Here is a 59,080-nt window from a genome sequence, read left to right as displayed (position 1 = left end):
TAATAGACTAAAGGGTGAACATTAAGTTTTTGTTTCATTGGTGTTACTGTTCGTGTAGTAAAAGAAAATGTACAACTGATTTATTAGTCGTCGGGTGATATCACAGTCGAGGAAAAGATGACAGATTGTAACCATAACAAATGAAACGTATCCTATAGCATTAAATTCAATAAAGTTCAGCCAAATCATGATAGTCTCCGTTAAACACTCCACCTTAACAACTGAGAACCATTTGTTCTATAGCTACCTTGGTAAAATATAGAAATAAAAGAGCATTATGCATAGATAAGAAATACTGCTCGCTCTTATAGAAGTCTGTTTTAAAAAAAAATGTCAACTGATCATTTTGAAAAAGTGTTTGCCTTTATAAAAAATACTGATTTATATATTGATTTCTTTACGGAAATAAGTTTTAGATGAACTTAGATTATATGTACTCTGACATATTCTTAACATTTTTGGTGATCAACGTCTGATCTCACAACCCCTAGTGTAAGTCGATTCGCGTTTACTTTGAGAGTTCGGTTTTGTTTGAATTAGCCGTATTGCTATTAATTGAAAAAAGGTTGAAAGATGTTTAACTGATTAAATGTATTATGTTCAATTTCGACAATAACTAAATAAATATATTCCTTTTATTGGAATAGCAATACTTTGTCCCTTGTGCGTAAAATTGTTGAGTTAGATTTTTACTTTTCGTTAGAAAAACCAAGGACGCACCTAATGGACAAGTATTTTTACTTTTGGGAATTACCAGCGGCTCTTTCACAAAAAATCTTAAGAGTACAAATATTTGTTAGTCATACACATTTCCGTTTAACTTATTATCAATCTTAATTGTAAGAGTTTTTGTGAAAAGAGTTGCTGGTCTTTTCCTTTAGATTTATTTGTTTTCTATGGTTTTCAACTGGCCAATTGATTTGGCCTTGAACTATATTTATTCAAGCACCGCTGGTGAGTATGTAGCAGAATAAATGCGCATCATGCATAGAATATTTGAGGTCTAGCGTCTTTGATAAGTTTTAATAAGGGTTTCCTTGCTTAACCTTAGCTTTCAAAGTATATGACGTCAGACTGTTTGTCATCGGAAAATGGTTATATTTATCAAATCTTTGTCAGCCTTTCTGTACTTTTATCTTCTATCAAGTCATATGTGTCTGTAGTTTGGTTTAGGTTAATGCTTGCCTAAAGACTTAAGCATATTGTTCTTATGGAAATATTTGAAAATCAAATAGAACACCCAAAAGAAATATGGACAATAACAGTTACATAAACATGCAACTTTATTAAGTCTTTTTATACAAAAAAAACTTAAACTGAAGTCGTTTATTTGCAATAAAATGCTCTATGGTATAAATCTTTATTTTAACTTACTGCAACAAGAACTTTCCAGTTTAGTTTTTTATTGGATTTGAAGCAGATTCTAAAAAATGTCGACATAAAAGTGAAACAATATGGCGCGATTATAACCAAAAACAGTGCCCATATCCATGATTCGTCAACTGCAGTAGAATTCCTTTTACTCGTGCACGATGTTTTATTCATGCATATGGAACAGTTTGGCTCAAGAAGACCTCCAAGACTATTTATAACTGAGATTGAAGTTTCTATCGGTGGATTGATGTGCCATATAAGGATATGCAATGTTATTCGTCCAATAAATCCACTTCCAAAAGCAATGATAAAAAGGAATATTGCAAAGGCAATTTTTAAAATCTTTTCTGGCTTTGGTTTCAGTTTGATATCATATTCTTTTGAACCTTCTTCGTGTTCTTCATTTTCTTTGATTTCATCATTTCTGTGAAAATAAAACATATGACCTTGGATGACTAAATTAAAGATTTAAAACTTAAAGGGGCGATGGATACCAAATGGACATTCAAACTCATTAGTCAAAAATAAACTGACAACGCAATGGCTAAAAATAAAAAGACAAACAGACCAACAACAAATAACAGAACAACATAGAAACCAAAAGACTGAGTAACACGAACCCCACCAAAACATGGGGATGATTTTATGTGCTCTTGAAGGTCTTGTTATTTTGGGATGTTGGGCAATCGAAACAAAAGTTACAATAAAATCCTTCTGCATATGCAAATTTTAAATCACACTTTTAACTAGTTTCTTTATTTGGTTAACATATGTTTTTCCTTCGTATTTTCTTTTTCTTGTATATGTCATTTGATTGCATGATTAAAGTCAAGTCAAAACGAGTTAAATAGCTCGCTTAAGCTATCATAAGGATTACAAGTTAAATGTTGTTAAATGTAATATATGCTTTTTTGTACTTCTTTGTTACATATTTGTTCGTTTTTGTTGTGATTAGGATTGTGACACGGTGTTGAATGCTGTACACCTATTTTACATTTTTACCTATTATGTCTTTTTGTTTTATTCACGCATCGTTGTCAATATAATGAAATTTAATGCGACTGTCATTCAAGTGAGAGGTTTAGCGCTATAAAACCAGGTTCAATCCACCATTTTCTACATAAGAAAATGCCTGAACCAAGTCAGGAATAAGACAGTTGTTGTCCATTCGTTTGATGTGTTTTGATTTTGCCATTTGTTTAGGGACTTTCCGTTTTGGATTTTCCTTGGAGTTCAGTATTTTTGTGATTTAATTTTTCATGCACTACTTTATATTAATGACAAAACAGACGTACAATGTTATAGTACAATTATCATTTGTTTTTCGTTATCATGTCATGCATGTACATGTTAACAGTAACAATATCATGCTTAAATACATTTAAATGTATTAAAACTTACTCCGTTTGATACTGTTCTATAACCCCCGGGTTGACTATTCGTGAAGTCGTTTTACTTCCTTCCGGGTTTTCTGCCATTCTTTACACAAGAACAGAATCGTATTAAAACTGAAAAAAGTGTATCAGTGGTAAACAGATTAAAAATTGTTCTTATAACAACACAAACATAATTCACAAATACAACACAATATGGCATACATTTGGACAACCTGAAGATCATTTCTCTTTTTTTAACATATGTCGAACATATTTGTTCATACTTTTCGAATCCAAAATGAAAGCCCTTTTTAATTACTTTATCATATTTATATGGGATTACAAAGATGTGAAGCTTTTCGGTGGTGATAAAATAATCAATAGATAAGACTGTTTAAAGTTTAAACAAAGAGACCTCCAAAATATTATGAATATTCTCATAGATTTTAGATCCAAAAGATAACATATTCTTTTATCACGAAAACGTGAGAATAGGATTCTACTATGACGATATTGCTGCATTTCTAGAAACGTCATCAATCTCAAACTGCCAGTTTTAGATTTGTATTAAGGATGTTCGCTCCTCTTGTTTTTGAATTTTGGTCAGATATTCTGATTCCTCTGGTTTTATCCATGTAGTTCTAATAATTCGCCCGCTAACCCCTATTTTTCTTTTCATAATTTTATTAAATATAGGTTTAAAAGCTATATTTCAAAATCTTATAAATCCTTGTAATTTTTTCATAGTTTTTGAAAGAAAAAAGGCGCCAAGTTTAATGTATGAAAAATCTAGAGCAAATCATTTCCGACAAACGTGTCAATGGCTTATATCTCGAAAACAAGCACACAGACCAATAAATTTTTTCTGCTTTTTTGGTTCCTTTATTCATATATTTTCAATTTATAACAGTCGTTTAAAAAGCTTGTTGTTTTGTAACAGAGAAGCGAACATCCTTAACTTAACTCTAAAGAAACAAAAGAGGTAAGCTTTAATGTAATGCTAAACTTTCAGAAAAAAAAATTGTTAAGGTCAAATAAGGTCCTTATCCCATCTGTCCTTTTACAAAGAATCAATACAACAGATATATTCAAATATCAATTTCAAGTGGATGACAGTTCACTCTGCCTGGGGGCTGGATAAATGTGTATATCAATTATTGAAGATCTTTTAATTTATACGGTAATAGTTAATATCGATTATAAGAGGTAAATAAATGAGAATCATTTTTTTTAGTTTAGTCATCAACCTTATTTTGTGCGAATTGTGGGAGAGGGATAATATTCAAATTTATGTCAATATTCCTAATGATTATCAAAGTGAGGAGCAAATTTATTATTGTAAACAGACATTTTTCTGTCATTATATTTTGATAATTGCTATGTTAATCGATTAAAAGAGATGACTATGTGTACTGTTGAAATATTTATCTACTTGCCAAAAGATTTATAGTTTGTGAAATTGGAATTTTCCGGTCACAATAGATAGAAGAAAATTTGTATTTTCGGGAATAATTGATTTTGTAATTCAATCAAATTCTGAATGCAACTCAATCAAACAGAGAATATGCACTTGGTTGAATATTAAATTCATGATTTAAACATATTTATATATATATACATTTTAAACAGGACATCCATAAAAATTTGTAATTCACGAAAAACAATAAATCCTCATTATGTGAATCAGTTCATTTTTTCAAATCTAGTTCATTCATGTTTCAGAGTTTAGTGTGACGTCCATTTTCGCTAAACTAGTACACATTTTTGTTTAGAGGCCCACGGAAACCCGCCTATGTGTGCAGGATTTCCTCGCTGTGTTGAAGACCCATTGATGGCATTTGGCTGTTTTCTGCTCTTTTGTCGGGTTGTGTCTCTTTCACGTTGAAATTTAAAAAGACACATATTTCCGCTTTAAGGCTGTATATTATTGTATGGCTAGGTATATTTGTATTTACTTTACCATAGCACAACGTATATTAACATATTCATATAACTTAGGTAAAGACTTGTATTAGTACATTGTAAATCTTACGCAATTATTTCATTTTAACTAATACCTCCCGTCGAATAAATCTAATAAATATTATGTCATGATGTTCATCAAACATGTAAACATGGTTGTATATGCTGTAAGATTAAAATGATTGATGATTCAAATCTTTGGAATTGACTATTATTTTAAATGCAGAATTTGTTGAGTAAGAATTGTTTTATCGAATATTACACATGTATTTATGTTGATGGTTTGTGTTTGTTTTTTATTGTTTTTTATCATTATTATTTTTTTTTTCTCTTTTCTCATTCATAAATCAAAATGGCTTAGAGCTTTGAATGTATAACGAATCAAATAGTCTGCATGATGAAATCGTTTCTTCATCTAACATAAATGTGTTTTATTCTGCGTAATGAATCTTTAAAAATGTGAGAGTATTACACTCGGTTTCTCCACAGTTGGAGAGATTTATTTTATATCAGAAAAACTCACTTCAAACCAGAAGACACTTTGAAGAAACATACCTCAAAATTGCCTTATATAATATGCGTTATTCAAATTGATCTGGAATAACGGAGATAGATAACAGTATATAACGTCAATAAGCTTGTTTCTTATTCATAATCCCTAAATTAAGCAAAGTATTTTTTTTTTTTTAAATTTAGGGATTATGAGTAAGAAACAACCTTATTGACGTAATATACTGTTATCTATCTCCGTTATTCCAGATCAATTTGAATAACGCATATCATATAAGGCAGTTGATATTTCTGTATTTTTTTTAAAAGTTTCTTTTAATAAAAACATACAGAAAACAATTAATCTGGCTAAAATTGAGAACGATTACTGTAGCCAAAAAGAATCTTTTGAGTGTCAAAAAGCTCATACTCCTCCATTTATTTACATTCATGAGAAAGTCACATACAATAGTGTCCTCTCTCTCTTATTAAAACCAAAAAGGACAAGGATATCACTTTAATATATCACTAAATATTTTGGAGTCAATGTAAAATTTAATTTCCAAAACAGTAAACAATATTTTCTTTTCTATAAGCATTTATTTCATGTATTCATCAATGAAAAGTTGTCAAATTAATAGGGGCAGCAAATTTCAATTGCGACGAACAAACATACAGATTCCGCAGAACGTTGTTGCATGTAATACATGTAGTTTTTATCGTGCATAGAGCAAGGCATCAGATTCAACATCATCTCTTTTCGACTAGCTTCCCAAACGTACGCTCTACTTTATCAATAGTTTTACTGCCGGAACGAGGGAACAAATGCAAACAACGCTTTTAAATTACATGTATCGGAAAAGCTTTTCTAGATCCACTTTCATCAGGAGCGCTCAAAGAATAATATTTGAAGGCAAAGGATGTATACGAACCGTACACAGTTGAAGAGCTGTATGACAACAAATTAAAAGAACACAAAAGTAGCCGAATCAATCTAATCTCAACATTGTCTGAAGGTCAACTCTTGGTTTCTTAATCATTTATAAATTTATAAACGAACGATTTTAGAAAGATTTGTTATGAATCATGTCATTGACGAAGTATTGACTACTGATCTGATGATATCCACGGTGACTAATAGCCCACTATCAGCTGTATCGACCCAGTGCTGTGACAAGTAGAGGGATACACAAATATGTATTTTTATATCCAAGTCCATCCTTGGATGTCATACATGTATAGTGTCATCAACATTGTCTACAGCGGTAATGTAATTGAAATTAGTCAAAATATATTCTTCGATCAAAATGTTAATGATATTGTTTGGCTTTATAAATGCCCTCACCAAATGGATTATTTTGATAAACATGTACTTTGTACAATGGCAAAATGGCAAGTAAATTATACTCGAACTAATATGATTTTCCCACAGATATTGGCAATTTTATTTTGTCTGTCACAAATATTCAGCTGAGCAACAGATATAACTCGTATCATCACTTCTTCTGTAGACAGGTACAACACTGACAGTTATTGTTATAACATTATTTGATTTTACCAAAGACTTATCAATAACTTAAAAATAAAAAATCGTGAAAATTTCAGTTTCTCACGTGTGAAAGTCATATTGCCTAATTTAACAACTGGAAATATAGATTTTGACAAATCTATTCTTTATTTTTGGTGAAGCTTATACATTATTATTATAAAATTTTAAATGCTCTAGCAATATCTCATATAATTATATATATTGTATTATACAATAAATCTATACGAGACAAGTTCTTTAAATAGAATTTGTTTGTTGTTGAACAAAGATTAAAAAAATCAGTTTTGAGGAGGTGTATAACTAACACGCTGTGGTCAAGTCTATTTGCTTCAGAATTTTTCAATACCTATCTACATCTACCTCTGACAACAACTCTGAAAAGTAATATGTGAGAGGAAGTTTCAAATCTAAAAGTGAACGTACATGTATATGAATAAGTGTATCTCTATGATAATTAATTGCAACGTACATTTTTCTGGTGTATAAAATATGCTGGGCGAGTTGTTAAATTGGTCGTATTGGTATTTTGTATTCTAAATATACCTTTATAAGCTCACTCCTTAAATTCTACTTATTCAATATTCATTTGATTTTTTGGATAAATCTAATCAAAAAAAAAATTGGACCAATGCACTTTTTTATTCAATACAGCTTCACCTCGTTTAGCGTTGTTTGGCAAGATAATCGATGAAGTGGTTATTAAAACTCTGGAAAGTGTGAAATAGATCTCCTATTACAAATTAAATTTGTATATATGCTACAGTCTTTATATAAATATCGAAGATAGAATTAAAACTAGCTGTATTTATTTTTTGTCCACCTTTCTTTACTAGTTCGAATTGCCCTGTTCTGTGTACATTGTAATTCATTGTAATTCAATGGTATATATCTATAATATACTATCAAATTCATAATCAACAATATCTTTACTGGGAACAATTAAAGAAAACCATGCGTTCTTGGTTAAAGGTCTTTATATTTATGATGAAAAGGAAATTTTAAGAAACTCTAACAAAAGAAACTCTTAAGAGCCTGAATCGGCCCATTAATTCTTTATTATCCAAAATAATCATGATAATCCACGATAGTTTTCACCTGAATAATACCTATGCACTACTTTTAATTTTGAATGCAGTAATCTAGACATATCCATGATTTTCAGATTTTGTTTTTGTGTATGTTAGAAGTAATCAATTAATTCTTACTATTGCGGGATGCTGACATCAAAACTACTGTTTCGCCCCTGCCTGCGTAGCAGAAGTTTATCAGATTTGGCGATGGTAGCGTCATTATCTGGACAGCAATATCATACAACGGCACAAGAAGCCTAGTCCGTTTTCAAATGAATCTTACAGTATAACGATAAAGAGAGGTTATTCTTAATGGTTTTGAACACAAAGGGATATGTTTCAGCATGACAATTCCCGATCCAATACAGTAAGGGAAGACGGGGATATCTCACTCAGAAAGGATTCGTGTATCGCCCTGACCCTCCAAGTCACTGGAGTTGGACTCCATAGAATATCTCCAGGAAGAACTTAGGAAGCGTCCGCAAATACCAATACCAACCCCATTCTAAAGCGTTTCACCAAATCAATCCAACACTTTACATTTCGTGCGTCAGATTGATTTACCTTCGACAGGAACGCTTAACCCTTAACATTTGAAATCAAGATGTTTACAATTATATAGAAACGTTAGGAGCTATGTGACAGAAATACCAAAAATGACGCTCATTAGTCGAACAGAAACTGACAATACTATGACCAATGCTCACACAAGTACAAACGCTACCCAATCTAATTCAATAGGTCTTACGCCACTCATGGTGGTCAATCGATATACTGATTTTAACTTCACCTGGTCACAGTGTACCGTATGTGACTGTTTGTTTTAAATCGGTGATCAATATACCGTATATCATTAGTGTGTGAAATTGTACCTTATAAACCAAGGCATTACTGTACAAAATCGATTTAAAGTACTCAGAACTAAAAAAATAAAAATTAAAAACCAATTGTTCTCTAACAATTGAAGGTCTTTCTACAGCAATTTTCAAATTTATTGAAAAGAAGCTAGTTCGTGTTTACTCAAAGTTAAAATTGGCATCTTATCATCAGTTTCTTCATATTGATGCGATAAATAAGTGGTTTCTATATACTTCTGAGTGAAATGAGGAAGATTATTAGCTACTTCCGGTAAAGTAAATGTCACTTTCGGTCTCATATAACAGTTTCTGTCACACTGATTCCAAAAATATATAGTTTCTATAGACTTTTGCTTGTAAACCAGGAGATAATTTGCCACTTCCGGTTTATCGAAAGTCATTTCTAGTCTTCATTGATAAGTTAATGTATAAAAATTACAAAATATATGGATTCCGAGTACTTTTCCATGAAGAAAGTGCAAACATGGCTACTTCCGGTTTTCTCAAGGTCACTTCCGGTCGACATTTTTTAAGGTCATATGTCATCCAATCTTTTGTATAAGGTCATATGGCTTTATAATGAACCAAGTTGAATTAATAATCAATTAACCTTATAATTGGACATTTCAGGGGCACTAACTCTTATAAGATGTCATTAGATTGTTTCAGACCAATGTAACATATCTTCATTACAATAAAGCAAACATTTTGCACTTGTTGTTTCATATATATCTTTTAAAGTGTTTGAGAAAATGCAAAGACAAAGATAAGTAAAAATTGAGAACTTGACCTTGACCTTTGACCTTGACCTCATTTTCTAAGTTAGGACCTGGGGACCTCAAATAAAAAGATTCCAGGGTTATACGGTTAACGGTTCATCAGTTACAAAAACATACCGACAAATTTATTTCATAAAGGTAGATAACTCCTTAAAAATTTCAACGAATCGCTTCGATCCAAATTAGGCAAATATGTCTGAGGATGTAACGAACAATTTAGAAAAAGAATTTTGTCAATATCTTTATTTGTTACGAAGGAGGTGCAATCACATGATAAACAGTGAATAGGGAGATAACTATTACAAAGAAAATTGTTTGGCTTAGCAGGGTGAAATTTAAAATTTCGTCAGTGCCTCTTTATTTTATATATAATTTATAAAAGATCGCTGTTAGATACCTTATATTTATTGACATGCTTAATGATATTCAATGATCTTTTCCGTTAACAATCAAATGTTTATGAATATAGACGGTTGATATAATTTGATCTGATATATCGTTATTATTTTTAAATTCTGTAATTACCTTCGTATTGTCTTTCATTGGAATGTCAACGGAAATGTTTAAACGTTATGGTCCATAAACCTTATCGAGATTAAAACTGACAATTCAATTCAAGTTAAAATTGCATTTATTGCAAAAACTGTACAGTATTTGTTTTATGATATTTATTACCTTAAACTTAATGATTCTATTATTAACTGTAGACGCTCCAGTTCCGCAAAGTAACAAATTTAAATGATGCAATGAACAAACAAAAAAAAGTTTATCAAAAGAGTATAATCAAATTTCTAAAAGATCCCAAAAGGATCTGCTTACCGGAGCACCTGAGATCATACAGTACAGTCCTCCATAAGATACAAATGATTATTCAATATTTCAAGCACTATATTAGTCTTGTGTCTAGAATACTTTTAACAGAAACATTCAAAGAGTTATCACTGAAATTCGTCAAGGACAAACATGTGCGCGAATATGTGTAAATAAAACTCCATGCCCAGCTCCTACTACGATATGTTTATGTTAATTGAACCGTAAGATCGGTGTTAAAATCGTAATTTACAATATAGTTATGTTTAAACATACAGATCATGTGTGCTAACTTTAAAGTTGATGTGACCACATCTACATGGTAAACTACTTAACCAAAAACTTTAAAGTTGATGTGACCACATCTACATGGTAAACTACTTAACCAAAAACTTTAAAGTTGATGTGACCACATCTACATGGTAAACTACTTAACCAAAAACTTTAAAGTTGATGTGACCACATCTACATGGTAAACTACTTAACCAAAAACTTTAAAGTTGATGTGACCACATCTACATGGTAAACTACTTAACCAAAAACTTTAAAGTTGATGTGACCACATCTGCATGGTAAACTACTTAACCAAAAACTTTAAAGTTGATGTGACCACATCTGCATGGTAAACTACTTAACCAAAAACTTTAAAGTTGATGTGACCACATCTGCATGGTAAACTACTTAACCAAAAACTTTAAAGTTGATGTGACCACATCTGCATGGTAAACTACTTAACCAAAAACTTTAAAGTTGATGTGACCACATCTGCATGGAAAACTACTTAACCAAAAACTTTAACATGAAAATTTAAATTATCACATTTCTATTTTCAGGTAGTCATGAGATAAGGGTCAAACCTGTAACATAGCATATGATTAAAGAGGGAGACGGAAGATACTCCGAAAGATATAAAAAAGTTTCATGTTGACGTGCCCAAGTGTTCATTTTTAACTACCTAAAAAACATTTAACTGTCAAGCGAACGGACGGACGGACGTACATATCAATAAGCTGAAGCTACGCCATTTTTTTGTTTTTAACACGATTGTCCGAGTTTATGATCAATGTAAGATATTCAGGGATGTTTAAATTAAATAATTTCAAATAATACTGCTACTTTTTTTTTAAATCTACAACCTTTTGAACTGTTGAAATGTTGCTTTAAGTATCGTTCAAATAACAAGTTGCATGTAAAAAAGTTAAATACTACTAAAACTTGTCACTTAACTATACATTGAGACAATAGTAGTTTACCGATGTTCAAATCTCGTAAAACAACGTAACAAAAACCCGGAGGGAATCGTATGCACTCCAAAAAGAAGGGTTTCCGGTGGGTCGACAGGATAAACGCCTCCTTTAAAAATTATATAAACAATGTAATACTAATTCACAGAGGTATTTTGGTTTTTTTATCATTTAATTGGAAATTAATGTTGAATGTCTCAGAAAATTGGACATATTTTTGTAGATACGAAAGTAAAAGCTAGTTCACAAATTCCTATCCAATAGTACATTTTATATCTTTATACGAGCGTTCCAGCTGATGGTTAATCCAGAAAAGCGCCATAGACGAAAATAATGCATCAAACGTTATGTTTTTTTATATCTTTATAGAAGTCTTATTTTTTATACCTATAAATATAACAACTTGTGTACAATGAATTTATTTGTTTGTTTTACAATTACAATATTTACAATTTTTATTACTTAATTTAAGATTATTTGTTTTATTTATCATCACCTTATTTACAATACAAGTTGATGAGTTGAATACATAGAAGAGTCAAATGCCTAGAGTCATATTTTGACAAAATGGAATTTCATATTAAAATAGTTTTTTTTTTTTTTTTTTTTACAATAGTATATAATTTTGTACGTTGCCATTTATTTAAGGTAGAATATTAAAACTGTAAACTACTGCAAATTGTCAACTTACATCAGGATTTATGAATAGTCCTTAAATACGCTGTCAAAGTATAAGACACTGAATATACATCGTATAATAAATCGCTTTTTACAATGATCCTAATATTTGTATTACATAATTGAATGTCTAGTTACCTTGTTTATAACACCAATATTTTGCATTGTCCAAGATAAGTAATATGTAAATGCATGCAACAAAATTTCAATAATATCATATCAAATCAATATAGCATACCATGTTTACTGTCAGGACACTTATCAACTTGGTTATAGAGGATCTTTAAAATTTCGTCACTTATAAAAAAATGATGTATACACTATATAACAATATAGTAGACTTTGATTGGATGTCAGATTCTCAGTTTAAAGGTTATCATATACAAGACATTGTCTTTTCAAAGAACCCAGTGTAGGTCTTGAGAAATTCTTTGTATTTAATGGTGTATTCAAATTGATCAATAACTCTTAAATATGTATTTCCATTTGTTCAATCAATAGCTTTGTATTTTTTAAATAGCAGCAACATTTAAATGAAAAGGTGTATAAAATAGTTTTAGCTCTTTGTTTAAAATTGATAAACCTATAAAATGATAAATAGTGTGTGATGTCATTGTTTTTTTGTTTTTTTCTTTCTTTCATGTTAATGTATGTATTCTTATTTTTCAAGTGTATTGGTGGTTTATTCATGTCTTCAAAGTTTTTTTATGTTTTCGATTTTCAAATATTTTGGCCTCGTGCATTACTCATGTCAAAGAGGAGACTCTAATTGTCGAAATATACATCTGATGTAATGAAAGTAGAACCATTATTTTATATAATAACCTTTATCTTTTCTTGTTGTTTATTTTTATCTTCGATGAATCTCTTGAAGGACGTACATATAACTATCAAGTAACGCCTAGTGTGTGTCTGATTTTTTTTAGCCTATGTTTTCTACTACATGTGCAAAAAATGACATATCAGGTGTCACATAATATCTTACATTACACTTATTCAAAAAATCTATGTATTCGATGTACTTTTTTCTTGGAAAAGGAAGATAAATTGCTACTTCCGGTTTTTTTAAAATGTCACCATCATGTGATGGTTTATTTCATACGGGTTAAAAAAATATAGGTTTTCTAACTACTTTATGAAATTAGTGAAACAAAAAGGATGCTTCCCTACAAAGTACCTTCCGGTTCACCTTTTTTTAATGTCATATGTCATTTGACCTAATGCAAAGACTTTATGGCGTTATAATGTTTTAGTATGAAGTCACAACAAAGGTCAAAATCTACAACGACAAATTGAACTTTGAACGAGACCTATTATGCGTAAAGGTAAAAATGTTTTCTACCAAACAGCTTATTTTGCATCTTTAAGAGGAGAATTTCGTATAAAAATAGCATACGAACTTTGACACAAATATCATGATGTTGCGTCATGCTGCAATTTACACTTTAACCGTAAAGACCACATGAAGATAAAGTTGCGATAAAAAGCTAATTTTAGAATTTCGAACATGACCTTGACCTGTTTTAACGATCTCAATGAACTTTTTATATACAAATAACCTCATATCAAAAACCTTTCTTATTCTCTATGACGCAATGTTTATAAGTTGCACCACTCATGTCAAACTCAAAAAGGGAAATAACTCTTAGATCATGCAACCTGTCCAAATTCAACAGATCACCATAAGGGAGTACCCAACACTGAGTAGAAGCGACAACAAGTAAACATTATTCTGAGATAACTGCTATGTGGAAAAGGGTCTGCTTAAATAAGGTAGGTTTTTAAAGCACAATAGCTGTTAGATATCATAAACCAAATATCTTATCGACATGTTGCGAAAAAAAACAGACATTTGAGGAAAAAAATAAATAATAATCAAAACAAAATCAACAGGTCGTTTCACAGAAAGGTGAAAAGATCTTATAACTGTCCGTAGTCGGAGCTGGTCACAAAACAAAGTAACTGTTAAAACAGTTCTGACGCTTCAAAATTGAAATTGAAAAAAAACCTGAACTAAGATCCTTTTCCTCTTTTACGTCTTTATTGAGTGCCAATTATGAATTTTCTATATGTTGTGCTTAATTTTAATCATGACTGTTTTCTTTATAATTGTAAAGAGATATAGTATGATTGTCATTGAGACAACTATCCACCAAAGTTCAAATAAAGTCAATGAAAGCTATTAAAGGCAACCGTACGGCATTCAACAATGAGAAAAATCCATAATGTATAGTCGGCTATAAAGGGCTCGACATGCAAAATGTGTATTAATTGAATTGAGAAAACTTATTTATAACAAAACAATTTAAAAAAAACAAATATGACAGACATGAACCAACGACAACCACTGAACTATCGAGGCTACCTGGGGATAATGGCATACGATAAAAATTGAGGCTACCAGGAGATAATGTTTCCTTTACGTCTCTTTACAAACAAGCACATCCATATTAAAGCAAATATTCAAAATCAAATTGCATTGACATAATCATTGTCTAAATTGAAACTATGAAATTAAAAAAATGAAGATTTTTGCTATACTTGCGTTTTTCATATTGGAAACTGATCTAGTCACTGGATGCATTTGGAAAATTAAACGAAATTTTTCAAGGAACGATACAAATTTTCTTTATCATTTTAACATTTACTTATGTAATCATTCACTTGAATTCTAGATTTTTTTTTATAGTATTAAGTAAATCAAAATCATGCTAAATAATCAGAAGACAAACAACTTCATTTTGCATATTCTAAATGCTATTGTTACCCGTTAAATAGACATACAAATATGTGATGTGTTTAATAATAACAGATCTTTTTAAAGACATCATACAGTTTGATCATTGGTACAACTCGTGATCGTTAAGCACATTATAAAAACGTATATTTAAAGTTTGTGTGCTATCGGGTTTCTAATAAACTGTTATAAGGCCAGTAACAGAATGACACAGATGTGACTTAATACTGGAGAATCTAAATGGGGATCTTTCATTTCTGTATTCTTTGAATTTTGCGGTTGTTATTCTCTATTCTTTATATTCAATCATACCATTATTCTCTATTTTTTATATTTCTGCACTCCATTTTTATCTGTTCTTTATCATTTTGACAGTTTTATCTCTTTTCTTTATTTTTAGTCACGTTTTTCTGTAGTATTGGCCTATTATTCTCTATTCTGTAAACCCCAAACACCCTTGATGCCGGGTTTAATTGAATACTTGCCACTATCCTGCGAATTTTTAACACTTTGGGTATAATTTTCGATCAAATTGAAAATTTTAAAAACAATGTATTACTCTTTCTTCTCCAATCGAGCTATCATTAGCAAATTAAAATTCAAAAGAAAATGAACTGAATATGAAATAAAAGCAAAAAAATGACATTATAAAAAGGATGAAAACAAGAAAGAGGCAAAAGCTAATTAATCAAAATGTACTTAAAGATATTACACGGACGGACAGGATATAACCCCTTCCTTTCAGAGCTTGTGTTTTATAGCGAGGGAGCAACGAAAAATATTTTTCGACGCAAAAATTTATTTTAAAACTAATATGAAAATAAGGCAATGTGACAAGATTGTCAATTGGTGAACTATAAACCAGAGAAACAAAACAGGATATAAACAACTACGGGTCTTCCATAATATTAATGAAAAAACCAGCACTATAAAGATAGCGAAAAAACACATAGCAACACAACTCAAATATAATTGATTACCTGATTTTTTAAAAAGTAATATCATTAAGCAAAAAAAAACAAACTTTTAAAGCAGATGAGAGCATTAATAACCACTAGACTATAGGCGCCTTGTGTTTGACCGGTACAATACGTATGTGTAGTGGTTAACTTGTCTGTTCGCGTTCAACACTCTCCCTGACATTTGACATTGAAAAGAGCAAGTATAGAACATCAACATTAAGTTTAGAATTTTGACTTACAGAGCTATAGCTGCAATATAAGAGCTACAATTCTCGGATATTTTATTACCAACTGAAGTTGCACAGTTATAAATCAATATTTCCAAGTTGTTGGAGTTTCAATCTTACGGAGATACATACTTACAATTTAGGAATTATGTTGGAATTTTGACCCCCTTTGACTTTCCATAGGTACATTGTACGTGCCATTGTAAATTGTGTACATTTTCTCTTTTGTCATTCTGCCTAATATTTGTTTGGATCGTAGACAGTAGACGATACTCGAAAATATTACATAATAACGTCACGTTATCTTTTGAACATATTTAATAAGCATGATATGTAGAAATCTGTCATGATATATTAAAAAATAATATATGCGTTTGGTATTTGTTAATACAAGTGCATACGTTTTTGTATCTACGTGTCTTTTTAACTAGTGTCACACAACTCTTTTGAGAGTGAACTGCTTATACGCTGTTGTATACTTTTTATACACGTCTATGTATTATATGTATGAACATGAGGTGAAGCTCTAATAAAGTATTTGTCAAGATGCGATAATGTCAATACAATCTCCAATTGTTACTTTGGAGATTGTTTGAGAATTTCTTTTATGTCTATCCAGAAGATATTGAACATGGATTTTTTGTCCATCATTACATAAAATGGGCAATATTTTTTTCTACTCATTTCACATAAAATTAGTTCCTACGCATAGCTGTAACTTTGTAGTATGTAAAATGTTTGGGTAATGTTGGTATGAAATAAATGTCTATTTTGAAAAATAGAGAAAAATATGTGCAACTGAAATAGAACGGCATATTTTGTCTATCTATCATATCAGAAATACCTGTTTCGTACTTCCGGATTTCTGAGAATCATTGCGCTCTAATATGCAACTAAAGGTATTTCAACACAAGTCAAGATTAAGTAATGTTTTGACATGGAATGACCGACACTTTATCATAACTTACGAGAAAATGCCCCGGAAATGGATAAATTTTGAATAAAATTCAATGGAGCCCTGAATAAGTGGTTTGATACCAAAAGGACCTTCAATGGTTGAAGTAAAATTAATTGTGAAATCGCACTTTCTAATTAGTTGCTGGAAGATTTTGATTTAAGTAGTGCACTATTGACATGTACAATCTATCCTTTCAAATACTTGCTTGATAAAATCTATGAACATTTTAAACAATGTCTACATAAAACAGGAAAAGCACTTTCTTACAAGCCTTAGAGAAGTATAAATATAGTTGAAGCCTGCTAAGATTACACAACATGGTACTGAAGTTCAATAGGAACCAATGCCGATATCTACTATAAAGCGCTTATATTCCATGATTTTACCAACATAAATAATAAATAAAGACAATGAAGAGGAATTCACGAACATTTTTACATACTGGGGTGATTGCGCAAGACACAGCATAATTTCAATCATCACTTGTAAATGTATGATTCATGAGCTACATATCGCATGACGACATAAGTTCTTGTGTGATTGGTATTATTTACGTCGCAATTAAATCAACCAACCATATACATTTAAACGTTTTTTATGAAACAAGTCATTGCACCGTTCATTTTCCCAGCGGCTGACTATACCGTTGATTTATATCAGACGTTTTTTCTTGCATTTCGAAGCGGGTGGTATATAGTGATCAGGATGTATGTCTGTTTTATCGTTTATATATCCATTCGTCTTTTTTAAGCGATTTATTTTAGATTGGGAGTTTCCCTAAGCAAATCATGAACTTTGCTATTGCTTTATCTGGGGATATCAATTTTGCATCCGTAATCTCGTATATTCAAAATTTTCTATCCGGATTATTAATTGGTGATTTTCTTAAGCAAATCAAACACGCTACTATCTCGTAATGCAATAAATAAGAATAATTTTGAAAGCTTTGCATGCAGTACCTTTACTTTTAAACTGTAATCACTTTGACGTTTGTTTTAAGTTGATCTAGTTGTTTTGTGAAAAGAAAAGCACTCGTCATTAGTTCAAATTTGATATAGAAGTAAGCGAAACAATACTATTTTGAACATTGAATCGACATATTGACAATCATATTACCGAAACTGCTTTGTTGTCAAATTCGAGTTAAATAGAAATACAAGGCTACCAGGAAAAATATTTCTCCTTTATGCATCCTTCCAGACAAGCAACAAACAAAACCTTCACAATTATATTAATTTGAAATATTTGAAATTCATTCATGGACAACCTCGTAATTGATAGCTAAGCAAATTCAAAAGAAAAGGAACCATTATTAAAAAGAGTATAATATTACAGACGAATTCCCATTCAATGTTTTAGTTTGGTCTTCATTACTTCGTATTACAATAACGTTTTTAAAAATGACCATTTCAAAATTGATGGTAGGATGTTACAATAAAAGATTAATTTGCAGATTTTATTGCATTGTTTGTTTGATACAGATGCCTTGTTTGCTGAGTAAAGGACGAGTGTCCCGTATAATATTTGAAAGATACACATGTAATAGAGTCGTCAACTATCTCTAGGGGAAAGTAACGGGAGATTATTAACTTGCTAAAATTCCTGACCAAATTTTGCTCCCATAAAAAAAAGACCAAACCGATGCGTATTTTTTTTTTTTTTTTGAAGGCCGAAAATTACTGACATCCCTTTGCGTTATGTTGCTAGTGACAACAAAGAAGCGGAAGATTCAAAGTGGACTTTGACAACATGTCAAAATTATTAATACCGGGCTTATTTTGGAAAAGGGGAGATCCTCTGACAAAATTTTTATATAAATGTTTGGCTAGGCAGGATTATTTACATTATTTTCGATTTTATTCACAAAAATGTATTGCTTTATTACAAAAACAGTCATTATCCATCGATTTTTCTATTTCAAATGTCGAGTTTTCAGTTACATGTAAACTATCATTTAAACACTGATCACTAAAATATTACTTCGAATAATCTACGCATTTTAAAAAAAAAAATTTGGATTTCCCTGGGTTTAACAAATTGTAATTCTGTGTATCGTTGTTGTATTACTCATTGAAATTAGATAGGACTTTATGAAACTATACGTTGGTTATCTGATTTTTTTTCTATTTAAGCACTTGCAAACGTGTCAGTCACATACAGGTTGGTAGACGAATCGTCCCCGAGAGTATCTTTGAGTTAGTATTCATCACTTCTGTGTAAACACAGATACCATTGATGCGGTTATTTTTCTGCATTTTTTTTTTAACTATTCAAAACGCTTTCCTTAACCCAGTCATAAATGGCCTTAACCGTGTTTGGCACAACTTTTGGGAATATTTGTGTCAATACTTTTCAACTTCATAAATGATTTGACCTTCCAAGTATTTTTATACGAGTACCACTGATGAGTCTTATTTAGACAAAACTCACGTCTGGCATAAATCATTTCAACCCTGGTATTTTTAATGAGTGGTACATCAATAACCTAATCACCGGTGAGTAATAGGTACTTTCACAATATAACGTTATTAATTGTGCAAATATGTGATGAATCATTTGTTTTTTCACATACTTATTTGTAAAAGTAGATTAAATCTTGTAAACAAATTCAGTTTTGAATAGTTTAATCGTAATACAAGTTCATGATGACAATTATACCATTACGACTTTTGAAAACATATGTAATGTTTGATCAGAAACTACTTGTTGGTAATTTCAAAGAAGTCAAGAATAGTCTCTTGTAGCAATGCTTTAGTACGTACTGCTCACTTCAAACTTGCTATGAATGCCAGTTGATTATGTCTTTCATGGACTTTCTTCAAAGGACGTTATTGTTTACCGTATTCTTTGGGATAATGAATATCATAGATGCAAATGACTTCTTGAATTTCTCAAAATCACGATTAAGATATTCATTAGGTTTGATTGCCAGTTAAACAAATGCCCACAAGAGACCAACATATGAGAAGGTACCAAGCTATATGCATGATGGAAACTACATCGCCTTCAACAATGAAAAAATCCACACCATATAGTAATCTTCAGAAAACTTCGGTATGAAAAGATGACAAATAAAAAAAACAACAGCATGATTTATATAAATGGAAAACAAATCCGCCAGACAGCAACCTAGGATAACCATTAAATTACAGACTTCTGACTTGCACAGGTACAACAAGGATGTGGCGGGTTTAAACATGTTATAGAGTTCTCAAAACACCAAAAGCCTGGGACAGCGGTATGTCTATTATGTATATTTTGGTCGTATAACTTATGACATGACTCGGTAGTTATCCCGCTATCGTTTTTTTTCCTGATGCAGCCTGTTCCTGAGGTCCGTTTCGGACGCAACATGTGTTTACCGTGTTGTTTCCATTTTGCTTACACAAGTTTTCATATTTTAATTAATTTGTACTTTATCGAGAAACTTTATTCCGTATACGGTTTATACTATAATCAACAAAATAATTTTATTGGCGTCCTAGTAAATCTACTATAAACAACAAAAACTGTTTTACTTATTTGTATATTTGTTTGCATTTTTAGTCAGTTGTGGTGTCTGTCTGTGATGGTTGTTTATACAATTGTGGCTGCTACATCCCAATTATTGCCATATCAACCTATTATGTTTGTTTGGGTTGCTCAACCAATTTTGTCAATATATTGTGCACTTACTGATGGAGAATAAGACAGTATTAAAGCTAATATTGATGCAGTTTTAATTTACATTGAGTCTACATGACTTTTTACGGTTACTTGTTGCTTAATTTATTAGTGTGACAGGGGTTGTGGTAGCCGTGTAGTCTAAGTAGTCGAACTACTTTATCAGTAGCCTGTCAACACTGAGGTTGTGAGTTCGAATCCCGCACGTGGTAGGTGCGCTCTACTCCAATCTTAGTTTACTAGGATTGTCAGTTTTCCTATCGAACGGCGGTGGTTCTCTCCGGGCACTGTGGCTTCCTCTATCAATATTAACTGAACGCCACATAAAAATACAATAGTGCTGAAAGTGGCTTTAATCACCAATCAATCAATCAATCAATCAATTTGTGTGACCTAAAGTAACATAACAATATTGAATTGTTCATTCACACATGAGTATTTAAATCATTGAACAGCATTTTAACATTTATGGTTAATATCATTTTGAATAAAACTATTAACAAAAAATTAACACAGATGTTGTTTTAAATTATATGAAACACTATTTTTTTTTGTATCAAGGCAGAGATTGGCCAGCCCTGTTTGACACAACTTTTGGAATTTTCGGTTTTATTGCTCTATAACTTGGTAATTGATTTCAAAATGGCTTTCACACTGTTTTGATTTGAGCGTCACTCACGAGTCGTATGTAGACGAAAAACTCGTCTGGCGTTCCAAATTATAAGCCAGTTATTTCGATGAGTTTTTTTAAACATGTTTAATGATGACGAAAAATCAACTTCGTAATAGAGACTATTAAACTAGTACTATGAACCAACCAAAGTTAGCTTGACGTACTGGACCTTACCATATCGAAACATATTTAGTAGCCAATTGATACTTTTCATAACCGGTTGTCATTTTATGAATCACATTGTACTTCGTTTAAGCTGAGTTTTTTAGTTGTCAAAATTCAATTATGGCGTAGAATGTTCTTTATTCCTGTGTAAGTGCTTCTGTGACGCCACGAAAAAGGCTACCACCCCTGATGACGTCAAATATACAAAAAAAAACAATCTTTTTGCATATCACTGCAAATGACAAATACAGTTCCTGCATGACATCTTAAAAACCCACCAAAATGTCTCGTTCGATATTTGTCTACTTTCAATAAAACCTATATCAAAATGTAACCGATTCAAAAGGTGAAATATCACCGTGTGAACGCCACGCGCAGGGTGTTGGCTATTGTTGGCAAGGGGAGGTGGTTTCGAAGCGAAACAAACGATCAAGATATAAGTAAATGTATCAGATTTTCCTTTTTGGAGAACTGTTAGCACCAAATGATGTATTGCACGGAAGGTACCGGCCTATGATTTTTTCCAGCAAGCAGAAGCAGACGTCTACAAAGCGTCGTTCCCTCAACAACCCTCCTCAGTGTTCCGCGTTGCAGATTTTGAGACCTCAAATGCAAACTTCAGGATAAAAACTACTTTTCGTCGACCTATTTCCGTGTTTTTTATATGGAAATGAATTCATATCATAGAATTAGACATAATGCTTGATAACCTCGATCGTTTTTCTTCGCTTCAAAACCGCTAACACATGACAAACATAACCAGCACCGCGCATGTGTCTCTTTTTGTTAGGGATTTATAAAAACCCTGTCACGTCTGGTCTTTGTTTTGTTAGATGTTTATCTGCTTTTAATCGATCTGATGCGTAAAGCCCTTTTCAACTGACCGTTATAGTTTGTTCTAATTGTGTGCTGTAAAATCACTATACCAGGTTAGGTGAGGGTTGAGCGCTCATGTTTAACCCGGCTACATTTTGTATTTTCCTGTCCCAAGTCAGGAGCCTGTGGTTCAGTGGTTGTCGTTGATTCATGTCTGTCTTATTTGTTTTTCGTAAATTGTTTTGTTATATTAGGCCGTTAGTTTTCTCAGTTGAATTATTTCATATTTTTCATGTCGGGGCCCTTTAAAGCCGACTATACGGTATGGGATTTTCTCATTGTTGAAGACCTTACAGTTGCCTACAATTTCTCTTATCCACTTCATTTGAACGGTAATGAAAAGTTGTCTCATTGGCGATCATACCACGTCTCCTTATTTTTATATTGCGTCGTTTACTGTAAATAACGAAACACCTCTGACATTGAGAGCACATTTAAGTTTTTAGTTTTTGATTAGGTTAATAAGGGACTAATCTAAATGCAGAAGGCAACAGGGATACATGTTGATATACAATAAGACTAGTACGAATGTCAGGTTATATATGTCAGATGTGAGTATTTAAAATTCAAATGTCGATAGTGGAGAAATATCGTTTAAAATGAGTCATTATGCTGAAATCTATTACTTACATAATTTCACACGTCATTTATGACTTTTGAACAGCGATATACTACGCTTTTACTTAGGCAAACTTTATCTTTCTTTTTCATTGATAAATAACACGTTGTGTTCTATCAACTAGTATATGATGCCATCAGGTATCGTAGCCATTATTCGGGACGTCACATTAGTTAAATAAGAGAAAAGCAAAAACGTTTGATATATAACTGAAATTTGACCAATGAAGAACAACATCACGCGTAACACACGCTGATTATAAAAAAAAACTACCTTTAGGAAATTTTTTTTTCTTTCTTAGTCTTCCACTGCTGGTCGTTTCTAAACAGTTGATTTATTCAATATGCAAATATGTGAAACTTTTATTTATAAAAATTACAGAACAAATCAAAACCATCACCTTTCAAATATTTATAATAATTTCGACATACAAAATTTATAGTCATTAAAAAAAAAAGTCAACGTATATCCAACCTATATAAATGAAAGTTATCTTTTAAACGTATTATGAAACCTTATAGCTATTCCAGTTAAATAAATGAATAAATGAGCTGCGTCGGATAGAAATTGACATTATGCACGTGTACGTATAAATGTAAAATTTGTAAGACTTTGATTGAGTTTGGAACATTCAAAAACGATATAAAAGACAAATTTGGGTCTGTTTTTTATGGTTCTTATATCAACTCAATATTCAAACAGTTACAGACTTTGCATATAAATTTTGTTGACCCGAAATAATTTAAGAGATGTATTGATATTCATTTGCATAACGTCTATTTCTATCCGAATCAGCTTAAATATTAGGTATATATCAACAAGTCAGCAATCAAACATAACAAAACATTAAAAAGACATGTACAGTTCAACACATACACTTTGGCAGGTGTCTTTATAGTTTTGAATTTCATCATTCGAAAAATATAATCTACAGCTCGCTTTACCAATGTAAGATAAAATGTGTTCAGACATTGCTATAGCTTCCTACTTCATCATTAATATTTGATTTCGGAGATTCATTTGTAGACTCTGGAGAAACTTTATTTTGCATTTTTACAGCTTCAATAGCTTGCTCAGCAATCCCTTTCAGCTTTGGTTCCTTCAAAAATAGCTGCCATTTTTCTTTAATTTTTTCCTTCGTTGACTGATGCTTCAAATAAAGAGATCCTTGGATTGATTTTAATTTTTCTTTATTTTTGTTCATCATATCTTTAAAATTTATATACTGCTTTTCCTCGATTTTTAGAACAGACCTTTTCATGTCTACGCCTTTCCTACTCTTATCTGATAATACTTCTTGTTTTTCTTTTATTCGTTTTGTAGCGAGATCTGCAATTTTTTGCATTATTTCAGCAATATGTTCATCTTCTGTACTACGCAAATCAGTATTTGCGGTAATATGAACTAGTGTAGAAAACCTATGGTATAGCATACACAAGAACTGTATTAAAAGAAGAATACCAAATACAGCACTGAATAATATTGCTATGGGAACTACCGAAATATCTTTACCCCCACATGAAAATCCGGCAGTTAAAGAGTTCTTGAATGCATTAACTTGTGTTAATCCAAACATAACTGTCACGAGAATTGCATTCAAAAGATAAACAAACAAGCAAACGGAGTTACGTAAGTCAACTAATTCTCCTGCAAGTCTCTTTTCTCGTTCTTGTATGTACGGTTCCTTTTTATCAAATGGTTGTAAATATTTCCTTATCAGTTTCTTCCAAAATTTGGACTCATCTTTATTGATATTCTGCAAACTTTTATCGACACTCAAACAATACATTTCTTCAAGGTTTGTCCGCTTAGCACTTTTATCAATTTTTGATTTCTTCTTTCCATTCATGATAGTGTCTTTCTCCGCTTTTCCAGTGCCGATTTCATCCTTGTCTGTATCAACATCAGTGCTAACTCTGACTGTTGTTTCGTCAGTTTTTAAATTTTCTTGCATTTCATTATTTACACTGGAGGTTTTATTGGTAGCTGCACTTTCTGGTCCTATATGCAAATTAATAAAAAAAAGGAGATAAGGTAAACATTTGTTGGCAAATTTATTTAAGTGATGTCAAAACCAGAAAAAAAGATAGCTTTGACAACACACATTACAGTGATCCACTGTAACATACATAAATATGCAATAATCTTCATTTAAACCTTAGGGACGTCTGGTTATTGTCCGATGAGCGATGAGACGAATATATATGTTCTCTTATGAATTCTTGGTTCATATGCTTATTCAATGGTATCACCAGCCCAGTAGCCATTACTTTGGTACTGGCATGCAAATACGGATATTGCTTTGAATTAAATTTCCTGTTATCAAATTTTAGAAATCATTTTAAATTAAGGAATGTGTCTCCTTCATGCAAAGTACTGATTCCTTGTCCGATTTTAGCTATAATTTAGGTCCTTTTGGTTGATCAGATCAACTTTTGTATTAGGTTTTGGATTTTCAAATATTTATTATACTGTAAGTTGCAAACCCTCTTTCCATAACGTTATGGAATAAAACGCAAGCCATTAACACACTGTTTATAAAACTTTAAATCTTTCGAAATACGTTTTACTTCAGGAAAAGATTACCTTTAAGTTAGCTGTATTTGGTAAAATCTTTCGGATTTTTTTAGTCCTCAAAACTTCACACTTTATTTGGACTTTTCATTTTGGTTTATTCGAGCGTCACCGATGAGGCTTTTGTAAACAAAACGCGAGAGTGTCGTATAAAATTTTATTGCTGGTATCTTGGTTAGGTTTATCACCAGGAAGACAAAAACTGTATGCAGATGCTTTTTGAAAGCTACGTAACAATAGAAAGTTCACGATGAAAAACATGAAAAATGAAATTCTTTCTGTAGTCGTAACGTTTAGTTTTCAACCGACGAACACAAGTCTATTGAATTTACAATGTTTTTTTTTTACTCTTAAGATGGATCATCACTAAATATTTCCTCAGATATAATTTACTTATACCTTTCCAAAATGTAGATTTTACAGTGCTTTTAATAAAAAGAAGACAACAAGTATGGGTCACCGTGCTATTTTTCAAGCTACAAGTTGCGTAAAATTAACCATATTTGCATATATTATTCATGAAAAAACCTATTTTTTGTCAATAGAAAGAAATATATCAGATAGAATTTTGAAAAAAAATATGAGAATATTAGTTTTATAATATGCTTTTAGAGAATAAAAAGAACAAATGGTTTCACCGTACTTATTCTCTTCCTACAAGCAATGGAAATTTCATTAACATTTTCTTTTTTAAAAAATGTTATAAAAGTAATGTCCCTTTATATTGCTGAATTGAACAAAGAAGAATTTTGGAATTTTTTAAAACAGTTCATATAATGCACATGACGCAATAAATCACAATTTTTTTTTTATTCAAATAAACAGTCTTACAACTAAATTTTTATTCTGTTTCAAAATTTTACAGTTTTAAGGAAAGAACTTGACCGATTTTGAACTGCTATCTTACAATCCAAAATGGCGGTATACACTTAATCTACCTTACGAAATAGGAAATCAAATTTGTACTGCGCAATTAAATTGAAAGGAACTGAAAAAATTACAAATTTTAGTATTAATAGTTATAACCTGTGTTCGTATCTTTTGTATACATACTAGTAGTCATTGTTCCCTGGTAAGACAACAGACACTATCATCTAGAAAATTTGCTTATTTGACATATTTTTTAATGATATATGACAATTTAGTTTAATTGTCTGATACTGCGCAAACATACCACTGTTTTCTGTGTCCTCATCTTTATGTACAATACGTTTCATTTCTTTGACCAAGTTCGAATACAAAAATTCATCTTTGGTGTAATCATTCGAAGGACAGAATAAGCAACTGCAAAATAGAGAGTATGCCACATATTCATGATATTTAGATATATTTGGAATAAATGAATGATACACACTGAAACATAATCAGCTAAGTGTAATAACCTTTCACATCGATTATCTTTGTCCTCTTAATGATAACCGACATAGTAATAACTATCGCATTGTTCCAATTGTCGAATGTTTATTTTAACTGGCTTATTTGGGTAAAAATCTCCCATTATTAGCACTGAAGTATTTCGTATTTTCCTACCATGTCCCTTACTTTGAAATATAGCCGTTTGGCTACACCGGGTTTATGACGCTTTGCATCTCATACATGTATTTTAATGACAGTCATTTCGATGAATTTCTGAATTAGCTTTCCTAGTTGGTACATTTACTATTCACAGACGCCATCACGATTTGGTTGACCGTTATGGAACATCTATATCACATATGAACACTAATAACCTACACATGTCGTAACCACTATCCCGTATTTTAACTCGATTGCGACATAACAGAATTATAGAACATAATCAACGAATTATCACTTGCTACGATTTATTCGATGTGTATCACTACTGGACCTGGCATCTACCATTTCTGAAGTACCATAACCTTTGTTTTCATTTGTAGTAGTCTTTGCTGCTTCTGCTTCATATAAAGTGTTGCATTTAATATTAATTTAAAATCACATGTAAGTGTCGTTTATAATGATGACAGTCTTGCCAATCATTTGCTATGAGAACGTTTTTTTCGCGGTACAGTTTAGGATAAGAGAATTACTTTTGTCAATGGTTTAATAATTTGGTGTTGTCAAAGGGTAAAATACGAGACATTTCCAACCCCTTTTCAACGGCTTTGTTTTAATGAAGAATTGTTACCAGAGTAACTCGATAGGTTTACATATAGCTAGTTGAGCAGGAAACTTGTACCCTATCGGAACACCAGATTTCACTACCGATATTAGTTGGGTTCGTTTTGCTCAATTCTTAAGTCTCTGTATAGCGTTATACAATCATGTTATTGGACTCCGATTTATTTTCTAACCTTTTTATTTTTGAAATAGATTTGTCTTTACGGTCGGGTGGGGCTTTAATATAAAAGATCCTAGTATAAACAATATTGAATATATAATGACTTTAACTTAGGCTTAACAAAATATTTGGTTCCGATGATTTGGAACTAATGGAAGCAGAGACTAATTTCATTGACAAAAATATGAATAAATATATAACCTGACAAACTTTCCCAGTGAGCAGAAATATCCAGTTTCCTCTTTTTCAGGCTTTTGCCTTGGGTTTTCTTTGTCTACAGACTCTGTTTTTGTTTCTCTTGTACCCCATGATGTGACATGAAGATTTCCAAGTGAATATAAAAACATCAACATTGACATTGAAGGTATGGCCAGAAAATATAACAGTCCAGGTATAAGGCAGAGAAATTCCTACAACGAAGTTTTAATGTAAATAGATTTATGAAGCTGCTGACAAATACTGTAATATAGATTTATGTGTAAAAGTTCATTTTTAAAAAGGCGAACACATTTTTTTATGATAAACAACATTCACTAATTAATCACAATCTGAAATCTAATACGGATTTAGTTTTATTTTCCTTTTTTGAGACGACTTCGGTGGTTTATAAAAGCTTACATATACGTCAGTTTGTGTGTGGCATATAGTTGTCTAATTGGCGATCCTTCCACATCTTCTAATTTTAAAAACAAAGTAAGATTCAATTTTGAAGATCTTACCACACTTTTCCACTTAAAAAGCCTTTTTGTAAATGTTCTCATGATGCATATTTAGTAAGATTTGAATAGAGTTAACAAGCCGGTATGTGCAAATGCATTTTATTTGAATATGCAGATATTTTTATACCTTTCGAGGTTTTGTTATGTTTCTGTGATCATGTTGTCTTATCATGTATGATTTATATGTAATCATTTACATACAACTCAATCATCCGAGTAGTTGAACAGTAAAGGATCATACAAGTAGAAATAGATAATCGTGCATTCAATAAGTTACCTTTTTTATTTTTCTTTATTTTTAATATGAACAGAAATTTGATGTATCATATTACAGCAGCAAAGTAATACTAGTTTCAGGCATATAAACTAAATAATATATAGATATAGGAAGATGTGGTATGAGTGCCAATGAGACAACTCTCCATCAAAGTTACAATTTATAAAAGTAAACCATTATAGGCCAAGGTACAGCCTTCAACACGGAGCATTGGCTCACACCGAACAGCAAGCTATAAAGGGATATGTTTGAATGCAATTGCAACGGCTGCTTTGCCAATCTAACCCTTTCGATATCAATTTGATTATGACTTTGAAGAAAAACTTTGGAAATGAAAGAAATTCAAATGTATTCTGTATATCTATTACACATTAAACATTAACATTCTAGGTATTGAATATATAATGTTACCGTTATGTTGTTTGTACCTTCTGCAGACTGATGTTTAATTGATTCAGTTTTTAAATTATCTCCGGGTGTCAAAATGTAGTTCAAATAATGATCAACTAAGATTTTAAATCACAAAAATTGTGGAGTAAACGTCAATGAAAAGAAAACCTAAAAAACTTTCCGATGTTCAGGCGTGATGAAACGACTACTTACAATACAAATCGCTCTTACTAAATTTTTTACAACCCATGTGATAAGCATATTGGAATGCAATGAATCAGCCAGTGATTTTAAATGACCAATGGAAGAGCGCGACCAGTTGACCATTCTTAGGCACCCCTGTCCATCATTGAGGATTAATAAATGTACACTATACCTACTTAACATGATATGATAGATATAAGAAGATGTGGTATGAGTGCCAATGAGACAACTCTCCATCCAAGTCAAAATTTATAAAAGTAAACCATTATAGGTCAAAGTACGGTCTTCAACACGGAGCCTTGTCTCACACCAAACAGTAAGCTATAAAGGGCCCCAAAAATTACTAGTGTAAAACCATTCAAACGGGAATGCTTCTTTAAGTGAATTTGTGAATTTGATTTTGCGTTGTTGTTAGTCTGCGAAATCTCCATTTGATTAAACTTTTTATAAGCTTTGCTGATTGCCAGAAATTTAAAAAAAATATACTTGATATTCTTTAAGATACATTTGTTTTTATATATTTTCAGTTATACCCTTAACTATACTCTTATGCTCTGTAAAAGTTAATAAATGCCCATCTTGGTAACACATATCTAAAGTATTCATCAATGCATTACCTTCGGATGCAGACAAGCGGATATTACAAAAACTCCAGCCACAAATATTATGAAAATTGTGGTCGTTGAACACAATCCCTCCAGTATGGCGTCTCGTACAACTCCGATCATAACAACAACCATTACAATAACGTATATGCAAGACAAAATAGCTGCCATTTGCAGCTGAAAAATAAAATGGTGATATACAGATGTTCTGTTCTTTAATCAGCTCTGGGATAAAGAAGGACAAAAGTGCATTGAGAATGTAAATTAACCAAGTTGATATTCATTTAACAATTTTTAATAAGCTTGTTTTTTTTTTATCTGTCAACAGGACAAAAAAGATCTATATAAATATCATTTCCAGGAGAAAAAAAGTCATACTTAATAAAACTGTACTCTTTATTATATATGTTATAACTGTGATTGTTATATATCAAGTTCCATATTGAATATATGTATACATCAAGTTTCATATTGAATATATGTATACATCAATTGTTTCATGAACATACCTGTCGTTGGGTGGATGCATACAAACACATCAATATAAACACTATAACAGGAAGTAGGTTCAATATCAGTGCCAACCATGGTGGTATGGTTTCAAATCCAACAATTAAGGCTCCCAAGATAATCATGAATACAGTCCCTGGTGTTAGAATTGTTGACACAAACAAAAGGACTTGATAGACAATGTATAGAAAAGATATATTCTCGTTGCTCTCTGTAACATTTTGCCAGTCCTGAATGATTTCTAAAATGTTAGCCATGGTTGATGGTGTCCAACGTCTACGTTGATTGAAGAACTCATTAAAAGTTTCGGGAGCAAATGTGTATGAATCAGATTCTGCACAATATTCAATTTTCCATCCTTTTTGAAGTAGCAGTGTGCACAGCCATCGGTCCTCACCTGTCAATGATTTTCTTCTATTAAGTTTCATATAATAATGTTTCACATTATTCCTGACCAGTTTTAGTTAAAATATTTGTACAAAAAGTATATATTTCAGTATTTCTTATGCATTAAAATTAATTTGTTCCTCAGTATGATATCAACTTGTGGGACATCTTGAGATGTACGACATTTTTGAAAATCTTGTTTAGATCCGCCCACCCCAAAATGTAAAAGTACAAACGTTTCATGAGAACAGCTAACGAAAGGGCTTTCACAAAATTGCGTCAACTCATCAAAGATACAAGATTTGGTACGCCAGATACACGTGGTCCATAAAACACTCATCATTGGCGTTCGGGTCAAAACTGTAAGAAGGCCAAATCAAGTAGGAAGTTGAAGAGCATTTATAACCAAAACTCGAAACCGTTGTCGTTCCTTATACGACAAAGGCAATAACATTAACGGTTCCAATTTTTTCTGTACCTGATGTGCATTTCGATAATAAATGTTCCTTCAGTGATGCTCGAGGCCGAACTATTCAAAACTCTTAAACATGTTTACACATGAAGAGCTCATAAACCAAAACGGACAAAACGTATACCCAAAACCGCACAAGGAATCAGAGCTTTGCTTGAGGGAAATATGTTCCTTAATTAAAAATAATTTATAAACTTTTATAACAGCAAAATTTGTTAGTACAATATCGTTTTTTCATTCCGGCATTGGCTACTGCGCTGGTGATACTCTTGGGACTTACAGTTCACCAGCAGATGTATCGACCTAGGAGTAGTAATTACATTAACTGTACTTATTTTACTACGCTAGGTGCGCATTACGACACTGAATGTCTCTTCGTTGGTGCCCAAGGCCGAAATATTTGAAAATCAAACACATATTCAAAAGATTAATCTGTTCTTTTTGATAGAATACCTTAAGGATTTAAACAGTTCAACATTTAATAAACAGTATTTTTACAGAAGATGAATTTATCGATGACATTTCATGCCAACACAAAAGAGTTTATTACTGGACTGGTAATACATTCATGGACGAAAGATTCTTTGTATTAATACGCGTACATAAAAAATGAAAACAACACATTTAATAATTTCATGCGTCCGAAGCGCTTTTCTAGATTTACCTTCATCAGGAACGCTCAAAGCCAAACATTTGAAATCCGGGGGATGTATAAGTACCGAAACAGTTGAAGAGCTATATGACAAAAATACATAAAACAAATAGCCAAATTCATCTAAGGTCAACTTTGCCTGAGGGAGTTGAAACCTTAATTCTTTATAATTTCAAAATAGCAAAGGAACAACGCTCTAGTTGCTATTGTGCATTTAAAGGTCACAGTTTGACCTTCAACTTAAGGGGGAAACTCTAGCAACTTGTTTTGAATGATAAAACATTTACTTTAAGTATATCATGACACAACTTCTGAATTCAGTTTAAATTAGTTAAACTTTTGTTATACCAGAGGCAGTTCGAATTTATTTGTATCAGCGAAAATGTTCCACCCGACATTAGTGCGCATAAAAATAACTTTGGTTCACTTAATACCTTGATCATATTGCAAACAATGCCTTGCCTCTTCTGCAATTGTAGTATATGTTTCAAGGACATCATGATTTAATATTGCAGATCCACGGAACAAACTGAAACATCCTGGACTACATAATACACAGCCAATAACGTGTTCAGTTGCTTTTTGTAGCCAATGACTAATAGCATATTCAAACTGTTGATACCATACCATCGGACCTATAATATAATGAATAAGTTACAATAAGTATGCTTTCGGTAACTGATTGATTTAAGTCGAGTTGAAAAAAATATCATCCATATTTAAGAAAAGAACGAGTTAACAATTAATGTTATAGGAAGACTTGAAAGTGGATAGCCAGGAATACATATAACCAAATGGGAAATGGTTTTTTTTTCACTCTACTACCCTGAGGTACCCTCAAGTAATACCTTTTAAAATTCGTCTGCTGCCTCTTAACATTTCACCTTTTTTTCTGTAAATTGTGTTTCTGGCAAATAAGTTTTTTGGTCCATCCAATATTTAACTGAAATACTCATATATTAGATAATTTATTTTCTGTTATTAACATCTATACTACAAAAATAACGAAGTCCAATTTGTTAGACGGCATGACGTAAAAACAACGAATCAAAGAATTAAACTTCATATATAACTAATATGGGACAATGGTGTTGTTTAAAAATTGCACCATTCAAGGCCGTTTTGTTTTCCACATAATTATTATTACCAATAATTAACATGTTCCAGGTCGAATCCGATACTGATACTAATAGTATATGTTACATGTAATTTCAGGTTACCTGTTACCTTCTGTAAATCTATCCTCTATCAGGAGAACCCGGAATTCCTCAGAAGTTGTTTTATATCTATGTTACACTATAGTACACCATTTATGAATATAAAGATAAGGAGATGTGGTATGATTGCCAATGAGACAACTATCAACCAAAGTGCAAATGAAGTGGATGTAAGCAATTATAGGCAAACGTACGGCCTTCAATAATGAGAAAAACCAATATCATATGGTTGGCTATAAAAGCTCCGACATGAAAAGTATGAAACAATGCAATTGAGAAAACTAACGGCCTAATTTATAACAAAACAATTTGCAAAAAAACAAATATGACAGAAATGAGCCAACGACAACCGCTGAACTACATGTTCTGGACTTGGGACAGGCACATACAGAATGTGGCGGGGTTAAACATGTTTGTGAGCGCTCCACTCTCCCCCAACCTGGGACAGTTGTGTAACCGTACAACATAAGAACAAACTATAAAAATCAGTTGAAAAAGGCTTAACTCATCAGATGGATACGAATAGAAAAACATCTATCATGAACACAGAGTGGACGTGGACGGGTACTTATACATCCCAAAAACAAAAAGACACTAAGCACAGATCTGAGAGTACTCGCAGTTACTGACAGCTAGTTCAAAACCAATAACAACTAATTTAAAAAATCATGTATCTAAGACTAAAACAAGTTTGTTTTCTTCCACCTCAATACCACTATCAATTTTGGTTGATAAGTTAAAAAATTAAATTTAGTTTATATTTAGTGTGTTGTAGTAAGAAAACAAGGACGGGTTCAAACAGAAATATTTTGAAAGCAGAGAAAACGGTGAACCTTATAATCAGTATGACTTTATCAGATGACTATACAAATACTCAAAATCCAGGCTAAATATAAGGCGTTGGTACTTTAATTCAGTCACGGACCCGCGAATTCACACGAGTGTTCTAGTTATCTATATGATTGAGTATCAGTTAGCTCCATCATTGAAGATAGTAAACATTAAAGTATCAGTTTCCGAAATATTGCAATTGTTTGATTCACGTTAACTATGTCTACTTATGAAACAGGTCGATATGCTAGACCACCAGAACCTCTACAAGATCGTTTGTGTATTTTTTGTGATAATGGTCAAATTGAAGATGAGAAGCACTTTCTTTTTAATTGTTGTTTTTACTCTGATATCAGACATGAATTATATGCCAAAGCCTGTCTTTTAAATGTTGATTTAGATTAATTATGCGATATTGAAAAACTCCGTTATCTTATGTGTAATGAGAATATGGTTCCTCTTTCTATCTTATCAATTCATGTATAATAACAACTGTATCAATATATTTTTTTGACGATTTTAAGTGCAAGATAAAACATATTTTAACAAGGTATCAACATATGCTTTTAAAGTTGACCGCAGAGTGACATTTTATAGTTTGTTTAAATGATAACCCTTATCGAGGTTTCAATTTGCCGTTTTTAGTGATCAACTTCTCATTTGCTGCTGAAGATGCCATATCGTATGGTGTTTACATGTCGCTCGAGATATAGATCTTGTTGATTGATATAGTTGTATGCAGCATCCGATTTTTCACGAGTTGCTTCATCAATTTTTTAAGCTCGTTTGATTAGAATTAGCTTATTAAACTCTTTGATAGAAATTTAAGCCAATTTGAGGGTGGATAGAGAAAGTAGAGAAAAACGACTGGAACATAGTGATATTCATGGTCCTCTATTTCACAGATAGTCGTAACACTTTCAAAGGTATGACTTCAACTTTACAAATAGAGTTTTGGTTTGATAGATTCCTTGAAATGCGCAAAACATATATCTATAAGTAAACTATTTAAAGCACTAGGAAATACAAATGTTACAATCAGTACTAAGCACACATAGCAACTAAAATAATTGTAAACGACTCTTCGTACTATCAGCCCATATGCAACCTAGTTCAAGGTCTTATTTCAATAAACAAAAATAAAAATCTAAAAAAAATCATTTTCGGATAGTTATGTCACAGATGATTACGGTTGCGGTCCGTAAATGAGGAGGTATAAAGTTTTGTATGGTACATCTATTCAATGTACTACATAACGTAACGGATTTTATTTTTTAAGAAATACCAGTTATCCTATTTAAGAAAATCAATACCTTTGGGCTACACAAGGAAACAGCATATAGTGACAAAAACTAGAATGACATCAATTAACACATATACTCTACTACAAATTATACTTTAGTACATTCATATTGCTTAAAAGAAAAATTAGTTCGATATTAAGTTCGTTATTAAGGTTCATACGTTAACAAATGTCTTTTAATAACATGGTATAAATGGTAGAAATCATTGGTGTATGATGCACGATACTGTGATAAAAACACTAAGGATATGCTGAATGTTGTCGTTAAACTATAGACAAGAAAGTTTTTACTTTATAATGAAGATTTTATAATAAAAAAGACTTACCCTTTCCAATGGGGTGAATTCTGCCACATGCTGCCCCTACTTTATCGTTCTTTTCCAATCGTCTCATTAAACTAAGTACAGCGTCTGGCTGGAAGTCAACATCGCCATCAAGAGCTAATAAGAATGTATTTTCAGCTGCTTCTTGGATTCCTTCATTACCATGCTCTTTCAGCATTTTCCATTTCAAAATGTACATCATATACATCACCTGAAACAAATTGTATATCGTCCTGGTATTATTACTTACAATATAAATATAACTTGCAGTATATTTAACATTTATCATATTTTCCCAGTAATAATTGGCTAAAATGATTCGTTCCAAGTTGGAGGGTATATCTTGAAATGTTATCTTTTTAATACGCTTTAATACTTTCTATTTCAATCTGAGAAAAAAAAAAACAAATGATTCCTTCTAGATGTTTTTCAGTTTCGCATGTTTAACTGTTGTTACAATTCCTGGCAAAAAGTTGTACAAATTGCTAAAAGGGCAAAACGGAATCAGTCAAGGAAGGACATCTAACAGCATGGCTTAAATAATATAAGGGAAGTAAAACCAATAAAACCTCCTATAGTCTAACGTACATATACAACTAATTATCAAGTTTCCCAAATGACTACAAGCAAAAAACAATTAGGAAAGGAGTTTCTACGCCACAAGTTTCTGCTACTGTTATCGAAAACCCGTGAGAGGTCGCATTTTTTGATATACCAAGTTTTATTTTCGTCGAGCATGATCGGTGTCTAATAGACAGATATTCTGAATTTCTTTTAATCTATTATAGAGAAACGAAATAAGAGATGTACAATTTTACGATCATTCATGTATTTATGGCTTCTGTAGAGCTATGAATTAGGTGTTTTAAATCTTATCATATTTTCATGACTAGGGACTTTCCTTTTTTAGTTTTCCTCGAAGTTCAGTATTTTTGTGATTTTACTTTTTTTTTTTATCATGAAGGTTAATTATAACAATAACTACAATACACAAGGACATCCTGATAGGAGTTGCGAGCTCTTGAAAATTATATGAACTCAAATATATTTTCTTAAGATATGCAAGATCAAATGAACGACATTCATCACTGGTAAACCGACTCTAACTGTTCATATCTAGGCGTAAATAATAATTGGGCTCTGTCTGAGGGAACAGTAGCTGTCATGGTAAAATGAAGTTCAGATCGATGAATGTTGCCTCAGTTCAATTATACATGTTAAGTGTTTTTATTTTTTTTTTTTTTTTTTTTTTTTTATATCAAATTTGTATCACAAACGTAAACTTTTGGTTTACCTATTTTGAATGATATCTTTGTCTTGTCTCTTAATTTTTGCCTCATGTCTGGGAAATATTTAAACAGATGTCATTAAAGTGATTTAAGTATGATTTCAAATTATGGATGATATTAAAACGAATTTTTTTCTATCACATTTTACAAAAATATTACAATATCAATAAGACTAGTTTACCTGCCAAGTGAATTTGAATTTATATCATTCTGTTATTTGACTTTAACATTGTCACATCTCAAGTTTGCATTTTAAGTTATTTAGTAACGTCGTGCATGCCATCTGCAAACAGTCATTTCTTAAATTAATAATTTGTATTGAAGGTACGTGTACCTGACTCCAGCGTTTCTTATTTCGTATTTTCTCATTATCCTTCAAATGAACAAATAATTTGTTTTCTCCTGGAAGTATCCATTCAATCCTTGCACCATACGGGGTTTTATACATAAGACCTTCTGATGGTTCCATTTGTTGGTCATACACGCGGCTGTATTAAAAAACAATTTTATAAATAGATATTCCTCTTTTTATTTGAAAGACACATGTAATAAAAATTTGTAAGGGTTCTGCGGAACCCAGTGTCTCGCCTACTTTTGCTGTTAGTCGCAGGCTCAACAAAAATGGGGAAATAATTATTAAGAATTTTCCTTTAGATACTATCTTTTGAATGTAAGAAGCTTCTGTTCAAGTTTGGTAAGAATCCAGGATGGTTTATGAATCTAATGAATGTTTTAAAAACTTTAACTGCAGACTGTATGTAATGTTAACTGGCAGAAAAACTAAGTCCATTTATATACGGAAAAACAGGAAATTTTATTTTACAAAATATCCTTCTAGATACTAGCTTTTGATCATAAACAAGCTTCTGTCCAAGTTTGGTACAAATCCAGGATAGTTTAAGAAAGGTGTTAAAATTTGAAAAACTTTAACCACAGAATGAATGTAATGTTAACTGGAAGAAAAACTAAGTCCATTTATGAGTAAAATACGGAAAAACAGGATTTTTTTTACAAACTTTACTTCTGGATACTATCTTATGATCTCAAACAACCTTCTGTCCAAGTTTGGTAGAAATCCTGGATAGTTTAAGAAAGGTATTAAAATTTGAAAAACTTTAACCACAGTGTGAATACTTGTTGACGACGCGGACGACGACGACGACGACGGAATGTTGGATCGCTATGTCTCGCTTTTGCGACAAAAATAGCAGGCTCGACAAAAATGAAAAAAAAAAACACTTAATTATTTATGTGTTCCCCACTCAATTTCATGATTAATCCTCATCAATTTAAGCCTAGATGCGTAATAACTTGATTACTTGCAGAGATGTCAACGCCGCTATTACAAAAAACAAATTGCTTGATATTGATGTAAATCCACACAAAGGTCTGAAAAGTATGGAAAAACACGCTACAAAACGTATTGTTTTCATTTTGTACAAGAAAACCTACCTTGTTTTGAGCGTTCCGATAATAATGGTAAAATAAGAAAAGGTGCTTCAAACTCTATAAAGTGCGATTCTAATATTTATTAAACTATACCGGTATGTTATGTTCCTAGTCAGAAGGTAAAAAAAACAAGATCTGCTTTGTTTGAATGTTAAGAATAACTCTCCGAATATCAAAACAAAAACTAAATATGTTTGGATAAACTTTTATATGTATATCCCTTTTTCATGTTTTTGTCGTAATGAAAATATTATGTTTGTTGCAGTCTGAGACGTCAATGGAAATACTCGCGCATATCTGTATGAAAAATTTACCCTCTATGTGAAGGAGCAATCCAAGCGTCAGTATATCGGAAGGAAATCTGTCATAAATATTTTTAGCGTTGGATTTCATGAGTTGATTTGAGTTAATGTAATATGTGTATCACGTTCATGTGTTTCGCTAACTCTTAGCCAAGTTATCCTTTTCCTGACCTGTTGATTATTCTTTTTAATGAACGTGTGGTTAGTTTGATCTCAGTTATTCATTGGTCAAAATTCAATTATGACGTCCAAATTTCTTGCTTTTCTCTCTCAATTTCCTTTTGTTACGTCATGAAAAGAGGCGATGATGCCTAATGACGTCATATAGAAAGAACATATATTTTTGTAGATCATTAGAAAAGAAGGATTAAATGTGTCTGCATATTGTCTAAAACATAAGTTGGCATTCGTGCAATACAATATTTATCTACTCTCCACATTTAAATTTGAAATATTTGAATCGCTCGAATGTAGAAATATCGTATCCTTCTAGATGCAGTAGTTGAATTTATATATATTGCGTTTATAAATATGTCGTTTGACTATCTATTAGTAATTGCCGAAAAAAATTATCCTAATGGTTTTATGAATCGTAGCGATAAAGTTTACAGTTAAGTTAAGGAACAAATTTGATTTAAAACGAACATCATACATGTAGATGCTAGTCTGCTGTGCGGTACACTATATGAAAATATAGTAATCTTGATTTGAAGATAAGACAAAATTTATAATCTGAAAAATGAAATTGAATCTTTTTCAAATAATAAGTTACATGTATTAGTTCAGATACACATTGATAGGTTACGCCTTTGTTAATTGCGTTTTCTTCTGTTATCAATACAAACTTTTAAAAAACTTTTATACAAAAAATGAAGTAGTTGTTGCAATATTTTAACACATCGCTAATGTACTGGCATATGTTATTTCATTATGTTTTACCTACCTGCTAGCTTCACTTAATACATTTATAAAGGTTTTTACATATATATTCACTTCTTTCTTGTTGTCCTTTTCGGGTTTGAAAGCATCATCGAAGAAAACATGAGCTGAAAATTGACAAGAAGATTACCAATGAATACATATGCTTGAAAAGTGTTATATACTTTGAATTGTCGAAGGTATTGGTAACTTAGTGTAATCAATCACATCTTTTGTTTTTGTAATAAGTTATTCTTTAATAAATGAAATAGACACTTTATAATTTATCGTGTGTCCCAAGCGCTGTTCTGGAATTCAATTGAATTAATTTCTAGAAAAACTCTCACGTGTAATTTAGATTAATTACCCTAGCTGAATGAAGTGGCTGCGACTTCATACGAGCAGTACAAACACAAGGAAATCTACATCACAGTAATTGCAAGGGTTTTTCGGTCCATCGACCGTTAACAGCCCTATAACATATATTCCAATTAACACCTCAAATCAGTCGAAATGTTGGTGTGCATAATACATACGTATACGGTTTCCAGTTGCCAAATTTTCTTAATAATACTGAAGCGTTCATAATTTAAATATGATATTTTACTTTCGACCAATACACTTGTATCATATTTGTAGATTTGTAGACATAAATTTAGAATTATATACAACACATTCAAACAAATAACAATGAAATAGCAAATAAGGATTGAAATAATTTTAATTTTCTCTTGGGACTCAATTAATAAAGTTTCCCTCGATTAAAATAAAAGTTACCTTCTAAATCAAATGTTTCGACGTCTTCTTTAATTTCTTCTTTTAGAAATTTGTTTATACATTGCTTTCTGTCTAACCTAAAAAAAAACCAGTAAAATCGTTTAAATTTCAAAATGTGCTTTCAAGACACGAATAAGTTTTGTTGCTGCTAACCATTAAAATCAATATCCACAAAGGGTCGCGATTCAGTTATAATAGTATAACTATTTCAAACGTATACGTAACGCTATTCCAATTACCGAAATGACAACGTTTAAACAGTTAAAAATATGAAACAAAGGGCTAGCTTTATTTCTTCTTATCGAAATTTTTACGCTCATCCAAAACAATGTTATGTGTTGTTCATTAAGATTCTTTGGCGGCGCTCTTTGAACAAATGTATATGTTATAGATAATGCATAATTTAAGGTTTTTTTTGTCGTGTAACACACCGAGGAGTGTCAGGATTGACCAAAGTGAAGATCGATTGTAGGGAGGTCTTTCTTTGGGCAATCCTGACACCCGGAGGTGTATTATACGACAAAAATAACCTTAAAATGTGCATTATCTGACTTATATACTGTCAAAAATATTACTTTCTGCAAAGCAAAGATTTGCAGTATTTCCATCCTATTCTACCGACCACACTAAAGTGGGATATTCTTTTCTGAGTCGTTCAGGTTTTAATATGCCCTACGGCTCATTTATAATGTGAAATAAAACTCACTAATTAATCTAGATATAAACTTTGGAAATCATTGTCCAGTTACAATAACAATATTACTGTTACTGCATGAAGCAAGACACAAATGAATTGTTACGGTGCATGAAAAAAGTAAAATCCCAAAAATACTGAACTCCGAGGAAAACTCAAAAAGGAAAGTCCCTAATCAAATGGCAAAATCAAAAGCTCAAACACATCAAACGAATGGATAACAACTGTCATATTCCTGACTTGGTACAGGCATTTTAAAATACAGGTCACTTTGTAAGTAATTTATTTTATCAACTTTATCTGTGAAAGGGGTGTGCTATGTTTTTTTTTTTTTTTTTTCTTTTTTTTTTTGTTACATTTTAATCGCGGAAAAGCAGATTATTTTTTCAACAATTTTTTAGACGAACTATTCAGAATAATTCGTTTCTCTCTTTTGTCTGGCAATAAAACTTTTTTTTAAACTCAGAATCAGGATTAAATATCATACCCAATAAAGTGTGAATCCATTAGATTTTCTTAATTCTACACACGAATGTGTTAAATTTGACTAGTTTTAAAGTATTTTGAAAAGTTTTGCATTATTTAATTAATCTCACATAATGTCCCATTATTGTAGCTACAAATTAACAAAACTTCACATTTATTTGTTTCGAAAATTATAATGTGCGTCAACGACGATTTTTGGTATTTCAGTCCAATAAACAGAGGAAAGGATTGTTTCTGCTTTAAACCTACCAAAGATGGATAAGTAAAAAGTAAAACCCAAATTCTTAACAACACATGATAACTATCAAACGAATTAAATGTTTAAGTAAATTAAAGTTTGCATTTTAATAAGAAAAATGATTACCCTCAACAGGTCATTATTTTATGCCTTGACGCAAATTTTATTGAAACTTGGTACTGTCCGGGTTGATTCTTCAAAAGAAAGACCTATCGTTCTGAAAGAAAATAACTCGAAGCAGGTTTTAGTTTGTAACCTGGATTTGTTTTTGTCTCAATCGATTTATGACTTTTGAACAGCGGTATACTACTGTTGCCTTTATACGAGTGTCTTGTTAAAGAATAAGGAATAAATGAGCACTCAGGTAATCCCACATACAGCATTGAACAACAAATCGGAGGACTTACCTTGTTTGTATTGGATACCTAAACTTCACAAAATTCCGTACATAAAACGGTACATTGCCGGCTCATCTGCATGTTCCACTAAAGAATTGTCCATTAGATTGACTAAAATTCTGTCCGCAGTGAAAGAGGGTCTTCAGAAATACTGTGAAACTGTTAAATCGCGTAGTGGTATTAACCATATGTGGATTCTTAAAAACTTTAAAAAAAACTTCTGGATAATTTTAAATCTCGGTCTTTTTCTCAAATTAGTTCTATCAAAACTTTTGATTTTTCAACCTTGTATACCACCATTCCCCATGTGAAATTGAAAAACCGTCTAAAAGAAATAATCAACAATGCTAATCATCATAAAAATGGTAGCATACGCTATAAATGTATTACTTTCGGATACCATAAGGCATAGTTTGTTAATAGTGAACAAAAGGGTAAAACATGCTACACAGAGGAACAAGTGATCAGTATGCTGGAGTTTCTTATTGACAACATATTTGTTGACTTTGGAGGTAGACTTTTCAACAAATTGTCGGCATTCCTATGGGAACGAACTGTGCGCCTCTCCTTGCCGACCTCTTCTTATTTTCATATAAATCGGAGTTCCTTCAGACACTTGTCAAAAACAAGTAGATCAAAGAAGCCAGGTTATTTAATTTCATTTTCAGATATATTGATGATGTTCTTTCCTTTAACAATCCGAACTTTTCTGATTGGGTTCCATTAATATATCCACCAGAACTAGAAATTAAAGAAACAACAGACACGGCTTCCTCTGCCTAATTTTTAGACTTATACCTCGAATTTGACATACACAGTCATCTCAGTACCAGAATCTATGACAAACGAGACTATTTTAATTTTGAAGTAATCAATTTCCCCCACCTAAGTAGCAATATACCAACTTCACCTGCATATGGGATATACATTTCCCAACTTATTCGGTATTCAAGAGCTTTCAGCTCCTACTCAGACTTTGTAAAACGTCACCAGTGTTTGAGCAGAAAGTTGATGAACCAGGGGTATGTCAAAGAACGTCTCGTCCTTTTTCTAAAAAAGTTCATCGGAAGGTACCATGAACTTGTTGACAAATATTCCGTATCAACTTCACAAATAATACACGATGGTCTTGAAGTATAGACTATGCACTTATGTATCCCGTCATATTTTGAACCACACAATTATTTTATTTATTAATATTACTTTTACTGTTAAGTCTGTTTTTTTGTGATATCTATTTTACGTCAGTACTTAAAACCTTTCATCCTTTATGGGTGGATTTTACATAGATAAATAAAATCGTATAATATAAGCAAAATGAGGATGTTAAATTTGATGTATGCCTTTTTGTGCTTCTTCATTACATTTGTTTTTTTTTATAGTGATTAAGATGATAACACTATAGTGACTGCTGTACCCCTATTTTTGACATTTTCACCTATTGTGTCTGTTTGTTTTGTTCACGCAACGTTGTCAATATAATTTAACTTGATGCGACTGTCATACAAGCGAAAGGTTTAGCTAGCTATAAAACCAGGTTCAATCCACCATTTTCTACATAAGAAAATGCCTGTACCAAGTTAGGATTATGACAGTTGTTATCCTTTCGTTTGATTTGTTTGAACTTTTGATTTTGCCTTTTGATTGGGGACTTTCCTTTTTGAATTTTCCTCGGAGTTCAGTATTTTTGTGATTTTCCTTTTTTTTTGTATCAGAAAAGTTATTGCTATTGTACTTTTATTCTAAATTATTGCTTAGAGTCAATGTAGACTTTACCTTAATATGGATGTTAAAAGCTGCTTCATCTCAGTTCCAGTTTCGTGCCACATGGTAGCACAGCAGGCATATAACTTTTTTCTCTTATTTTGCTTTTCGTCTGGTTTCTATAATAAGGATAAATTAAAGTATTTAAGAGAAATCAATATGTTGAAAATTGAACGTCCCATGCATTCAATGGCAAAAGCACTTAAATGAAATAACAGTGACCTATAGTTGTTAACTTCTATTTCATTTGGTCTCTGGTAGAGAGTTATTTCAATTGCAATCATCCCATATCTTCTTATTTGTATAAGTTATACAATATAAACTGAAAATTGAATGCTTTGAGTAATATCTCATACTTTAAAACGATATGATATCAGTTAGCAATAAGGATATTCCCTTTTTTTTAACTTCTTGTAATAGTAGGTTATTTCAGTTAAGTGATCAATTTCGTGGCTCCATAGTACATGCTTGCTACAACCAACTGATTCGATGATTGCATATATCTTGTCCCTCATTTAATTAATATTTTTGCCATGTATTCAAAAACATTCGTTATCCTTTTAATTTTCACACTCTTAGTCATAGTTTGTATCTGCCAGTCAAATGATTATTTGTAAAGATTTCGATAAGTACAAGAACTTTGAGAAAAACTTGAATTTTGTCATGTATATAATACTGGTGTTATTAAAAAGCACACAAAATATACAAACCAAAGCTCTAATAGATATATATTGTGAAAACAGATTTTGTGATACCGTTTATTGCCTATTTCTAATAAAGGCCTAGTCAGGATCCACACAAATCTGTACCAACTTCAGTTCAATGTGAATTGTGACACGGATAATGTCATAACATTATATCACAGTAATCAACTAATGAGGTAAAAACACACATATAAAGGTAAGAACAGACAATCATAGCCATAAGAATAAGTATGATGGTCTCATAGATATCAATAAGACATGACATGTTTGCTGTTATTTAACTCAATCTAACTTTTTACTAATTCTTAACGTTAAATACTACAAATAGGAGATAACAAGATTTTTATTCAAAACACTTAATTAAAACTGATACATTTTATATTTGTACATCTTTCAATGACTGTCTACTAGAAAACAAAGGTGAAGTCAAATTATGACGTACCTTATTACAATGAACAATGTCATATTCGTCATCATCTCTTCTGCGATTCAGTAACAAAGATAATTCAGGAAACAGTCCACAGTAAAAAGGTGAAATAAATATCCTAACAAAAGAATAAATTAGCTTATATTTGCTACTACATGTACTAATAGACAAAACCGTTTTGAGATACATATTGTCCGAAAATCATGAACGCTTTGAAATACGATATTAAGGCAAACAAAGGAGTCTTAATTACAAGAATAAAGATTTGTTTCCAGCCATTGCTAACCATAGAATAATTGATTTTCACAGAAGCATACGCACATTCGAATAAAAACACGCATTCACACGGACCATAGCACACACACGCACATTCACACAAACCATAGCACATACACGCACATTCACACTCATCGTAGACGCAAGTATGCACAAACGTGTGATCGCGATACATAAATCATTGCTTAAGACCTGTTTTCTTGATTGTCTTTTAGCTTTTCATGTATTTAAGCAGCTATACATCCATGACTCAATTTGTTTGAGCATTCGTGATGAACTTTGACCTATAATGTTTCTTTTACAAATTATGACTTGGATGGAGAGTTGTCTCATTGGCACTCATACCACATCTTCTTATATCTATAAAGGTTGATACAGGTAAACGCTTCGTACTTACCAGATGTATGATGTGTTATATACAATTTCTTCAATTATGCTCGAGAGAAAAAAATGGAAATCATATAATAAAGACGTATTTGGGAATCAATTCCCCAAACTCAATTACAGTTTATTTTTAAATTCAACTCCCCTTGCAAGATGTTTAATCTTAGTGTAAGACGGTTAGCTCATAAATGGACCAAAACCGTACAATAATGAAAGCTTTATGATGCATAACATAAACTAAGTCGAGATATGAGGTTAACGTCAATGCGACATCAAACAGACAACATTACAAAACAATTAATGGGCATTTGTATAGAGATGAAGTACGATCTTTATCGATAACAAACTAGCGTTATGAGGAATGTCAAACTATACATTACTATACTATTCTATTTGCAAAGATTTTAAAAAGACTACAAACGAAATAAATAATCACATTCAAATATATGTTATTATCACCAAATCTCTTTTTTTGGAAGGGTTCAAGTAAAGGTCAGCCCAAAAGGGGAAAATGTCCTTGTTGACGTTCCTTCGTCCGAAATAGCATTTTTGTATTTGAAATCTGGCTGGAGATGGCGTGCATTTATTAAAATTTAATTGGCAGAAATACTTGAACATAATTCCTTGTATGTAATATCAAAGCCTACTGAGAGATTAACTATGAGGTCCACCAGAGATCGATTTATAAACTGGACATACTGATTTCAAAATAATATAAGTATGATTAGTAGTTGAAATAACGGCTTACAGGTTTAAAATGCAACAGTTCAGTATAGTTATTTACCTTGCGGTTTCTCCATTTTTTCGCCCATTTGATTGCCAAGCATGCCTTGTTATCAAAAGAATTGATATGTACAGTACAACGAATGCTATAATTAGTTCCATGCAATTTTCAACTAAACGACCATTTTCCTTGATACACCAGTCAGAGAACAGTAGATCACATGAATCTAATTTCATAATATCAGGATGATGCATCAAGCCTCCTATTACAAAAGGTACGGCAATTTGTAACATAACCAGAGGAAAACTGAAACCAAATCGCTGACAATTGATTACGCATACTGTTTTAGAGGTCTTATAACATAAGTATTCACAAGTTATACAAATAATAGTTGCTAAAAATGGCACTTGTGTTTGACAAATCGGATTATATCCTACTCGTTGTTCTCCAAAGACGGTATTAATTGTTGTTATTCCATTATTGAATATTGCTTTCAGGGCGCCCATTGAATCAGTACCACGACTAGTAAAAATCGCTATAACTGCAAGAAACGTTACAAGCATTTTCCAGAGACTGACTAAACACGAGGTCTTAGTTCTTCCAATATGTAGTTCTCGCTTTAATTGGCGTAAAAAAATCGAACTTTCTGTCCCCATAGTAATGAAGTTTTCCCAATACTTTATTGATATTAGAATAACGGACAACACAAATAAAACATTCATTGAACCAATTTTAATATAAAGTGTTATTAGAATGATTCCTGCAATCTGCAATGCGAATCCTACAAATGGTAACGTAAAGGAGAGAGTTGATGTCTCATCGCAAAATGAAAATTTACAAGTAGATTCTACGGCTTTTTCGGCCGTAATTTTCCGTGAATCAACGTCGTTGATATGATCATTTGAGGTATCGTTGACATTGGTATTCTGCGGATTCTTAGTTTCACTTTCAATTGTATTCTGTTGATTGTCTGTCCCATTTGTTGACTTTTGATTCTGTGATTCAGTTTTCGTTTCAACTGGGGATTTTTTATTCTGTATTTCCGTTTCCATTCCATTTGTTGACTTTTGATTCTGTTTTTCAAGATCCGTTCCATTTGTTGGCTGTTGATTTTTTGTTTCCGTGTCTGGTTTAATATCATTTTGTTTTTTCGTTATTTCGGAAGATTTTCTATCAAGCTTATTGACAACCTTATCAAAAAAATCTATCATAGGTAGGCCAACACCAGCTGCTAAATAAACCACTGATGCAGAAGCTGGATCAAGTGCAGGCAACACAATAAATCCTAATATGGAGAGTCCGACTGAATGAAGTGTTTCAATTAGAATCAGCTGAAATGAAAAACAATTGTCATTACTGAGCTAGGGAGCAAACTGGTTAGGAGTCATCTTATCGCAGGGGGTCGTTATGAAATGTGAACAATAAGCTGCATTAGCTTAATTTCAGATACATTCTTATTTGCTCGATAATATCTTTGTCAACAGACAAGAGCAGAAATTCAAAATTTAAATCCACATTTGATAATGGCAAAAAGTGGAAATAAAAAAGGCAAAATGAAAATCCAATGCGTGTTCACAGAACAAAAAACGATTTTTTTGGAAAAACAAGATTTCTCAAAATCAAAGGGATCACAATAAGATATGGATAATATTTTTCTGGTGCATTGTCTGTCAATTCTGTCGTACTTTTTCGGTTATTAAATTCAATAATGAGTAAAGTCAATAATGATCTAAATCAACAATTTAAATTTAGAAACTTATTACAATAACCATATGTTGGCTGCCAATTCCTTCATCAAATAACGATATGTTGGCAGCCAATTCCTTCACCAAATAAGATATGTTGGCTGCCAAGTCCTTCACAAAATAACGATATGTTGGCTGCCGATTCCTTCACCAAATAACGATATGTTGGCTGCCAATTCCTTCACCAAATAACGATATTATGTTGGCTGCCAATTCCTTCACCAAATAACGATATGTTGGCTGCCAATTCCTTCACCAAATAACGATATGCAAACAGAAGATACAAAACACTTGACATGTTAACTTCGTCGTTCGGAGAAAAACAAACAAAAGCACTGAAAGAAAATAACAGAATGATCCACTTTAGGTCCTCAATGCTCTTCAACTTTGAACTTAAATTGACCATTTTAACTTTTATCATTCGATCGTCACTGATGAGTATTTTGTAGACGAAACGCGCGTACTCAACGTTTAGCTTGGTAGATTTGCTGAGTTCATCCAAACAGTCTAAAACACTTTACGGGAAAAAAAATTGAAGAAACGAATCCAGCCAAAACCCTAAATGGAAAGCAGTTATTTTTTGCTCCTCTAGCAGCACTCGCAAAGTTGTTTATGGAAAGTTACAATCCGGTGTTAAGTTCCATCGGTTGTCACAATCAGGAATAAAAAAAACATGATTGTTATTCTTGAAACTGGAGCATGTTTTTGTAATCTATGACACATTATGACAGCCGCAGAACATTTGATAACTCAAGCTTTGCTATTGAGAACTATTGGTATAAATTTTACACTTCAGGTCTGGAATAACATATTCTTTTGTGTTGGAATTGAGTTTTCAATGACCCTTATTGTCTATGTAAAGATGTAACTGTATCTGTGTAATCCTTTCCAGTCAAATGAGATACAAAAATAGCATATAGTCCCAAAAATGTGTATCATCCTTTTTAGAATCTCCTCTATGAAGTCTGCTTATTTCGAATATATTTTCAAGTCGGCTAGATTCGGATCACAACTGGATTTCATAGATATGGCGATCGTCTTTTTTTAAAAGCTCTAATTATGTGATCATTTAAAATTTTCAAGTAGTTTATTATAAAAATAACAAGATGTGATATGATTAAGTGCTCTCTCAGTTTCAGTAATGTTTTTTAACAAATCATTACTTTTACCTTCATAATACTCAGGTTAATATGGAAAACTGGTGTTCAGCAAAGAGAAGTAAACACGTGTTTATGATATAGCACGAGGAGAGAAACTTCGAAAACGCAAGACTTCCTCAATCAAACGAAAATTGTTATCCACGAAAATAAATAAATCCACAGTATTTGAATTTGATCAATAGATATTTCGACATGCCACAAATATAGTACATTAACTGTAGTTATTTTAATGTCACTTTTAACTCGTTTATGATATTACTTTATTACTACTTTTGACACGATATATGCCACTACTGTTGCTTAATGTTTCTCTTGGAGAATACTGCTGATCAGCCAATTTTTATTGGGTATTTTAGTTAATGATTTGTAGACTAGTGTTCGTCTTTTTATATTTGCTTCTATTTAATTTGTTGTTTGTCACCTTTTGATTGATTTTTTTCTGAAAGTCACGTTTTTTTATCTTTTGATGACTGACTTTCAATCGACCCTAGGTATATTTTTACTTTTTCACCACATTTATCAATTTCAAGCAGATGTTTGTGATTATAATTTTAAAAATGGTTGTCATTGGTTGACGTCTGTCATATTTGTTTTTCGTAAATTGTTTTGTAATAAATTAGGCCGTTAGTTTTCGCAATTAAATTATTTCATATTTTTCATGTCGGGGCCTTTTATAGCTGACTATACGGTCTGGGTTTTCTCACGTAGGCTGTACAATTGCCTATAATTGCATATATCCACTTTATTTGAACTTTGATGAGTAGGTGTCTCGTTGGCAATCATGCCACATCTCCTTATTTTTATACTAAACATGAGAACACATGATATGAATAACAAAATCAAAAGTCATGAACACATCTAGAAGGTTTTTCCTGTAGTTAACTCGCCTGAACAACGCCTTTAAATAACACACTTTCTAAAGAGATTCTTTAAGTATTGCTTGTGTGAGCTTTTCGTTTCTATGTAGCAACATTCTTGTAGCGTTTGCATATTGAGTTTATTTATTCACCAGGTGATACGAGTTTCTAGAGTTTACGTTTTATATCATGATTTTTTAAAAGAATGTTGTAACTTATTAATAGGACGCTGTGTCGCAAGTACAAAACCTTCCAGAGCACTAGAGATCACCCTCGTTTTTTGTGGGATTCAGTCTTTAGTCTTCAATGTAGTGTTATGTTGACAGATGTTTGTCGTTTTGTCATTTCTTTTTTTTCCATTGTATTGTTGGTTTTTCTTCCACTTATAATTTTATTGTCTTTTTAGCATCGTCTGTCTCTTTTTTTTTGTCAATGAAAAACAATTAGATGTGCCATTGTAAATATACCATATGAAATATCAATGTTTTATGAGTTTATAGAATCACTAGTTAAACTTACTACTAAGAGTACTTTCGAATTTAATGCTTTATTGGATTTGAAGAAGATTCTAAATGATGTTGATATAAATGTCAAGCAATATGGCGCAATTATAACCAAGAACAATGCCCATATCCATGATTCGTCAACTGCTGTAGAATTGGTATTTCTCATGCATGCTGTTTCGTTGGTGCATATTGAACAGTTAGGCTCAAGAAGACCTCCGAGAGTGTTTATAGCCGATATAGTGGATTCTACTGGAGGACTGATGTGCCATATCAATATATGCAATGTCATCCTTCCAATAAATCCACTTCCAAATGCAACAATACAAAGAAAAATTGCAAAGCCAATTTTTAAAATCCTTTCTGGTCGTGGGCACAAAGATTCTTTCACATCATATTCTTTGTAGTCCTCCTTATTCGTGCTATTTTCACCATTTCTGTAATTACATGTATACACAAATAATAAGTGATGATTTAATTAAAGATGTAAAGTAGATCTTCAACCCCTTCGAATGTTGATTTGCGTGTATGAAGTAAGGAACTCGTACGTTTTCGTTTGAAAATCTGTGGTCATATCTTGATACCATATACTAGGTCAATAAACAGCGGAAAAAAATTCTTAGAAAATCCAACTCCAAAGTCAACTTTTAATTTCTCTATTGATATTATCTTATGCCTCTCTAGCCGTTAGAACGCATAATGTTTTCTTGCCTGTGTGTTTCTTCAATATTCCGTCCGTCTGTCATTCTATTCGTCCCTTCCATCTCAGCTTAAGTTTGATAATTAATATAGTTTACTAGAAGTAAGCTTAAGAGGTCAAATCAATCTAAACTTAGAACACATCTGTATGATGATATAAACTTTTAATTTTAATCCCTGGTAACGGTTGTCGTCCGATTGCTCGGTTAACTTATTATAGAAAATGCTGGTGTGAAACTGTTTAATGTTCAAGTAAACGTTTTTTGGCCAGGTAGTTCACCATGAAGTTGCTGTCACATCAACATTTACAACCTTAGTACATAAAATCCTTGTGGTGTGCACTTTTCACATTATATGCCAAATAACGGTTTTGACCATAATTTCACGATTCAGTGAACATATAATTATGATAGTGTGAACATGGCATCGTGAATTATTGACATATACTAGTCAACAAAAGAAACGATACACAAGTTTGAACTCCAATTTATCATAAAATATGATAAATAGGGAAAACTGTTAAATTATCCAATGAAAAACATTCATTTGTAAAGCAAATGCATATGATTAAAAGAATCTGACCAAATTGGAAAGTTAGAAAATACAATGTTATTGAACACAGGGGTCAAATTTATTTTGCGGAAAATGATGACAAAAGTCGACACCTAATTTCGAAGATGAGAATAAGTAAGTATTCAAATATCTGCAAAGGCAATCAAAATTTTAAGCAGACCACGTTTAAGTTTAAAGTTTTAAGTTCTAATATCGATTTTTGAATTTTTGGGTGAAAATACGATTTTTTAAATAACAAAAATACCCCCAAAAAAAATCGCGTATTTGCCTTAAATCAATGGTTTTGATAAGAAAAAATCATTCTGTAAATATTAGATCAATTACGCAATTATTTACCTTGGTACAGTGTATCCAATTTCATTATATATGGAAAATACATTGCCTTGTATCGTTTCTTTTGTTGACTAGTATATATTCTTCTTATATCAAGAGTTTTGGACAACCGACACCGAAGTTGTTCATAAAATCTCCATGAATATTTGATATAAAATAATTAGCTGTTTTTCATAATGAAAATTGTCAAATTTTATTTATGAATATATATTATATTACCTTTTGTAGGGCCATCGGTGGCCGGATTGTCTACGTAGTTCATCGAATGTATCACTAGCCAAATAACACTGATGTTGTAAGTTCGAACCCTTTAATTGATTGTGTGCTTTTCAATCAATCAATGTACCCTTTGTATCATTGTTTTTATATATAAATGTTTATAAATTCCTGTCATGTTTGATGTCAGTTAAACAACTCGATTGAGCTATTATAAGGATAACACCTATTAGTTATTGACAACAAAACAGATACAAAAGATTATCTTATTATGAACAGTTTTTATAAGCCTGTCATGTTTGCTGTAACATTATGCTGAATTAACCTTAAAAAGTATTAAAACTTACTCTGTTTTAATCCGGTCTAAAACCGCAAGGTTACTTATGCGTGGTCGAGTTTTTCTTTTTCCATCAGGTTTTTCTTCCATCATTGATACGATGACAAAATCGTTTTAAAACTAAACAAAATGCGTCTGTGGTTAATAAACGTCAATACATTGTTGCAACAAAAACACAAAATTAGTTCATAAAAGACAAAAACAAAACAATGTGACATTTCAAGTTTAAACTTACAGGCTGCAATCATACCACAATTTATTATTTTTATATTTACTGTAGGGCTTGTTATATTACTAGTGCTGTGTGGACGAAGTAGAATAGAGTACATGTGACCGTGACGTCATCGACGTTTTTTTCATGATTTACTCCTTAAAATGCAATTTAGAATTAAATTGTGAAGGAATGACTGTAATATTTGTCAAAAACGCGGGTTATTCAGTGTGCATCATATTTTTGATGTTATTTCTTCAAAGACAAAAAAAAATATAATAGTCATTCCTTAAATAATTTACATTTATGCGATTTTATCATGAAAAACTAACATATAATTCTTTTTCTAACGCAGTTTCACACCAGCATTTTCTATAATGAAGATTTAGACACATATACTAATGATTAGAAATTGAGCACATCAAAATACCACAAAATATTTACATCAAAGGTAGGATTTATATAAACTATTATTATAAAATTGGTACATGCATGTGCTGTATACTTTAATGTTCAAAAACTATCTGAAAATCACAAACATTTGTGTATTAACTTAACGTTATAACAGACAAAAAACGAAATCTCCAATTAAAAGTTAAAATGTCCGTACAAAATCAACACAATTGGGACCCAACGAATAATAACATATCCTTAGTATGTGAAACAGGTTTTATTATGTTATCGGCATATTTTTATATCATTAGATCAACTTTGACATAATTAAATCAAAGCGATAACGTTTAGAAATACCTGCAAAGAGCCACTGTTGTAACGATTTCAAAACTGGTACATATTGTCCCTTTAAGGTTGTAAATTATGGTATGTTAGAATATATTTGTTTTAACTTTACCATGGCATAAAAATATTAGCATATTAATATAATCGTAACTAAACACTTTTGTGAATTGTCAATATTACGCAATCAAAAATATGCTATATTAATACCTCCTGCAGAAAACTAAGAATTGAATATTGCATGCATAGTCATACAATCGACATGTTTGATAAGCATGATTACTATTAAAAGTATTTAAGATTATTTTGTTCTAAATTGTATATTATGTGAAACGATGAAAGTGTTATCTAAATCAATTACCTATGAGTTTAAGCTAAAATATCTCTTGGTTCCGTAAGGAAACTATCTAAGAGTTATAGCAGTGCACTCAGGATCAGTTTAAATATGTCAATTGACCTTGTTTCTCAACAGTAGGAGCTACTTATGTTTGTATGCAAGCATTACTTGTACCAAAACAAATTTTGCAGACATAAATTTTGAAAATTAAGCTATATCAGTTATTCAAATCGATTTGTAGGCAATAAATAAAGTAATAAGACAAAAACTCTTTTTTTTTTGGTGATCTTTTCTTTGTTTTCATTGAACATTCAAAGAAAAAATAATTTTAAATAATTTTAATAAGTATTATAGTAGTATGACTGATAAAAATCTTTTAGATTTGCAAGCAACCCAAATTGCTACATCTTATAACATTATTGAGAAAGTCATAGTAAAAATAATCTCAATGAAAACAAAACCGGTAAAGGGTATCCATTTTTTTCATAATTCTTACCCGATTTATACTTTTCCCGACCGGTTAATATTTTTGTTATAGTCAACGTGGACTTCATTTGATCTCAGTTCTTTCTTTACCAAAATTCAATTATGGCGTCAAATATTCTTGCTGTACGTCATGAAAAAGGCGACCATGCCATATCGTGTACAATCATTAAGGAAACATATTCTACCACCAAATCTCGCGCAATCCGATATTTCTATAAACTGTAGTAAGATTTTTACAACTGGAACGGGGATGACTGTACATGTATTTATATACATAAGCCAACCCCTTGATTTCACAAATGTAGATTTTTATTATCTAAATGTTTTTGACAGTAACGTTATTGAAATAAGTCAAAATATATTCTTCAATTTAAACTTAAACTATAGTATTTCAATGTTTAGTCTTTCTCAGGGATGAATTATTCTTAATAAACATGTATTTCCTATTGCAATCATATTATAATCATGGGTTACGTATATTATATTCTATGTTTTCCATACAAGAATAGTAAAATGTTGCCATTTTGATGGAACCGTCCATGAGTTTAGTAGCATGAAGAATTTCATGTTGTATTAGCAAGTCTAGTGTAGACAGGTACTACACTGGCAATGATTTTTGTAACATTATTTGTATTTTCCATAGACATTTAAAACTATTCTTAATAACTTTTAAATCAGAGTTTTGCTAACCTTTGATGTAAATCAAAGACAATTTGCTTTATTCTAAAAAAAATTTTATATAAATTGAAATCAATTAATTCACATAATTGATGTAAAGAAAATTTTATTCATTTATTTTACACTAGCTTTCTTGTATTTCAGGAGGTGAGGCGTAGGTTTATTCAATGAAAAAATGAACTTTGGATTTATTTCTTACCTTATCAAATATATTCTAATTATATAATAAATCTATACAATGCGAGCTCTAAAATTACAGAATTTCTTCGACGAAGAACAAAGGGTTAAAGAATATAATATTATAATTGTGTCTTGAGAAGGTGTGTCACTAACATGCAGTAGTGAAGTCTATATTGTTGATACAATTTTAAATACTGTCTACACATGCAACTGACAACGACTCTGATAGGTTATATGTGAAAGGAAGTCTCAAATAAAATAATGATCAAATCTGTACATCTACTAGTCGTTTACATGGAAAATGAAAACAGTTTATAAGCATGATAACTCCTAACTTTTTTTCATGTCTTTAAAAATACAATTGGCGAGTTGCCGAATAGCTTGTGTCGGAATTTTGTATTTTTTTAAATCCTCTTTTAGAAGATCATTACCTATATATTTAGTTATTGAATAATCATTCATGTTTTTAAAATTTTAACATAAAAAAACTAAAAGGACCAATGCATTCTATTAATTCAAAAGAATTGATTGTTGTTTGACAAAATGGTTAAGAAAGTACCTACCATTCTTATAAGGGTAATAACATGCACCGGCAAGTGTGAAATGGATCTTTTTAAATCTAATTTTACATCTGCTAAAGTCTATTTATCATTAACAAAAAGAGCTGGTTCGTTCTTTGTCGCATTCCTTATTCAAGGTTCATGCTTATAAAAGAATATCATGTTATGATTTATAATAAATTATATCGTTAGAGGGAACGATCAAACAAGACCGTACGTGCTAGGTGACAGATCTTTACATTTTCGATGTAAACGGAACTTTTACAATAACAACTCTAGCAAAATAGACACCAAGAACTCATATAATTAACTTGAACTTTTGTTTTAAAAAATCCACTAAAGTATCCATAGTTTCAAATCCTTTCCAGAATTTTCAATTTAATTTCAAAGTTATATTTAATTAATTAAGTTATACTACTGTGGGATTGCGTATAAAAATCGCGGTGTGTGAAATTGTTTCTCAGTTTACGAAAACATTGGGGTCGTTGTAAAATATCGCTTTGAAGTACTCGGAATAACATTTAAAATTTGTCAAAAACTAAAACATTCTGTATATTTCTTTTTTTGTACAGTATATGTACACATTTCTAAAGTTAGTAGTTTCTGATCAGTCTTTATTACGTTTGGCAGGTTTTGTGTACAGTAATTGGTCTTTACGTCGTTTGAAGGTTATTGTCATGGCATTGTCAGTTTGTTTTTTTGAATTCTGAGTGTGAATATACCATCTTTTGCAGGTCTTTCGCTTCTCTTTTATCATTATAAATTGCATAGCATTAACTCATAAGTGTTGTTAAACGAAACGCTTTAGCTGAGTTTGCTAACATTCTTCAATTTTTTCATAATTTTGTACACATATCTAATATTTCATTGTAAGATATTGTACTATATTATTAATTCGTATTTTTTAACTAATTTGATTCGTTCAGAGATAGTCACATGTTAAACTATATTTTCGAAGGTAGAGAGAAAACGGCGGATAGCAAAAAAGCATATTGCACGGTTATTTTTAGAATATCTAAAAACCAATATACTTTGTGACGTCATGTAATGAATTTCATGATATTGTTAAAAGTTTATAAAAAAAATATCTATGATCGATGATTTGAAGAAAAAAAATCTTCACATACATAAGATGTAAAAAAGTAAATGAAATAACAACTTATATGTTATTGTCTAGGAGACAATATGATATCTATAAAATTCCAACAAAATCAAAAAATCAAAATCAAAAAAACAATTATAGCCTATTGATGAGGTCAATACAGGATATATCGACCCAAAGAAGTATATCGACCTCGGACTTCGTCCTCAGTCAATATACTTCTTTCAGGTCAATATATCCTTGTATCGACCTCATACAAAGGCTATAATTGTATAATATATTTATTGGCATGCTGAATGACATTCAGTGATCCTTTTCATTAACAATTAGTGTTACAAATCAACTGTTTGTAAACGCTATAGATGGTTGATAAAAGTTGATCTGTTATAACATGTATTTCAATTTAAGTAATTACTATCGAACTATCTTTCAGTTCCCGGAAATATTTATACGTTATGGTCTCAAAATCAATATGAACTAACAGATTATAGTTTAATATACGTTACTTTGCATTCAATGCAAAGACTGCAGTATTTTTAATATGATAGTAAGTACATGTAACTTAAAATTATTCCATTATCAAATGAGAAATATCAGTTCAACACACAATCAAACCAGAGATCTATGATGCAATGAACTATGTCGATTAAATAATCGAATTTCAAAAAGCCTTAATAAGAGATATCATACCTAAGACTCGGTATGTACATATAATTTTGATTTTATATATGTTTTGTTTAAAATAGATCGCCTGTGGGGATCTCAGTAACTGAACTTTAGAAGGTAAAAATAATTCACATCATAACGAACATGCGTATTAAGTTTCAAGTTGATGTGCCCAGAACTTCATTTTTAAGTATATTTGCAAATATACGGACGGACACACAGATCAGAAAACTGGCCCGACGTCACTTTTTTTGTTTTAAACACGTTTGTCTGAATGTATAATCAAGTTAGGATATTCATGCATTTTTAATGCAATTTTTTTTAAATAATATTTTACCAAAATTATCACGTTTTATGTCTAGAAATTTTAATTTTTTGCGAGTCATCTTTTCAGGTTACTGCTCCATTTTAAAAATCAGCAACTTGGAATTTCTACTTAGTGTATGATTTAGATAGCAAGTTGAAGATCGTTATAACTTCAAAAACTACTAGGAATACCTAATGTATAACATATTTTGCATTGTTGAAAGAATATGAATTATTTTAATAATATCTGATATACCATTCATTGTTAACGTTAATTCAACATACCATATATGCTGCCATGACACTTTCCCAATAATAGCTATAGACGACCAGTCTTTGCAATTCCCTTACTTATTTAAAATGTATCTAACAATACACATGTGTAAAAGAATTTGATTGGCTGCAAAATTCTCAATTTAAAGGTTATTGTTGATGAGTAATTGTCTTTTCGAAAAAACAGGTTACAAGAAATTCTTAAAATTCAAGGGTGTGTTTAAATTGTATCGATAGCTACTATGTTTTGTCATTTGTGCAATCGGTATATCTTTTATCTTCAAATCACAGTAACATTTGACAAGAAAATAATATAAGCATATAAGTATAAAATATAGTATGGTTAAAGCTCTGTGTTTGATAAAATAATTAATAGTGGGTTATGGTTATTTCAATGTTTTGTTATGTACTAATATTTTAGATTTTCATTTTTTCGAGTTTATTTTTTGTCGGTTATTTCAA

The 59,080-nt window shown here is 31.4% G+C and overlaps 1 protein-coding gene across 1 annotated transcript; it reads right to left on the bottom strand.

Moving 5' to 3' along the window:
* Window positions 1-23,418: 23,418 nt before the first annotated feature.
* On the bottom strand, window positions 23,419-58,716 carry LOC127717732 (chitin synthase chs-2-like). Its single transcript, XM_052223498.1, has 16 exons — window positions 58,631-58,716; window positions 53,095-53,204; window positions 50,943-51,363; window positions 46,722-47,992; window positions 45,293-45,395; window positions 44,159-44,265; window positions 40,567-40,643; window positions 39,815-39,917; window positions 37,455-37,608; window positions 35,835-36,042; window positions 32,592-32,792; window positions 30,646-31,043; window positions 30,149-30,313; window positions 28,143-28,351; window positions 26,817-26,926; window positions 23,419-25,069 (listed from the first exon to the last, which is right to left on the bottom strand). Exons 2-16 carry the CDS (start codon window positions 53,175-53,177, stop codon window positions 24,033-24,035), a joined length of 4,647 nt encoding a protein of 1,548 aa, XP_052079458.1. The 5' UTR covers window positions 53,178-53,204; window positions 58,631-58,716; the 3' UTR covers window positions 23,419-24,032.
* Between the last annotated feature and the right edge of the window lie 364 nt (window positions 58,717-59,080).

The sequence above is a fragment of the Mytilus californianus genome, unplaced genomic scaffold, assembly GCF_021869535.1.
Source record: "Mytilus californianus isolate M0D057914Y unplaced genomic scaffold, xbMytCali1.0.p SCAF_10, whole genome shotgun sequence".
In the NCBI taxonomy this organism is placed as follows: domain Eukaryota; kingdom Metazoa; phylum Mollusca; class Bivalvia; order Mytilida; family Mytilidae; genus Mytilus; species Mytilus californianus.
The sequence above is the reverse complement of the archived record's forward strand: the minus strand, read 5'-3'. Positions and strand labels throughout refer to the sequence as shown.

Excerpts from the sequence above, each read along its gene's own strand:
- LOC127717732 (XM_052223498.1), bottom strand. The coding sequence starts at position 53,177 with ATGATGGAAGAAAAACCTGATGGAAAAAGAAAAACTCGACCACGCATA. Across the intron at positions 40,644-44,158 it reads CTTTTAACATCCATATTAAG|GTTAGACAGAAAGCAATGTA; the intron begins GTAAAGTCTACA and ends GTTTTTTTTTAG. Across the intron at positions 28,352-30,148 it reads CCGCTTGTCTGCATCCGAAG|GAATTTCTCTGCCTTATACC; the intron begins GTAATGCATTGA and ends ACTTCGTTGTAG.